General features: G+C 48.1%; 4 protein-coding genes across 9 annotated transcripts in view; 3 read left to right on the forward strand and 1 right to left on the reverse strand.

Moving 5' to 3' along the window:
* Window positions 1-3,485: 3,485 nt before the first annotated feature.
* Window positions 3,486-6,509, forward strand: LOC130204917 (substance-P receptor-like). The gene is made up of 3 exons (XM_056431926.1): window positions 3,486-3,670; window positions 4,384-4,480; window positions 6,393-6,509. Exons 1-3 carry the CDS (start codon window positions 3,489-3,491, stop codon window positions 6,507-6,509), a joined length of 396 nt encoding a protein of 131 aa, XP_056287901.1. The 5' UTR covers window positions 3,486-3,488.
* Window positions 6,510-8,420: 1,911 nt separating this feature from the next.
* Window positions 8,421-24,495, reverse strand: scarb1 (scavenger receptor class B, member 1). The gene is made up of 13 exons (XM_056432360.1): window positions 24,208-24,495; window positions 23,087-23,247; window positions 20,018-20,159; window positions 19,502-19,705; window positions 18,841-18,936; window positions 18,648-18,763; window positions 18,421-18,587; window positions 17,921-18,039; window positions 15,237-15,310; window positions 15,106-15,157; window positions 14,368-14,514; window positions 13,739-13,807; window positions 8,421-9,106 (listed from the first exon to the last, which is right to left on the reverse strand). Exons 1-12 carry the CDS (start codon window positions 24,325-24,327, stop codon window positions 13,742-13,744), a joined length of 1,464 nt encoding a protein of 487 aa, XP_056288335.1. The 5' UTR covers window positions 24,328-24,495; the 3' UTR covers window positions 8,421-9,106; window positions 13,739-13,741.
* A 5,384-nt stretch (window positions 24,496-29,879) lies between these two features.
* Window positions 29,880-34,815, forward strand: LOC130205173 (amyloid beta A4 precursor protein-binding family B member 1-interacting protein-like). 5 transcript variants are annotated; one of them, XR_008833887.1, is made up of 7 exons: window positions 29,880-30,796; window positions 31,733-32,231; window positions 32,334-32,405; window positions 32,543-32,761; window positions 33,092-33,464; window positions 33,601-34,179; window positions 34,309-34,815. XR_008833887.1 is itself a non-coding variant. In XM_056432363.1 (6 exons), the coding sequence occupies exons 3-6, from the start codon at window positions 32,394-32,396 to the stop codon at window positions 33,660-33,662; spliced, it is 666 nt and encodes a 221-aa protein (XP_056288338.1). In that variant the 5' UTR covers window positions 29,880-30,796; window positions 31,733-32,282; window positions 32,324-32,393; the 3' UTR covers window positions 33,663-34,815. The 5 variants fall into 5 exon arrangements, 4 of the variants coding, with proteins under 4 accessions (XP_056288338.1, XP_056288336.1, XP_056288340.1 ...); XM_056432363.1 differs by having other exon boundaries at window positions 31,733-32,282; window positions 32,324-32,405; window positions 33,601-34,815; XM_056432361.1 differs by having other exon boundaries at window positions 33,601-34,815.
* A 29,069-nt stretch (window positions 34,816-63,884) lies between these two features.
* The window catches only part of LOC130205157 (G protein-coupled receptor kinase 5-like), a 12,548-nt gene continuing 5,222 nt past the window's right edge, over window positions 63,885-71,210 (forward strand). Inside the window, exons 1-10 of one of the 2 annotated variants that reach the window (XM_056432337.1) lie at window positions 63,885-64,125; window positions 64,908-64,991; window positions 65,108-65,220; window positions 65,708-65,785; window positions 67,156-67,253; window positions 67,351-67,443; window positions 67,917-67,980; window positions 70,007-70,147; window positions 70,279-70,469; window positions 70,577-70,614. In XM_056432337.1, the coding sequence (XP_056288312.1) occupies window positions 64,074-64,125; window positions 64,908-64,991; window positions 65,108-65,220; window positions 65,708-65,785; window positions 67,156-67,253; window positions 67,351-67,443; window positions 67,917-67,980; window positions 70,007-70,147; window positions 70,279-70,469; window positions 70,577-70,614 (952 nt within the window). In that variant the 5' untranslated portion in view covers window positions 63,885-64,073. Of the gene's footprint in view, window positions 64,126-64,907; window positions 64,992-65,107; window positions 65,221-65,707; window positions 65,786-67,155; window positions 67,254-67,350; window positions 67,444-67,916; window positions 67,981-70,006; window positions 70,148-70,278; window positions 70,470-70,576; window positions 70,615-71,210 lie in introns of those variants that run through there. The other variant, XM_056432335.1, reaches the window with a different exon arrangement.

The raw sequence follows: 71,210 nt of genomic DNA on the forward strand, positions 1-71,210 counted from the left end.
AATATAATAATAATAATCATTTATTTTATATAGCGCTTCTCAAGGCACCCGAAGTCGCTTTACAGAGTCCAGTAGTCACACACACACAGTCATCTCGGTGGTGGAGCTACATCAGGAGCCACAGCTGCCCTGGGGCAGACTGACGGAGCAAAGGCTGCCAATCAGCACATCCGGCCCCTCCCCCAATCAGCGCCTACGGCCCCTCCCCCACCACCAACATTCATTCACATCCATACGAACCGGGGTGAGGCTGCAGTGCATGTCTTTATGATGGTGGGGGAAACCGGAGTACCCGGAGGAAACCCACGCAGACACAAGGAGAACATGAGGAGAACACGAGGAGAACACGCTCCACACAGAAAGGACCTGGAACGACCGGGACGACCGGGATTCAAACCCAGGGCCTTCTTGCTGTGAGGCGACAGTGCTAACCACTGAGCCACCGTGCTGCCCAATAATAATAGCACATTTTAATTGTATAGCTTTAAAAGGTAAAAACAGAAACAATAAAAGCAAAAACAATAATAAAACAAGAGCGATTACATCATAACAATAAATAAAAACAAGTTAAATGCATATTTAAATCAATTAATGTAGAAAGAATAATGAGCAGGCTTATCGATAATAGAAATAATAGTTTAGTCATATTTGACAGCTGGTAAATAAAATGTGTTTTGGAATAACAACAATAACAATACAAATATTAATACTAAAAGCAGAATAATGCTGCAGAGAAAATATTTGTCGAAATAGTAATATTTATTCGCAGGAATATTGTTTTTCTGGTCTTTTCGTGAAATTTATTGAAACATAAATTAACTTTCTTCTTCTTTTTTAAAGTAAAATACTTTTAGTTTAGACCTTAATGCTCACTTTATATCATTTAGGAGATTTATTGACCATAATAATAATAATATAGATGTTCACCAGACTTAAACTCTCGTCCCGATGCGGGTCACGTGGCGCCTCACACACGCGAGCAGCGCCCCCGCAGGCCGCCGCTAGAGGGCGCTGCTGGCTGTCGGTTGAGCTCGTCTGAGCAGCATTAATTCCACGTTATGCATATTATTATTATTTATAGAATTTATGTTTTCATAGATCCACAAAGGGGAAAACAAGTGTTATTGACATGTGACACTCGGATTAGATGAACTTTGAAATGTGAACACTGGATTATAACTGTATATAATTATATTATAATATATAATATTATAATATTTATAACTGTAATATTATATAATAGTAATTATATAATAATAATAATATATTATATTATAATAATTATAACTGTAACATTATATAATAATATATAATAATAATTATAACTAACATTTTATAATATATAATAATATTAGAATAATTATTATAACTGTAACATTATATAATAATATATAATATTATATTTTTTCCGACATTTTTCTACACACACAAACACATACAGACACACACACACACACACACAGAAACACACACACACACAGACACACACACATCCTCCCACACACCGAAACTGACATCCTGAAGAATTACGATAATCAATATTTATTACATTAATATTTATTATTATTTTCGGTCACGTATGACTGCATTGTATCTTTTTTTAATAATAATAATAATTGTATTACGTAGAGAAGGGCAGACAGTCGGTGGAACTCAAACAGACAGAGAAGAAATGAAGAGCAGAGCGTTTGAGTAAAACCTTCTCCCACTCTGTGGTCTGGTGTGAAGCAGCTGTTGATGAAGACTCTCTCCTCCTCCTCCTCACTGGTCCAGACACACCGACCTGACCATAAGCCAGCTGTGAGCCGCAGCCGACAGCAGAACCACTTCCTGCTTCAGTGTTGTTGTTTTTCCTCCAGTGGATTCTAAATGATTCGATCTGAAGCGACCGAGAGTTTGAGGAGGAGAAACCTTCTTCTTTTTCTCTGGTGCAGCTGCAGCAATCCACGTCAAATTACCTTCATGCCATGTTACTTTCGTGACACGTTACTTTCGTGACACGTTACTTTCGTGACATGTTACTTTCGTGTAACGTTATATTACTTTCGTGTAACGTTACATTACCTTCGTGTCACTTCACTTTCGTGCCAAGTTACTTTCGTGTCATGTTACATTACTTTCGTGTCATCACTTTCGTGCCACATTACTTTCGTGACACATTACATTAATTTCGTGTCACGTCACTTTCGTGTTACGTTACTTTCGTGTCATGTTACTTTTGTGCTAAGTTACTTTCGTGTCATGTTACTTTCGTGTCACGTTATTTTCGTGCCACATTACTTTACTTTCGTGTCACGTTACTTTCGTGTCACGTAACTTTTGTGCCACGTTATATTACTTTTGTGTAACGTTACATTACCTTCGTGTCACTTCACTTTCGTGCCACGTTACTTTCGTGTCACATTACATTACTTTCGTGTCACATCACTTTCGTGCCACGTTACTTTCGTAACACATTACATTACTTTCGTGTTACCGTACATTACTTTCGTGTCACGTCACTTTCGTGCCACGTTACTTTCGTGTCACATCACTTTCGTGCCACATTACTTTCGTGACATTACATTACTTTCGTGTTGCCGTACATTACTTTTGTATCACGTCACTTTCGTGTTACGTTACTTTCGTGCCACGTTACGTTACTTTCGTGCCACAGTAACTTTTGTGCCACGTTATATTATATTTTTGTGTGCGTTACTTTGGTGCAGCTTAACTTTGTCCCGCTTTAATGATGTCCCTCGTCGTCCCCTATACAGAAAAAAAATAATAAAATACTTCCTTCTCCCTTGTTAGAAAACGAGAATATGTGTTTGTATAACGTGAAGTTTCAACATCAAACTCGTGGAATTAAAAAATCTAAAACACTTCCATCAACGTGAAAATATCTTTTTAACTCAAAAGTCTGCCGCCTCTTTTATTTGTTGTTGTTTTCAAAGTGTTGCTGTTTTGTTGTTTGTGTGTTAATGTGATGAAACATTTACACTGAATTTGGAAAAACGAACAACACCATCTATTTATTATTGATGTGCTGGTACCTGTTGTGGACATTAAACGCCTCACGGTACATCAGCCAATAGCATCAGAGGGACTCCGAGCAGCTCAGCCCGCTGAGTCCGGATCAATTAGTTCTATTTCTGAGAGATATCGATATAAGAGCAGCCTGAGTGTGTGAATAAGAAGGTGGTGAGTGTGTGTGTGTGTGTGTGTGTGTGTGTGTGTCTATAGGGTGAGGGAGAGGGGGGAGGGGGGGCTTAAGCAGCCTGAATAACGTCAATGATTTGCGCGCGCGTCGTGGGGTCTTTGTGTGCGTTTTGGAGCGCGCGCGGCTTCTGGTGCGTAAAAACGTCTCCAGCGCTCAACCCGGAAACGACTGCTCCCCCGCGACCGGAATCCAGTCCAGTAGGTGATGGTTCTTCGTAGAACCACAAAGCCTCTTCAAGAACCCTTTAAGTGAAGGTAGTAACAGAGGGAGTTCCCTCCTCAGGTACATGGCCATCATCCACCCGCTGCAGCCCAGGCTGACCTCCACGGAGACCCGCCTGGTGGTCCTGGTGGTCTGGATCCTGGCTCTGCTGCTGGCCTTCCCGCAGTACTACTACTCCACCACCGCGCTGCTGCCGGGACGCACGGTCGACTGGCCCGAGTACCACGCCGTGGACGCCAAGAAGATGTGAGTAGAAAGCTGCATCCTCTCTCCTGACCACAAGGGGGAGACTCCACTGGTTGTATAGAAGTATATGCTTCATGTGTTAGAGCTGCATTCTCTCTCCTGTCCACCAGGGGGCGACTCCTCTGGTTGTATAGAAGTCTATGCTTCATGTGTTACAGCTGCATTCTCTCTCTCCTGACCACAAGGGGGAGACTCCTCTGGTTGTATAGAAGTCTATGCTTCATGTGTTACAGCTGCATTCTCTCTCCTGTCCACCAGGGGGCGACTCCTCTGGTTGTATAGAAGTCTCTGCTTCATGTGTTACAGCTTTCTCTCTCCTGTCCACTAGGGGGAGACTCCTCTGGTTGTATAGAAGTCTCTGCTTCATGTGTTACAGCTGCATTCTCTCTCCTGTCCACCAGGGGGGTGTCCAGTGTCTGAAGTGAAGGAGTTCTCTTGATGTCTTGGTTCTTCTCTCCGTTCTTAACAGTTTCTCCTTTTCCTTTTATTGAGTCATATAACGTTCCCTGACCTTAAAGATCGTAAACAGACAACATTACGGTGAAATGACCCAATCTCCAATTAGCTTATCACGACGCGGTTACAGCCAGCAGAGTCGTAAACACGGTTATGAAACGATAAGCAGTACCAACACCGACCAGCAGGGGGCGAAGCCCTGGTGTAAAGCTAAGGGACTTCCTGGGGGGGCTCATCTGTGTTTGATCCTCCGGCAGGTTCAGAGCCAGATTCCAGCAGGTGTTCTGCTGCTGGACTCTCACCGGGGACCAGAACCAGCTGGAGCTCAAGTCCCCCCGGTACCTGCAGACACAGGTGAGAGTCAGAGAGACCAGAGACTAGACCCAGATCCACCCGGAACCAGAACTACCACTTTAGACCACAGGGGGCGCCAGAACCAACACTACCACTTTAGTCCACAGGGGGCGCCAGAACCAACACTACCACTTTAGTCCACAGGGGGCAGCAGAACCACCACTACCACTTTAGTCCACAGGGGGCGCCAGAACCAGCACTACCACTTTAGTCCACAGGGGGCAGCAGAACCAACACTACCACTTTAGTCCACAGGGGGCACCAGAACCAACACTACCACTTTAGTCCACAGGGGGCAGCAGAACCAACACTACCACTTTAGTCCCACAGGGGGGCATCAGAACCACCACTACCACTTTAGTCCACAGGGGGCACCAGAACCAACACTACCACTTTAGTCCACAGGGGGCAGCAGAACCAACACTACCACTTTAGTCCACAGGGGGCAGCAGAACCAACACTACCACTTTAGTCCACAGGGGCACAGAACCAACACTACCACTTTAGTCCACAGGGGCACCAGAACCAACACTACCACTTTAGACCACAGGGGCACCAGAACCAACACTACCACTTTAGTCCACAGGGGCACAGAACCAACACTACCACTTTAGTCCACAGGGGCAGCAGAACCAACACTACCACTTTAGTCCACAGGGGCACCAGAACCAACACTACCACTTTAGTCCACAGGGGCAGCAGAACCAACACTACCACTTTAGTCCACAGGGGCAGCAGAACCAACACTACCACTTTAGTCCACAGGGGCAGCAGAACCAACACTACCACTTTAGTCCACAGGGGCACCAGAACCAACACTACCACTTTAGTCCACAAGGGGCATCAGAACCAACACTACCACTTTAGTCCACAGGGGGCACCAGAACCAACACTACCACTTTAGACCACAGGGGGCACCAGAACCAACACTACCACTTTAGTCCACAGGGGGCGCCAGAACCAACACTACCACTTTAGTCCACAGGGGCGACAGAACCAACACTACCACTTTAGTCCACAGGGGGCAGTAGAACCAACACTACCACTTTAGTCCACAAGGGGCATCAGAACCAACACTACCACTTTAGTCCACAGGGGGCATCAGAACCAACACTACCACTTTAGTCCACAGGGGGCACCAGAACCAACACTACCACTTTAGACCACAGGGGGCACCAGAACCAACACTACCACTTTAGTCCACAGGGGGCGACAGAACCAACACTACCACTTTAGTCCACAGGGGGCAGTAGAACCAACACTACCACTTTAGTCCACAAGGGGCATCAGAACCAACACTACCACTTTAGTCCACAGGGGGCATCAGAACCAACACTACCACTTTAGTCCACAGGGGGCACCAGAACCAACACTACCACTTTAGTCCACAGGGGGCAGCAGAACCAACACTACCACTTTAGACCACAGGGGGCACCAGAACCAACACTACCACTTTAGACCACAGGGGGCACCAGAACCAACACTACCACTTTAGACCACAGGGGGCACCAGAACCAACACTACCACTTTAGTCCACAGGGGGCAGCAGAACCAACACTACCACTATAGTCCACAGGGGGCACCAGAACCAACACTACCACTTTAGTCCACAGGGGGCAGCAGAACCAACACTACCACTTTAGACCACAGGGGGCACCAGAACCAACACTACCACTTTAGTCCACAGGGGGCAGCAGAAACGACACTACCACTTTAGTCCACAGGGGGCGCCAGAACAAACACTACCACTTTAGTCCACAGGGGGCAGCAGAAACGACACTACCACTTTAGTCCACAGGGGGCACCAGAACCAACACTACCACTTTAGTCCACAGGGGGCAGCAGAAACGACCCTCCATGGTCCTTGTCATGACTCTCCTGACCGAGTGCTGCCCTGACTCATGTCTTGCAGGTCAGCATCTACCGAGCCAGTCGGATGGAGACAGTCGTCTCCGTCGCCGTTCACCCGTCAGCGGCGAAGCAAAAGAGGGCGGGGCTAACCGAGACCCCCGCTGCCGCCCCGCACTAAAGCAAATACCGTCGGGTGGCGTGGGAACAAAAGGTGAAGGTGTGACGGAGTGGCGGCAAGTCGTGCTGGTCGAGTGGTTCATGGGGGCGGGGCCTATATTTTTAGTGTTTACATTCGTTACTTCCGACATGTCAAACATCGTGTTTCATGCTGCGTTGACAATATTGACTCGCGTGAGTTATGTGCTTCAGAGGGGGCGTGGCTTATCTCCATGGAAACAGTTCTACTTTCCACCAGGGAAGACTTAACCCCATGTTCTGCTTTATACTTCTCATCCTTCCTTTCCTTCTTCTCTACCCTCTCCTCCTTTCTCTTCTTCACTCCTACTCCCTCTCCGTGTTCTCCATCCTCATCCTCTCTTCCTTCATCTCAACCTCTCGGATGGATCTGTTGACCTCAGTCTCTCGCTGCGACGCTGAACCCGGCTTCCTCTGGCTGCTTTTGGAAAAGCGTGTGTGTGTTGTGTGTGTGTTGCACCTATTGGTAGGATTAGCCGTTGTTTGGACAATGTTCGGCCGAATATAGCCGACATACCGCCGCCACCCGATGACGGTGGAGTGCGATGCCGAGGACGGGTGCTATTTGAGCCTGGCAGACAACAGCTGTGTCACATGACCCGCTCATTGTGTTGAGGTCACATGTTATTTGTCGTCCTGGTGCACCGGCCCTTTAAAGGGTCGACCAGCCTCTTTGTTTGTGTCTGAAGGAGAGAGCTGCAACGCTCAACTCCTCCCCGGCATTCACGGCCACTAAAAGTGTCCAACGACTTGATGGAAGGACACCATCAGAAATCTGAGAGAAATCTCTCACTCTATTAGTCTGCAGCCTTCTCCTTCAAAACAGTTTAAAACACAGTTGTTTCCATTAGTCTGCAGCCTTCTCGTTCAAAACAGTTTAAGACATGGTTGTCTCCATTAGTCTGCAGCCTTCTCCTTTCATACAGTTTAAGACATGGTTGTCTCCATTAGTCTGCAGCCTTCTCCTTCCATACAGTTTAAAACATGTTGACTATCCCATTGTTTTCCTGTAACATCGTGTTTGAGAACCACGATGACGTGTCACGTTTTAATCTGTCTGTAAACATTGTGAGCGTTGAGGAACTGAACGAGAGATCCGGAGACTTCTCGTTTATTTGATAAACTAAAACTCTTTTCAGACTTTAAACACAAATATGATCTATAAGAGAAATAAATGAAAATTAAACAATGTGAAAGAGTTGGAACACTGATGGATCTGCATTGAAGCTGGTGCCCCCAAAAAATTGATTATCATTATTATGATTATTATCGCGACATGTGGATTCAGGATGAACGTTTTTCTTTTTTCACAAAGCTGAAGACGACCGGGAAAAAGGTGTTTTTTCTTCTGTATAATAAATGTTATTCTGTTCCCGTGGCAACTGGTGATGAAGTTGATGATAAAACATTTACGCAGTAATTAAAATCTAAATATTTATCTTGGATCAGACTGACTTATATATGTATAAATATATACACAAATACTTACAAGCCAACAGGGAAGGTTTGTTCAGACTTTGACTCACAGCTGAGAAGATAAAGATCGAGGTCAAACTCCTCCATCAATGTGTACATACACACAACGTGTACACACACACCGATACAGTAGTGGCGGGCGGAGATTTGTGTTTCTTTTAAACTCAAACGAGCCATAGGTTCCCGACCCCTGCTGTAGGGGGACCAGGACTGAAGTGGACCAGGACTGAAGTGGACTAAAGGTCGATCCCACCAGGATCCAACTGTATCTGCAGAAGACGACAGAGGTCACGACCTTCGACAGCTCAGACACCCAGTGTTGGTATTTCAGCTGTTTCAGCGTTTTCTTTTTCAAACCATCAGACAGAACTCCATCACGACCAAACAGGAAGTGGAAACGACTTCACGACTCGATCAGTTAGATTTCAGAAGAACGTTTATTCGCGCCACGTCTCTCTGCATTCATTCCTTCACTTTGTTGTACAAACAGAATAAAAAGGAGGCATTTAGACGGCGACGGCATCATTCGTCTCCATTTCAACACGGAGGACCGGAGCGTCCTGCTCGAAGGCACGTCGGCAGCAGAGCGGCTCGTCCGCCTCTAAACACGAGCACCGAGGAGCTGGAAGGCTTTCGGTTCTTTGTACAAATAAGACACGAAAAGAGTCTTCAAGGCGTCGCGTTGAGCTCGTCTCTCAACGCAGGAAGGTTGTCAAAATAAAGGTCTCCGTCATCTTCCTCCCTCGAGCTTTTATGCTGAAGGATTTGTAAAAAAATTAGTTCAACAAGTTAGCAGACCTTCGTTAGCGGCTCCTTGTTTTTAAAACAAGTCGACTAATACTGCCGGGAATCTGCAGCTGAACCAACCGGGGTTTTTATTGTGAAAGGTTTACAGGACAGGAAGTGTGTTCTGACCCGTGCGAGGCTTCAGAGTAAAAATATAAAAGACGAGTGAAACCGCCCAAACCCGACAAGTCGAGAGAAGAACTGTCAAACGTGTCTTTACTCGGGTCGGTCCACGACACCAGAGTGTGTGTGTGTGTGTGTGTGTGTCAGTCGAGGGTCCAGAAGATGTTTGTGTTTCCGTCGTCTTCAGATATTTCTCTGCATCGGGATCAGAAGAGATGAAGCATTAGGAAGATTATATATATATACACACAATGTCACGACACTATTAGAGTGTACCCAACAGCACGACTCAGACAGGAGTAACAAAGAGGAACGTCTTTTGTTGAGAACAGGCCGGGTCAAAACCGGGAGATCAGTCCAAGAAGCAAACAAGTCGAAAAAGGGGCGGGGCAGAGAATCAGAGGTCAGGAATATAGTCTAATAACGCTGGAGAACTTGGCACGAAAACACAAGACAATCTGTCAGAGGACAAGTGGAAGTGAGGGAGCTAAATAGTGAGGGACTAACGAGGGGAGGGGCTGCAGGTGAGAGGGCGTGAGGACCAGGTGAAGGGAATGAGGGACTAACGAGGGGAGGGGCTGCAGGTGAGAAGGGCGTGAGGACCAGGTGAAGGGAATGAGGGACTAACGAGGGGAGGGGCTGCAGGTGAGAGGGCGTAAGGACCAGGTGAAGGAATGAGGGACTAATGAGTGGAGGGGCTGCAGGTGAGAAGGGCGTGAGGACCAGGTGAAGGGAATGAGGGACTAACGAGGGGAGGGGCTGCAGGTGAGAAGGGTGTGAGGACCAGGTGAAGGGAATGAGGGACTAACGAGGGGAGGGGCTGCAGGTGAGAGGGCGTAAGGACCAGGTGAAGGGAATGAGGGACTAATGAGTGGAGGGGCTGCAGGTGAGAAGGGCGTGAGGACCAGGTGAAGGGAATGAGGGACTAACGAGGGGAGGGGCTGCAGGTGAGAAGGGCGTGAGGACCAGGTGAAGGGAATGAGGGACTAATGAGGGAGGGGCTGCAGGTGAGAGAGCGTGAGGACCAGGTGAAGGGAATGAGGGACTAACGAGGGAGGGGCTGCAGGTGAGAAGGGCGTGAGGACCAGGTGAAGGGAATGAGGGACTAACGAGGGGAGGGGCTGCAGGTGAGAATGGCGTGAGGACCAGGTGAAGGGAATGAGGGACTAATGAGGGGAGGGGCTGCAGGTGAGAGGGCGTGAGGACCAGGTGAAGGGAATGAGGGACTAATGAGGGGAGGGGCTGCAGGTGAGAGGGCGTGAGGACCAGGTGAAGGGAATGAGGGACTAATGAGGGGAGGGGCTGCAGGTGAGAGGGCGTGAGGACCAGGTGAAGGGAATGAGGGACTAATGAGGGGAGGGCTGCAGGTGAGAAGGGCGTGAGGACCAGGTGAAGGGAATGAGGGACTAATGAGGGGAGGGGCTGCAGGTGAGAAGGCGTGAGGACCAGGTGAAGGGAATGAGGGACTAATGAGGGAGGGGCTGCAGGTGAGCAGGCGTGAGGACCAGGTGAAGGGAATGAGGGACTAATGAGGGGCTGCAGGTGAGAGGGCGTGAGGACCAGGTGAAGGGAATGAGGGACTAATGAGGGGAGGGGCTGCAGGTGAGCAGGCGTGAGGACCAGGTGAAGGGAATGAGGGACTAATGAGGGAGGGCTGCAGGTGAGAGGCGTGAGGACCAGGTGAAGGAATGAGGGACTAATGAGGGAGGGGCTGCAGGTGAGAAGGGCGTGAGGACCAGGTGAAGGGAATGAGGGACTAACGAGGGAGGGGCTGCAGGTGAGAGGCGTGAGGACCAGGTGAAGGGAATGAGGGACTAATGAGGGAGGGCTGCAGGTGAGAGGCGTGAGGACCAGGTGAAGGAATGAGGGACTAATGAGGGAGGGGCTGCAGGTGAGAGGCGTGAGGACCAGGTGAAGGAATGAGGGACTAACGAGGGAGGGCTGCAGGTGAGAAGGCGTGAGGACCAGGTGAAGGGAATGAGGGACTAACGAGGGAGGGGCTGCAGGTGAGAAGGGCGTGAGGACCAGGTGAAGGGAATGAGGGACTAATGAGGGAGGGGCTGCAGGTGAGAAGGCGTGAGGACCAGGTGAAGGAATGAGGGACTAATGAGGGAGGGGCTGCAGGTGAGAGGCGTGAGGACCAGGTGAAGGAATGAGGGACTAATGAGGGAGGGGCTGCAGGTGAGAGGCGTGAGGACCAGGTGAAGGGAATGAGGGACTAATGAGGGAGGGGCTGCAGGTGAGAAGGGCGTGAGGACCAGGTGAAGGGAATGAGGGACTAATGAGGGAGGGGCTGCAGGTGAGAGGCGTGAGGACCAGGTGAAGGAATGAGGGACTAATGAGGGAGGGGCTGCAGGTGAGAGGCGTGAGGACCAGGTGAAGGGAATGAGGGACTAATGAGGGAGGGGCTGCAGGTGAGAGGCGTGAGGACCAGGTGAAGGAATGAGGGACTAATGAGGGAGGGGCTGCAGGTGAGAGGCGTGAGGACCAGGTGAAGGAATGAGGGACTAATGAGGGAGGGGCTGCAGGTGAGAGGGCGTGAGGACCAGGTGAAGGGAATGAGGGACTAATGAGGAGGGGCTGCAGGTGAGAGGCGTGAGGACCAGGTGAAGGGAATGAGGGACTAATGAGGGAGGGCTGCAGGTGAGAGGCGTGAGGACCAGGTGAAGGAATGAGGACTAATGAGGGGAGGGGCTGCAGGTGAGCAGGGCGTGAGGACCAGGTGAAGGGAATGAGGGACTAATGAGGAGGGGCTGCAGGTGAGAGGCGTGAGGACCAGGTGAAGGAATGAGGGACTAATGAGGGAGGGCTGCAGGTGAGGCGTGAGGACCAGGTGAAGGGAATGAGGGACTAATGAGGGAGGGCTGCAGGTGAGAGGGCGTGAGGACCAGGTGAAGGGAATGAGGGACTAATGAGGAGGGGCTGCAGGTGAGAGGCGTGAGGACCAGGTGAAGGAATGAGGGACTAATGAGGGAGGGGCTGCAGGTGAGAGCGTGAGGACCAGGTGAAGGGAATGAGGGACTAATGAGGGAGGGGCTGCAGGTGAGAAGGCGTGAGGACCAGGTGAAGGGAATGAGGGACTAATGAGGGAGGGCTGCAGGTGAGAAGGCGTGAGGACCAGGTGAAGGAATGAGGGACTAATGAGGGAGGGCTGCAGGTGAGAGGCGTGAGGACCAGGTGAAGGGAATGAGGACTAATGAGGGAGGGGCTGCAGGTGAGGCGTGAGGACCAGGTGAAGGGAATGAGGGACTAATGAGGGAGGGGCTGCAGGTGAGAGGCGTGAGGACCAGGTGAAGGAATGAGGGACTAATGAGGGAGGGGCTGCAGGTGAGAGGCGTGAGGACCAGGTGAAGGGAATGAGGGACTAATGAGGGAGGGGCTGCAGGTGAGGCGTGAGGACCAGGTGAAGGGAATGAGGGACTAATGAGGGAGGGGCTGCAGGTGAGGGCGTGAGGACCAGGTGAAGGAATGAGGGACTAATGAGGGAGGGGCTGCAGGTGAGAGGCGTGAGGACCAGGTGAAGGGAATGAGGGACTAATGAGGGAGGGCTGCAGGTGAGAGGCGTGAGGACCAGGTGAAGGGAATGAGGGACTAATGAGGGAGGGGCTGCAGGTGAGAAGGCGTGAGGACCAGGTGAAGGGAATGAGGGACTAATGAGGGAGGGGCTGCAGGTGAGAAGGGCGTGAGGACCAGGTGAAGGGAATGAGGGACTAATGAGGGAGGGGCTGCAGGTGAGAAGGCGTGAGGACCAGGTGAAGGAATGAGGGACTAATGAGGGAGGGGCTGCAGGTGAGAGGGCGTGAGGACCAGGTGAAGGGAATGAGGGACTAATGAGGGAGGGGCTGCAGGTGAGAAGGGCGTGAGGACCAGGTGAAGGGAATGAGGGACTAATGAGGGAGGGGCTGCAGGTGAGAAGGCGTGAGGACCAGGTGAAGGGAATGAGGGACTAATGAGGGAGGGGCTGCAGGTGAGAAGGGCGTGAGGACCAGGTGAAGGGAATGAGGGACTAATGAGAGGAGGGGCTGCAGGTGAGAAGGGCGTGAGGACCAGGTGAAGGGAATGAGGGACTAATGAGGGAGGGGCTGCAGGTCAGAGGACCAGGTGAAGGGAGTGAGTGGATTGAGGTGATCAGAGGCAGGTGAGACAGGATGGTGAGACAGGATGAAAACAACTATTACAAAAAGGAAGGAGTGGAGCTAAACTGTTACACACAAACACATTTTTTAAATATCTATATATTTAAAATATATATATATAGCAAAAATATATATTTATATTTTTAAACAATTATAATATATATATAAACTGTTTATATCTATATACACATATCGCAAAAATATATATTTAGATATTTTGTTTAATATATATACATAGATTTTTTTAATATATAGATATTATTTTTAATGTGTATTTATATATATACACACACACTATGAACGATATTTGGCATCTTTCAATCAAAACAAGCCCCACGAATAAAATTGTTTAGATAATCTGATAACTTCAAACAGAAACCCCCCCCCCCCCCCCACACACACACACGCAGCTCTCCACCAATCAGATCCCAGCTCCCGCCCTCAGGTGGCGGTGACCTGCTGACCGGTCACAGCGACAGTGGAGACTACCGCATGAGGGGCGTTCACTGACCCCTTTATAAATCAGACAACTAAACGTCAACACTTTGGGGGATCGGATCCTCAGACTGAAGAAACGTGAACACCTTTACATCCAAAAGATATCTAAAGATTAACATTGAGAAATATAATATTTATATATATATACATATACACACACACATAATATGGGGTGTTCAGGGGGCACGCCTACCTTTTAGTTATTCCCGATACTTTTCTCCTTCGTCTCATGAGCGCTGTTTATTCGTTCTTTATTGGAGACCTGAAACACAACGTTGTCTCATGGTTATTAATATCCTCCTCAAGGGGAGCTGAAGCTCCTCATGAAGGAGAGGAGGAACAGAGGAGGAGAGAGGAGGAGGAACAGAGAAGAGGAACAGTGGAGGAGGAACAGAGGAGGAGGAACAGAGAGGAGGAGGAGGAACAGAGGAGGAGGAACAGAGGAGGAGGAACACAGAGGAGGAGGAAGAACAGAGAGGAGGAAGAACAGAGAGGAGGAGGAACAGAGGAGGAGAGAGGAGGAACAGAGGTAGAACAGAGGAGGAGGAACAGAGGAAGAACAGAGGAGGAACAGAGGAGGAAGAACAGGAGGAGAGAGGAGGAACAGAGGAGGATGAAAATAAATCTATTCAATGTTTAGAGTAACTCAATCAGCCGATCCATAAACATCAGATCAACGTCTGTAAAATGATTTCATGATTTCTTTAATGATTGTTTCTCCGTCAGCTTCACGAACCGCCAAGAGCAGAGCCAGAGAGCGCCATGCGGTCTGCACCATGCACCATGCGGCCTGCACCATGCGTCATCGCCCCGTGGCGTTACCTTGACTCCGTGGTGCACCAGGGCGGCGATGATGACGATGGCCACGCCGAGGGCAATGAAGCCGTACTGCATGTACTCCATGACGGCCGGCAGCACCACCAGGTTGGTGTAGAAGGTGGAGAGGATGGGCCCGTCGATGGAGCCGCTCTGAGGACCAATCAGAACCCTCAGAACAGACATGCAGCCAGAACCAGGCGAGCAGCATTAAATACATTTAGATGTTAATACTTTAAGATTTAGGATTATTTCCCAGCTGCAGCAGCGATGAGATATATACATAGACATATATACACACACAATTCTTCCATTTTTATATTTAAATAAAATTGATGAATTTGTTTTTATAAAATGTATATATTTTTTATATCTAATTTTTTTATTTAAACATATATATTATTTAGCTAATTTTGTTATTTAATAAAATGTCAATTTGTTTTTCAAAAATATATATAAATAAATCCCATTTGATGTATAGAATACATAATATTCTGGCATTGTATATTTTAGATAATGACTAAGTATATTTTCTCACCAATATGTATTTCTATATCAAATAAGTAAACTTAAAGATATCTAATAAATATCTAATTAAATCATAAACTATCTTTATTTAAAACATCAAAAGCAGAATTCTGCATCATGATCCTCTTTGTCCACCATTTATAGAATATAATAAACTAATGTGTGACACCACAACGGAGGAGAAGAAGCGACGAGAACAATAACTCCAGAACGTACTTCCTCAAACCAGATGATCGGCATCACCACCTCGGAGATCTTTCCAGTTTCCCTGGAGCACAAAAAACAGAAAAACATGGGAATGAAAGCGAGGCCACGGACAGGAAGCCTGAGCCGGGGGGGGGGCTCACGTGATGGCCGACACTCTCTTCATGAAGAGGTTGAGCTGCAGGCGGATGGACACGTTCAGTGGGATGCCGGTGAGCTGCAACGACAGGTTCAGGCTCAGTGGGACGTTCAGGGCCCACGGTGTAACGTTCATGTGCCCACAACAAAAGGAGGAAATCCTCGTAAATCAGGTTTTAATATCAAATGCAGACGTCTGGCCCACGAGAGACAAAACATTAAAACACGGCGTGGAACTCTTTGTCTCCGCGCTGGAAGGAAAGTTCTCAGAGTCCATGAAGATCAAGGTCACGACCCCGAAGGTCCAGACACTCAAACACACGCTCAGAAACACTCACAATTCATATTATATAAAATGTTTATATTTTTTTTATAAAGTACATCTATTCTTCAATTGTTATTTCTTCAATAAAGTTTATGCATTTTTTTTAATAAAATGTATATATTTTTATTTATATATTATTTAGATTAAATATTATGTTTTTATTTAAATGTTTAAATTATTTAGATATTTTTTTTGTCGTTTGTTTTTCTAAAATATATACATAAAGAAATGTTTTAGATCTTTCTTTTCAGAATTTTTTTATATATTTATACTTATATTTCATGAATGCTTTGTGAACAAACCCCTGTGCATAAAGTTTCATAATACATAGTTTTTATTTATAAATGAAGTATAAATGATCATCTATGAGGTCATGACCTAATAACCTTCAGAACAGACCAACAATAAACATGATAATTAAATAAAGTTTCCTCAACTGGATTTAAAATATGAAACGAACTGAAAGCTTCAGGAAATGAAACGTCCTGCAGGCGGAAACACCGAAGCTCCTCCAGAAAAATATAATAATATAATGAGGACAAGCTGTTGTATAAACATTGAACTAAAACCCAGTGAGAAGGTTTGAGCCACAGGAAGTCAACCCAGAAAGACTTCAGAGGAGCTGGGAACCTCTCAGGGCCCTCGGGTCCGGAGCCAACAACAACCTTTGCTTTTATACTAGGAAGAAGCAGAAGTCAACACGCCGACATCGAACGCATCGCAAAGTGTTCAAGTCTGAAGAGACCGCCAGGAGTCAGTGTTAAAGCGGCATTCTCCTGACCACCAGGGGGCGACTCCTCTGGTTGTATAGAAGTATCTGCTTCATGTGTTAAAGCTGCATTCTCTCTCCTGACCACCAGGGGGCGACTCCTCTGGTTGTATAGAAGTCTATGCTTCAAGTGTTAAAGCTGCATTCTCTCTCCTGACCACCAGGGGGCGACTCCTCTGGTTGTATAGAAGTCTATGCTGCATGTGTTAAAGCTGCATTCTCTCTCCTGACCACTAGGGGGAGACTCCTCTGGTTGTATAGAAGTCTATTTATCATGTGTTAAAGCTGCATTCTCTCTCCTGACCACCAGGGGTGACTCCTCTGGTTGTATAGAAGTCTATGCTTCATGTGTTAAAGCTGCACTCTCTCCTGACCACCAGGGGGCGACTCCTCTGGTTGTATATAAGTCTCTGCTTCATGTGTTGAAGCTGCATTCTCTCTCCTGACCACCAGGGGGCGACTCCTCTGGTTGTATAGAAGTCTCTGCTTCATGTGTTGAAGCTGCATTCTCTCTCCTGACCACCAGGGGGCGACTCCTCTGGTTGTATAGAAGTCTCTGCTTCATGTGTTGCAGCTGCATTCTCTCTCCTGACCACCAGGGGGCGACTCCTCTGGTTGTATAGAAGTATATGCTTCATGTGTTAACGCTGCATTCTCTCTCCTGACCACTAGGGGGCGACTCCTCTGGTTGTATAGAAGTCTATGCTTCATGTGTTAAAGCTGCATTCTCCCTCCTGACCACTAGGGGGAGACTCCTCTGGTTGTATAGAAGTCTATGCTTCATGTGTTACAGCTGCATTCTCTCTCCTGTCCACCAGGGGGGCGACTCCTCTGGTTGTATAGAAGTATATGCTTCATGTGTTACAGCTGCATTCTATCTCCTGTCCACCAGGGGGCAACTCTTCTGGTTGTATAGAAGTCTCTGCTTCATGTGTTACAGCTGCATTCTATCTCCTGTCCACCAGGGGGCGACTCCTCTGGTTGTATAGAAGTCTCTGCTTCATGTGTTACAGCTGCATTCTCTCTCCTGTCCACCAGGGGGGTGTCCAGTGTCTGAAGTGAAGGAGTTCTCTTGATGTCTTGGTTCTTCTCTCCGTTCTTAACAGTTTCTCCTTTTCCTTTTATTGAGTCATATAACGTTCCCTGACCTTAAAGATCGTAAACAGACAACATTACGGTGAAATGACCCAATCTCCAATTAGCTTATCACGACGCGGTTACAGCCAGCAGAGTCGTAAACACGGTTATGAAACGATAAGCAGTACCAACACCGACCAGCAGGGGGCGAAGCCCTGGTGTAAAGCTAAGGGACTTCCTGTATGTCCTCAACAGGAAGACATACATTATTTAAAATGTATTTTTTTATATATATATATCTATCATGGGAGTAAAAACAGCTTCACATTTAAAAATCATTTCACCCAATAAACCAAACCGACAAAGAGATTTAAAACAAAGTACGATAAGAAAGAGGGATGAATCATGCAACACGGCGGTTGGACTTTAGGACCCAAAGGAAGTTCTTTTGAAGACGAGAGCAGCCGCGTGCAGGTAGTCAGAGAGTGTGTGTGTGTGTGTGTGTGTGTGTGTCTCACTGGGTGGATGTCGATGAACAGCCCGTGCTCCTCCTCTGTGGGTTTCAGGCCGAGCACGAAGTCCAGCAGCACCGGGTCGGCGTTGTAGAAGTGAGGATGAGAGATGAAGACCGGAGAGTCTGAGGAGAGACCACCAGAACCCTCAGGACCAGAACCCTCAGGACCAGGACCCTTTGAGTCTAGACTTCCAACATTTATGTAAACTGATTTTGCCAATTTTTAAATTAAATATTGTTTTCCACATTTTCTCTGATTTGTTGTCGTGTGACTTTTGGTCCCCGATGAATAAACGATGACGTCATCGTTTCACTGAGCAGTTCAGAATTTAATGTTTTTTTACAGAATCTGATTAAAGTGAACGGATCACTCACGATGTGTTCAAGGACCGTCGGAAAGATGACACTTTGACCAGACAGTAAAGCAAATAAAACTAAATGATTAATACGCGGTTAGTCACCGGTCAGTAACCGGTTCCGGTGGTCAGCCGGTAACGGACTCACTGTGCCGGCAGCTGCTGACGTTCAGCAGGCCCGACTGGCGGCAGGGGCAGAACCCCTCGTTGGGCGGGTAGTCCAACCCGTTGGCGAACATCGTCGTCGGGGCCACGAAGCGGAACAGAGGAATACCCTTCATCACCCCGTCACGCTGGTACACCAGCTCCAGGGACCTGGACCAGGAGGAGCGGTGAGGAGGAGGAGGGGGAGGGGGAGTTGGAGGCGGGGCTTACCGGCAGGCGTCCGGGCTGTAGAAGGGCAGCGTGCTCTCCCGGCTCATGAAGGGGGGCCACATCTGGCCGGCGGTGCCGTTGATCATGTTGCACTGAGGAGACTTCCAGTTGCTGAGCTGCAGAGAGACGACAGTCAGCGAGGACACCTGAACGCACCGCGCCGTCGCCACGGAAACCTGCCGGCGACGCCCACCTTGGTGAGGCCGTTCCACGAGTCGACCATATGCACCTTCCGGATGTCGTCCCGCCCGGTGTGGATGGTGAAGAGCCCGGTGTTGGAGTTGTTGAACTAGACACAGACGGTGATGCAACCACAACAACAACAACAACAAACACTGAGCTAATGCGTCATTCACTAAAAACACATTATTCAATTATTAATATTTTTTTAATAAAAAACATTAAATTAGTAATATTTTTAAATCAATACAAAATATTAAATTATTATCAATATGTTTAAGTCAACAAAAAAAACATTATTCAACTACTAATAAAAAACATTCAATAAATATTATTTTTAAAAACATAAAAAACATTCAAGTATTAATATTTTAAGTCAATAAATATATTTTCAACATGTTTTTCTGTCGAGTTTTCAATTTTAATAATATGGCTTATTCCTTCATCTGATAAAGCGTCGGACGTGTCGTGTCGTGACATGTCGTGTCGTGACTTTAGTGTTCACACACATCTCATTTGACTCGTTTATGATCAATAAAGTTCTGTTCATGTATTAATTTAACTTTAATCTCCTCAATAACTCACGAAGCCTCTGAAGAGAGGCACCACATGAATAAAGCGGACCGCCGGATAAGCTCCAGTTTGACCTCTGACCCCGGGGACGGGGCACTGACCTCGGCGAAGAGGCCGAACTTGCCCGTGGAGGGTAGCATGCCCGGCAGGTACTTGTTGAGGAAGTCCACCAGGCCGCTGTCGTAGCCCCACATGAGCTCGCCCACTGTCTTGGTGAGGAACGGACCCTCATTGAAGGTCTTGAAGGTCGCGCTGATCATCAGGCGCACGGCGAAGGGGAGGTTCTCCATCATGATGGCCGCGCCCTAAAGACAGACATCACAATATATACATGTGTGTGTATATATACATATACATGTGTGTATATATGTATATAATAATAAAAACTATTTAAAAGTTTGATAGATATTTCTCCAAAACATTTTTTAAATGTATATATTTTTCTTTTATTATATATATATATTTGTTATAATATATACACATTTAAAACTTTATTAAAAAAAACATTTCATTGCTAAGTTTTAGAGATTTTCTTCTCTTTGAGAACCACCGAACAAGAGAATGCGTGTTGATGAAGAAAGTGACGATGAAGATGATGAAGATGAATAGAGCCTCACCAGCACCAGCATGTTGGGGATGGTGACGACCTCGGACTCGTTCCCTGACGACATGGTGGGCTCGAAGAAGAAGCGGCGGTACTCCAGGTAGGAAACCGTCCCGTTGGCGTGGAACGTCACGTTCTCCTTCTGGATGAACTTCCTGAACCAGAGAACAACTGCATGTCACGGTTTTCATTGAAAACAATTACTAAATAATAAATCTAACAATTGTTTTTGTTATATAAAAAAAATAAGTGAAAATTCTCTTGTTTATTAAAGTAACATTATGTAACAATTGTACCTTAAAATAACAGCTTGAAAAAAATTGTGCTGATACAATGACTTTTAATATGGCGATTTGCGGCTCCGCCATCGGGGGTCTGTGGGGAAATAACTCCGCTATGTAGGATTCTGGAGCCGCCCGGTCCGGGGCGGATGTACTTCGACCTGCTTTCTGGCAGTGATTACGCAATGTCATATAGTGCCACTCCACGCCCGCAGCTCCAGTATAAGGGAAGCTTTTTTATGTAGCTTTTTGGTGTTGTCAACAATATTGTATTCGATCACACGTACTCCACATTCAAACATTTAGAAAACAACGTATATAGGCTGAAAACGCGATCGGTATTTCATCTAAACTAAATGTTGTCATTCTTTTGGTTATGTTGTTTCATTCGCCCTTAGCAACTCAATCAAGGGGAAAAGGTACAATACGCAAAAAAAAAAAAGGGAATGGGCGGATCTGCGAATTCTGGTGTTAACTCTCTCTGCTCAAATGGTCGTAAAAGAAAAACACAGTCGATATGCGGAAACCCAAATGTTATTATATTAAATCAAATTCAATGCATCTGAAGCCCCCAAAATGAACACATACACTCCAATCAAACCCACTCAAAACGAAGTATAATCCCCGGATCCCGACAGTCCCAAAGTCTTTGCAGTCCCCCAAAACAAAAGTAAATGACTGCACACACACCCCCCCCCCCCAAAAGCCGGCAAACAGCTGACCGACCAGGCGGAAACGTGGCGAGGCGCCGCGTTCACTCCCCGCCTCCTTCACCCTGGTCCGGTCGGTGCTGGCCCAGTTCAGTATTCCTGCGCAGTCTTTGTTTAGTGATCCCGCCCGTTGGTATACATCCAAAATAGAAACAGTCGCCGGATTGCTTCTACCGGGCTGCATCTATCGTAACTGGGTATTTACGACACTGAAGTAAACGTTTTTTGTAAAAATATACAATTTTGTAAAATTATACAAGTTTAAAATGTCTTAATTTGGAAAATAAGACATTTTAAAATCTAAATAAATCCTAGCTCCGCTGAGGAACTCAGTTCTTCATGTTTGTTTACTAAAATATTGTCACTGCAAAATGTCGGACATTATTTTGATGAATTATAAACATGTTGAGCTACAATTGATTATTTATGTATTTTTTACACAAAATCTGCCTTCCCTCTTATTGGCCTTATAAATAAGTTTGACCTTTTCAATGAATTTCCCATTTAAAGTCATCCAGGAGATTTAAAAAAAGATCAAAAATAAGTTTATATACAGGACTGTCTCAGAAAATTAGAATATTGTGATGAAGTTCTTTATTTTCTGTAATGCAATTAAAAAAACAAAAATGTCATGCATTCTGGATTCATTACAAATCAACTGAAATATTGCAAGCCTTTTATTCTTTTAATATTGCTGATTATGGCTTACAGCTTAAGAAAACTCTAAAATCCTATCTCATAAAATTTTAATATTTCCTCAGACCAAGTAAAAAAAAAGATTTATAACAGCTGAGTGTTTGTCAAGGCTCAGGAAACCTTGCAGGTGTTTCGAGTTAATTAGACAATTCAAGTGATTTGTTTAATACCCTACTAGTATACTTTTTCATGATATTCTAATATTTAGAGATAGGATATTTGAGTTTTCTTAAGCTGTAAGCCATAATCAGCAATATTAAAAGAATAAAAGGCTTGCAATATTTCAGTTGATTTGTAATGAATCCAGGATGCATGACATTTTTGTTTTTTTAATTGCATTGCAGAAAATAAAGAACTTCATCACAATATTCTAATTTTCTGAGACAGTCCTGTATATATATTACACGAATATAATTATGTACAGATTATTATTTGTGAGTCTTCTGGAACCGGAGCTCTCGATTCAAAGTACACGTTGTACTCTGAATACTACCAACGTGATAAAGGATGAGAAGATGAAAAGTATAATTATTAACTGGAAACTTATTTTACCACTCAGCCAAATGTGAGATGTGAGCACTTATTCTAAAAGAGACTAAATGTTTACATCTCAGTTTAATAATCAGTGACCGTTTATGTGAATTAATCTGCTCATTAGAACTTTCCCGATCACGTAACCATGACAACGCCATCAGCTGACCTCGCTGGGCGGCCACGAACCCAACGAGATTAGATAAACGGAGCTGACTTCACACTCAGTGTGAATAATTAGACCTCTGACCTGAAGATAAGATTAAAAGAGTCTCGTTCCTCTGGTTCAGGGGACGACATTCATGTGGATTTAAAGTATTTTTAAGAGATTTACACATTTTTAGAGGGGTACAACCCTTTAAACGACCCACCAACACGAAGCCGTCCTGTAATTAATAAACCGTCAGTTAAGGTGGAATCCTGAAATAATTTAGTTTTACTTGTGATTTCATACATTTGATGTTTAATGGAAGAATCTGATTGGCTGCTTGTGGAGGGAACCAGTTGAGCCCCCCGGGGGCATCGTTGGTTATTATGGACCGACCCCCCCCATCGTTGGTTATTTTGGACCGGACCCCCCATCGTTGTTATTATGGACCGACCCCCCCATCGTTGTTATTATGGACCGACCCCCCCATCGTTGGTTATTATGGACCGGACCCCCACATCGTTGGTTGTTTTGGACCGAACCCTGAACGCCCCATCGTTTGTTATTATGGACCGACCCCACATCGTTGGTTATTATTATTATTAAAAGTCTGTTTTTTATGGGATGCCATGAATAAAAGACAATTTGATTCATAATTTCTGAAGTGTTTTCGCAGTAGTTGACAGATGAAAGGCTGCGAGGAGGAGGAGGAGGACCTGTAGACGAAGGGCCCCCTCTGCTCCACGTGGGGCTTCTCCCCGGCCAGGACCTCCTGGGGGTTCAGGACGTTGAAGAAGTAGACGGACATGTAGAAGGGCACCGGGACGTCCTTCCACATGGGGTAGGTCATCTGGTTGTTTGGGTCGATCACCGTGTTCTGAGGGTCAGCCAGAGGTCACGGCTCTGTTACCATACTCAACTACTTCCTTATTGAGGAGAGAAAGCAGTGAAGCTATTCTGGATGTAGGACTATCTATCTATATATATATATTTATAAATGTATATCTAAAAAATATATATCCATGTATATATTATTTTTTTAATATAAATATAATTCAGTTTATCAAGGTATTAAAGGAAAGCATCACACCGACCAGCTGACCTCCACGTGGTTTTAATTCTGATCTGATTTCAGGGAGAAGTTTTTATTTGATCTCTAAACACAAAGTATAACGATCAGGAGTTATACATGTCCATGTATATATTATATACATGGACATGTATAACTCCTGATATATATTATATACATGTACATATGAGCTCCAGGTCGTTCTTCATCAGATAGAAAACACACCAGAGTCTTCACGGGGTTAACGACTCACAGGAGGAGGCGCTGAGGATGTAAAGTATTTAAAACTATAGAAGAGTTACTCAAGTGGTACTCAACGTGTCCTACACCAACGTGTCCTACACCAACGTGTACTACATGAACTACACAGGAGGAAGAAGTACCTGATTTACTTCAGTAAAATACCAGTCTAAAAGTACTCACTATACAGATTTATATACTTAATTATATTGGTTTATTTTATAAACACTCATTAAAAAAAAAAGCCAAAAAATAAAGTGTACAAATGTAAATGTGACATTAACGACGTGCACATTGCAAACAATATAATATTTAATGTGCAATATGCACGACCCGATGGGGACCCTCAGGTCACGTGACCCCGGGTCCATAACAACGTATTCATATTACTCGTGCACGCTGAACCAGACTCAACAGATATGTCCGTGCACGCACGCGCATATGGATCACCGTGGAGCTCACGTGACCGCCCGGAGCCCCTCAGACGCCCGCCCCGCTGTGGAGGTCCCCCCACGGGGTCCGGCTCACCTTCACCACCTGGTCGTCGATGATGATCGGACGCACAAACGTGAGCACCGTGCCGAAGAAGACCATCAGCACCCCGGACACCATGAAGCCCACCGCCACGGCGGCTCTATTGATGGCCATGTTCCGGCTGGCAGCAGCCGGGGCTCAGCGGCTCGTTGGCGGCCAGAGAGAGAGCGGCGGGCCGCGGGAGATCCGAGCGGTCACACGCGACGACACGACCCGGGAGGAGCTCCGTCTGACGGGCGGCGCGCGGCGCAGTGCAACCGGTGGCTTGGGGTGTCTGGTCGGGTCCAGACGTCGTTGCCCCGGCTACCGTTGTGGCTGTATTTATACTCTGTTAGACACGCCCCTAACACGCAAAAGATTCTGGGAAATGTGGTCCTTTGACCTTTTTCATCAGAACAAATATAGTATGAATGCTGTAAAAATATTGCATTCAAAATCCTACTTAAATGTATGTGTATATATGTATGTATATATTTATATACATACAGGTATACATATATTTATCTTTAAATACATATGTATATGTATATATTATGTATATATTTATATATACTAGGGCTGTGAAACGATTAAAATTTTTAATCAGATTAATCACAGGTTTTTGTGGATTAATCATGATTAATCACATATTACCGATATTCTCGGTATATTTTGTGAGAACATAGAGATTTATGACAAAAGACGGATATATACATTTATACATTCTTCTATACAATGGTGCTGCAACTCAGCAGTTATTTAGCAGTTTTCTTCCATATGGAACATTAATACATCTTCATCCTAAACAGAATGTTTAACCCTCCTGTTACCTTTCGGGTCAATTTGACCCCATTCAATGTTTAATGTCGGTGTTCTTTGGGGTCAATTTGACCCCAGGCTATTTTCACTGTGTCAAACATATCAGAAATATCAACTTTTTTATTTATTTAAAGGGCTATTTAGGTAGTCAACAAACAAACATAAAGTACCTCACACTTAAACTTGGGAAGCAATATTAATTCTAATAATTTTCTGGAGGTTTTAATTGCTGGGGTCAAATTGACCCCGAGAGTAAAATATGTTAGTAAATGTAAAGGTAACAGGAGGTTAAACAGAACATGTTTCTCTTGTTTGTCAACCATTAACTCCACCATGATACAATCTAAAGGTGGACAGATTGACAAGTGACTTTTTTTTGCTCGGTCCCGATGCGCGCGCACGGAGCTCTGTGGCGCGCCAGACGGAGATCGATAAGTGTTAACGCAACGCGAAGAGACAGAAATGACATGCTGCTGTGGAGATACGATCAACAACAGACGTTTAGTTTAATAAACAAAGACGTGCTCTAGAGAACATGTCACGGGGCGGGCCAATCTCTTTAATGTCATGCGATCTACCGACACTACGCCGCGATCGACTGGCAGGTCGCGATCGACGTGTTGAGACCCTGATCTACAGGAAGTAAAAGTCGTAACAAGGTTTCCGGAGGTGAACCTGCGGAAGGATCATTACCGATGAACAGACCGTCTGCATGAGAGCGGACAGAGTTCAGATTGAAGTGGTGTATTGGAAGCTCATTTTGCAAGTGACTTTTTTTTCGTCCCGACGACCAACAACAGACGGATTGGAAGCTCATTCTGCGCATGCGTTAAATGCGTAAAAAAAAAAACTAGTTAAACCTGTAATTGAATTAACTGAGTTAACGCGTTATTTTTCACAGCACTAATATATACATATATATTTATATATATAAATATATGTATATATTTATAAATATATATATGTATATATACATATATTTATATATGTACAAATATCTATATATATGTATTTATTAATATATATATTTAAGTATGATTTTGAATGCATGATATATAAATCTATATATATATATGTATAAATGTATATAAATATATACAAATATATATATACATATATATATCTGTATATATATAAATAAATACATTTACATCGTATTTATTTATATATACTGTATATACAGATATTTAAGTATGATTTTTAATGCAGGATATATATATATACATATATATATATATATATGTATATTTATACATCCAGAACAAAAGGGAAATAAAGTTCTCCTGACTTTAAACTAATATATATATATATTTGTTCTCCTCTTTCAGAACAAAGGTGTAAAGCTCCTGGAGTGAGGAAGACGCTGTTCTACTGATGACGAGCACGAGGTGAAGAGCAAAGGTCACAGAGATAGTTCCTCTGTGATAGGGCTCCCAACACGAGGTACAGGCCCCTCCAAAGGTCACTAGATACCTCTGAGGGGTCGCTAGACGATAAAGACCCTAAAGACCTTAAAGACACCAAAGACCTTAACGACTCCAAAGACTCCAAAGACACAAAGACCATAAAGACCTCAAAAACTCCAAAGACCCTAAAGACTCCAAAGACCCTAACGACTCTAAAGACCTTAAAGACTCCAAAGGCCCTAAATACCTTGAATACACCAGCGACTACAAAGTGTCCAAAGACAAAAAATACCATAAATACCTTAAAGACCTTAAAGGCGCCAAAGACCATAAAGACCCGAAAGACTCCAAAGACTCCAAAGACCATACATACCCTAAAGACTCCAAAGACTCCAAAGGCTCCAAAGACCCTAAAGACTCCAAAGACCCTAACGACTCTAAAGACCGTAAAGACTCCAAAGACCTTAAATACCGTAAATATCTTAAAGACCTTAAAGGCGCCAAAGACACCAAAGACCATAAAGACCCGAAAGACTCCAAAGACTCCAAAGACCATACATACCCTAAAGACTCCAAAGACTCCAAAGGCTCCAAAGACCCTAAAGACTCCAAAGACCCTAACGACTCTAAAGACCTTAAAGACTCCAAAGGCCCTAAATACATTGAATACACCAGCGACTACAAAGTGTCCAAAGACCTTAAAGATTCCAAAGACTTCAAAGACCTTAAAGACTCCAAAGACAAAAAATACCTTAAAGACTCCAAAGACCTTAAATACCATAAATACCTTAAAGACCTTAAAGGCTCCAAAGACACCAAAGACCATAAAGACTCCAAAGACTCCAAAGATACCTAAGACACCACAGACCATAAAGACCCTAAAGACTCCAAAGACTCCAAAGACCATAAAGACCCTAAAGACTCCAAAGACTCCAAAGACCCTAACGACTCTAAAGACCGTAAAGACTCCAAAGACCTTAAATGCCGTAAATACCTTAAAGACCTTAAAGGCGCCAAAGACACCAAAGACCATAAAGACCCGAAAGACTCCAAAGACTCCAAAGACCATACATACCCTAAAGACTCCAAAGACTCCAAATGCTCCAAAGACCCTAAAGACTCCAAAGACCCTAACGACTCTAAAGACCTTAAAGACTCCAAAGGCCATAAATACATTGAATACACCAGCGACTACAAAGTGTCCAAAGACCTTAAAGACTCCAAAGACAAAAAATACCTTAAAGACTCCAAAGACCTTAAATACCATAAATACCTTAAAGACCTTAAAGGCTCCAAAGACACCAAAGACCATAAAGACCCGAAAGACTCCAAAGGCTCCAAAGACACCAATGACCATAAAGACACCAACGACTCCAAAGACCATAAAGACACCAAAGACTCCAAAGACCATAAAGACCCTAAAGACTCCAAAGACTCCAAAGGCTCCAAAGGCTCCAAAGACACCAAAGACCATAAAGACCCTAAAGACTCCAACGACTCCAAAGATACCTAAGACACCACAGACCATAAAGACCCTAAAGACTCCAAAGACTCCAAAGACCATAAAGACCCTAAAGACTCCAAAGACTCCAAAGGCTCCAAAGACACCAAAGACCATAAAGACCCTAAAGACTCCAACGACTCCAAAGATACCTAAGACACCACAGACCATAAAGACCCTAAAGACTCCAAAGACTCCAAAGACCATAAAGACTCCAAAGACTCCAAAGACCCTAACGACTCTAAAGACCGTAAAGACTCCAAAGACCTTAAATACCGTAAAGACCTTAAAGACCTTAAAAGCGCCAAAGACACCAAAGACCATAAAGACCCGAAAGACTCCAAAGACTCCAAAGACCATACATACCCTAAAGACTCCAAAGACTCCAAAGGCTCCAAAGACCCTAAAAACTCCAAAGACCCTAAAGACTCCAAAGACCCTAACGACTCTAAAGACCTTAAAGACTCCAAAGGCCCTAAATACATTGAATACACCAGCGACTACAAAGTGTCCAAAGACCTTAAAGACTCCAAAGACTTCAAAGACCTTAAAGACTCCAAAGACAAAAAATACCTTAAAGACTCCAAAGACCTTAAATACCATAAGTACCTTAAAGACCTTAAAGGCTCCAAAGACACCAAAGACCATAAAGACTCCAAAGACTCCAAAGATACCTAAGACACCACAGACCATAAAGACCCTAAAGACTCCAAAGACTCCAAAGACCATAAAGACCCTAAAGACTCCAAAGACCCTAACGACTCTAAATACCTTAAAGACTCCAAAGGCCCTAAATACATTGAATACACCAGCGACTACAAAGTGTCCAAAGACCTTAAAGACTCCAAAGACTTCAAAGACCTTAAAGACTCCAAAGACAAAAAATACCTTAAAGACTCCAAAGACCTTAAATACCATAAGTACCTTAAAGACCTTAAAGGCTCCAAAGACACCAAAGACCATAAAGACCCGAAAGACTCCAAAGGCTCCAAAGACACCAATGACCATAAAGACACCAACGACTCCAAAGACCATAAAGACACCAAAGACTCCAAAGACCATAAAGACCCTAAAGACTCCAAAGACCCTAAAGACTCCAAAGACCATAAAGACACCAAAGACTCCAAAGACCATAAAGACCCTAAAGACTCCAAAGACACCAAAGACTCCAAATACCTTAAAGACCTTAAAGACTCCAAAAACACAAATACACCAAAGACCATAAAGACCCTAAAGACTCCAAAGACACCAATGACCATAAAGACACCAATGACTCCAAAGACCATAAAGACACCAAAGACTCCAAAGACCATAAAGACCCTAAAGACTCCAAAGACCATAAAGACCCTAAAGACTCCAAAGACCATAAAGACACCAAAGACTCCAAAGACCATAAAGACCCTAAAGACTCCAAAGGCTCAAAAGACACCAAAGACTCCAAATACCTTAAAGACCTTAAAGACTCCAAAGACACAAAGACACTAAGACTCCAAAGACTCAAAGACCATAAAGACCTTAAATAAACCAAAGACTCCAAAGACCCTAAAAGAACTAAAGACCACAAAGACCATTCCTGAGGTTGTTATCATAATGTCATGATGATAAACATGAAGTGAAGTCTGAAACATTTTATTATTCTCTTCAGAAATCATTTGCTTTGCATGTGGAGTAAAAGAATAAAATACTTCAATAAATAAAGCGACAGAACCAGGAAGGAGGTGAAGGACTGACCTTGATCACTTGGTCCTTCATCACCGCCGGGCCCACGAACAGAAACACGACTCCCATCAGCACCGTCAGGGCGCCGGCCGCCATGCAGCCCACGGCCACTCGAGCTCTACCGATGGCCATGACAACATCAACAACAACAACTCAGTTTAAAGTCTTCTGCGGAGCTCCGGGTGAACGGTGATGGTGCAGGGGAGTCCGGCCGGTGGGGTTTATATTCGATAGGCCACGCCCCCCCAGGGTGGGGGGGTCTGCAGCGCATAGACACACCCTGTTTCCTTAATTCAGGAGAATTCATGCAGTCACGTTTCAGTCACATGACTTCAGGCCTTTCTCTGATTTTAAGGAAGTTTCACTCAGCAGCTCAAAACCTGCTGACGCTGTCGATGAGAAGACTCAGAGACTCAGAGACTCAGAGATGCAAAGACTCAGAGGCTCCGAGACTCAAAGACTCAGATACTCAGAGACTCAGGGACTCAGGGAATCAGGGACTCAGGGACTCAGAGACTCAGAGACTCAGGGAATCAGGGACTCAGGGACTCAGGGACTCAGAGATGCAAAGACTCAGAGGCTCCGAGACTCAAAGACTCAGATACTCAGAGACTCAGGGACTCAGAGACTCAAAAACTCCGAGACGCAAAGACTCAGAGGCTCAGAGACTCAGAGACTCGCTGCTCGTCCAGTCACTGTGCCGGTTGCAGGTTTAAAGGTGCAGCAAATAAACTCAAATAAACGTGTTTGCTCAAAGGCACTTTTGTCCTTTTTGGTTAATTCCTCGACCAATCAGACGCTCTGACGAACATCCGGGGTCGGAGAAGCTCAGGAGGTCGACTTTCTTAGCAATCGTTTTTGGGGGCGTGTCTCTGGAGGGAGGTCTGATTGGACAAGAATAGAATATAGACTTTTATTAACCCTCCGCGCGGGCACCGGGGATTCTTTAGCTAAACGGCCCTAAACAGCTTCCCATTCATTCTCTATGGCGGTGTCTAAAATCGCCGATGTAATATATCTCTGGCCACTCGCAGCTCAGTGGCGCTGTTTTCAGAGTGAAGCTCCTCCCGCTCCTCCCCCTCCTCCGTCTCATTCAGTCTGCTGTGAGAAGGACCGACTGCACATACGGATCTCTGGAGCTCCACCGTTACGTCAAGCAGTAAGTCGTTCTAACTTATTACAATGAACTAACATGTAATGAAAATTAGTCTTGACAGTCTCTTGTTCGCACTGTAAAGTTGGTTGTGTTTTTTCAGTTTGGTTTCTCCGTGTATGTGACTTTCTTGCGCTGTTGAAACGGGAAGTTAACGCGACATCATTTAAATAAATAATGCTGTCGGAATGACCATATCAATACCGTGGATATGACGTTACATGACCATATCAATACTGTGGATATTACGTTACATACACGCTGTGAAGGAACGGTAAACTGTAAACAGGGAGTCACGGAGTTTCTCTTTTTATTGTCTCCCGTAACTTCACTAAACGCGCACTTCTCCTCGTTTAACGTGACTGATGAAGCTTTACTTTAACATATCACGTGTATTACACTCAACTAATAAAGGTGTAATTCTAGATTAAACGACCAGCAGCATATTAAAACAGTAGTGAGTAATTGTAACTTTTACTTTTATTTATTTTTAATGCAGGACCACCATATGGTGGTATTAATATTTCTAATTTCCCCGAAGTAGAAGTTCTGTATACTTTCTCCACCACTGTTAAAACAGAGAACAGCAGAATGTGATACGGTGTTTATATAAAAGTATACTCATAGTCTGATGCAGATATTTTTGGGATGGTCACAAGGGAATGGAGATCATTTCTTGATAAGACCCTTCACACTTCATTGTTACTTGAGTCACATGACTGTGGGGGGGAGTTCACCTCCATGTACTTTTCCACAAGATGTTCAGGGCACAGGAGATGGGGGGGGGGGGGGGGGGTAGCCTGCCTGCCTGCCTGCCACTGACATGTAAATAGTGTGCCTCAACAAAGGACTTAAGGTTCAGAAACTATATTGTTTGGAAACAATGCCTGTCTATAGCGTATTAATATACTTACTAATATACTCTACTCTTTTTCATAACAGGAGAGATGAGCAGACATGTGTTTTACCCTGGGAGAATGGCTGTTTCATTCCTTCCGCTGGCTTCTGGAGAATGACATTTGATACACCATCTACCTCATCAGGAACCAGCAAAGAGAGGAAGCTGCAGGAGTGTTCATGGCAGCGGGGCACAACAAGGACAGCCTCCTGTCCTTTCTCAACTATTCCCTCATGTTTGGAGGAATCCAGTCTCTCCTCAACTATGAGGAACACAAGCCAGTTGTGACAGCAGCAGCATCGGAGGATGACCAGCTGGTGGGTTTTGGGACTCGTGCCTACAGCACCTGGCGAGAGGTCTGGGAGAGCAGGGAGGACGGCTATGCATCCTTCATCCTGAAGAAGAACTGCACTGCAGGCACAAAGATGCATAAGCTACAACTCTACCTCAAGAAGAAGCTGCAGCCACCCACTGTCTCCCCTCTGATGTCACACGCCTCACCTGTGATGTCACACGCCTCACATGCTCCTGCTGAAGCCATTGGTGAGTCTGGTGTCTTGTCAGGGATCTACATGCAAGTCATACAAGCGCAAATGCAAGAAGATATTTCTTTCTTTCTTTCTAACTTGTTTGTTTGCATCACAGTGATGGATGAAGATGAAGAGCTGGAGAGGATGATGCTGAGCATCTCTCCTTCAAAGCAACATGTGCAGAGCTGTGAGTAAACATGTGCTCTCTTTTATTTATTTGTTTCCCCTCCCTGAAGATTCACAATCGTTTACAGTTCAGACGATTTGCTATTAATCCTGTATTCTATTCAGCATATTTGATATTGTTTTGTGTGTGTTTTATAGCTGTTTCTGCATCTTCGTCATCCTCCTCATCTGCCAGACGACGAGAAAGAGGTCTTTAACCCAGAGCACCGTGCCGCCGACCGACACAACTGGGACCATGAGTTCCTCTCCCACATGCAGCAGGACTCGTCTGGTGTCGGCCGTGTTCTGGTCCTGTTTGTCTTTTGGTGTTCCGCCTGTTGTCCTCGTGACGATGAATGGACTCCGGTCCTGATGAGGGTACGTATCCGTCTTTGTTTTCTGATGTGCATGAAGAGAACCTGCTGTGATACTAACACCTGCTTGCATGTGTTTGCTGTGTGTTTGAAGTCAAGGTGCTTCCCTGCCCAGGTGACATAGTGATGACTGGCTCCTGAATATTAACCCATTGCAACATGAACACATGTGTATGAATGAAATATACTCTGTACGTAATCATGTTACAAACAGTCTGATTGATTGGATTTGGCTGAACAAAGCAGGTGAAGTAAAGATACTTTCTGCCTTTACTAACAGCAGTTTTGTGTACTGTCAAAGTATAAATAACAAACAAAGGTTTTTCCGTTGCAGCAGCCAGGCGTTCACCTCCCAGCCGTCTTTGATCCTGCATTGATGGCCCAGCTCAACGCAGCCTCCGAACGGGTGTTGGGACAGATGAAGTATCCAGCATTTCATCTCTCGAGCACCGACACTGGAGAAAAGTTTGGCCTGCAGTACGTTGAGCCTGGTTGCCGCCCAGTTCCTGTGGACTGGGACAAGCACAGGACCAAGTCGGACTCTGCCCCCCCGGCCCTGAATCCACCTCCTCAAAGCAGCGTGCCTACTGCCCAGTCATCCTCACTCTTCATGGCACCACAGAAGCTGTTCCAGTTTCCTCCACGCCCTCCTGTGGATTCTGCTGCTGTCAAACCAGACGTGACTCCCGGACCTCCGACAGATCCAGGTAACATCAAACACACAGGCATAGTAATGGACCAGACTTTAGTTAGTAGGAACTGAATTTTAATCATATTCATTTTCAGGAGGTTTCCTTCTGTAGATCTGAATAACTTATTGTATCCTTTGTCTTTGTCTTCGAGAAACATGTCGGCCGTCTCTGCCGCTGCTGTCCTCGCCGACTGCCGCTGCACTGGACCTGTGAAGACAGGGGGGAGAGTGTTTGTGTTGGACCACAAGCGGTGGCCGGCCCCCATGAAGGCAACTATTGACAACCTGCTCAATAAACACTGTGGCATGAAGGACATGCTCAAGCTAGTGGACCAGGACTATGCTGCTCTAGTTCACAACTCTTGCACAGACCCAAACAACATGCTCCACCCAACAACTAAACACCACATCTTACTATATGTTAAACACCTCTGCAAATTACTGAACACCAGCTCGTCTTTAAACACCAGCCCCGAAAAACTGCAAGAGCGGCAGGAACTCTGGCACGCTCTGACAAAGGGCAGCGAGACGACCCGGGTGCCGGTTGTAACAATGCCTGTTGCAGTCGTGAACCCACCTCCACCTAGTCAGACCCTCACAAAAGCCTCTATTGAGCAAATTGTGCAAAATATTATTGAAAAGCAACAACAGCATCAGCAGCAACAACAACAACCAGTGGCTTCAAAGAAGCAGACAAAAACGTGCCTTTCCTGTGGTCAGCCAAAGTCCAGGTATGAGAATGATGGTTACTCCATCCACTTCTTCTACCAGCAGATACTTTTACTGCTCCACTAAAGTTTTTAAAGCTTACGGTGCTGAGGGTCTGACAAACCCAAAAATGCCATTTAATGACTTTGCAGGAACACAGTTCTTTCAGCAGGAACTGTCTGCCACAAAGAAAAGGGTGGAGGAGAGAGGCCAGCAGAAGAGGAAGAGAACTGAATCCCAGCACAGAACCCCAGAACACTGGTCCAAGGTGTCGCTTTTGTGGGATGGGACTGAAGCAGGGCCCAAACAGCCCTCACATTCACACCGGGTTCCCGGGGGTAGCAGGGAAGTACGTTTATTGTCCTGCCAAAGTATTTTCCCTGTACAGAGACCAGGGCATGGAGAAGGAGATGACGTGGAGAGAGTTCAAGGCATCTGCCTTCTATGAGACGGGAAAAACAGATGGGCCGTTGACAAGAGCAAATAAGAGAGATGGGCAGTGTTTTGTCATGTATATATCTTTTCTTATTTTAATAATTACATTCTTTTATGATATAAATTATATTTGTTTTACTATTTTTATTGTTTGTGTGACCTTGCACTATGGCCTGTGTGTTCAATATTTACTGTCCTTGTTGTGAATAAATATATTTCATGGACTAATGTCTACATGTGTCATTAATATGTGAATCATTTTAGTGAACAGTCAAGACATATTTAATTTAAGTAATTGCAATTCAAATGTTTATGAGAAGAAAACTAATATGTTACATATAGGTTATAAATAAATAAGTCAAGTACTGATATAATCTGTCTGCCACTGGGATAAAGTGACACTCCAAAAATAGCAAAGTAGGGAACACTTTTCTTGATCAACAGCCCAACTGAGTCTCGAACCCGCGTCCAAATGTGGCTTTTCAGGACATTGGACAGCGTAGATAATACTGCAATTTCATTGGCTGTCAGTGAATTCCCACTATCCACGTCTTGCCTCCGCGAGGGGAAATTAGTTCTCTGCATTTAACCCATCCTTAGTTATTAAGGAGCAGTGGGCTGCGGTGATGCGCCCGGGAAGCAACTGGGGGTTCAGTGCCTTGCTCAAGGCACTTCAACTTGCAACTAATGGGGAGAGCGGGGATCGAACCCACAACCTTGCGGTTGCAGGACGGCCCTCTTACCCCACTGAGCTAAAGCCGCCCCAAGCTGTGTGTCTCCTAGGTTTAGGTCTGTCTCTATCGCTACTTTCACCAGGAAAGATTTGGCAACACTCGGGTGGTTGTTTAGATTATATATTTCTAAATATATATATATATATATATATTTAAATCTTGTATACTCTTATTCTCAAGGTTAGCGCAGCCATATAGCTGTAGTAAAGCAGGGTTTTCTCCAGTGTGTAATCACGTGAGAATAAGATGTTGTCGTGTGTTGGTTCCCTCAGGATGAGCCGGTCCTATCGAGTGGCTCCACCTCCTGGAGGCGGCCATGTTGTTTCTACGGTAGCCCAGATCGGACAAACCAAACGTCGACCAGAGTTCGAGAGGCTGAGAGGTTCCTGCACACTGGCCCTTTAAGAAGAACAGCGCTGTGTCAGAGATATAACTGTAAAATGTTAAGAACAATAACTAAATAGATCCAGGAGCTATGAAACACACAGCCCCTGTAACCCCTTGTTAGCTTAGCTTAGCATACAGAGTGGACATAAAGGGAAACAGCTAGCCTGGCTCTAACCCTATAACCCTTATACATATGAAACAAAAAAGACATGACTTGTTAAATATAAAGTATATTTACAATGCAAAGGTTCTGTGAAGCTGATTGCATGACCTTCGGACAGTGCTAGGCTAGCTGTCTTCGTGCTAAGCTAAGCTGCGGTAGCTTTGTATTTAACATATGGAAGTTTGATATCAATTTACTCGTCTAACTCTCAGCAAGAACGCAAATATGCTTATTTTCCAAAATGATGAACTATAATTGACTAACCAGGTTTTTAGAGGACTTTTTCCTTTCCAGGTTTATTACTGCAGTGTGTTTTATTTGTGATCAATCAGCAGGGTCTCAAGTAAGAAGGTGTTAGCGTTCTATTATTGAAATGAGGCGTTCATTTTATTTATTTATTTTTTATTTTATATACTTGTATTAATCCCCAAGGGGAAATTAGTTCTCTGCATTTAACCCAACCTTAGTTATTAAGGAGCAGTGGGCTGCAGTGAAGCGCCCAGGAAGCAACTGGGGGTTCAGTGCCTTGCTCAAGGACACTTCGACTTGCAACTAATGGGGAGAGCGGGGATCGAACCGACAACCTTGGGGTTGCAGGACGACCCTCTTACCCCATTGAGCTACAGCCGCCCAAATGACGACATGGAAAACAAGGTTCCTTTGAAGGACGTTCGTCAGGTGCGAGTCGGCGAGCACAAAAAGGGGAAGGGGGACGATAAAGAGGAAGACGATGAAAGTGAGGCAAGGACGTGGATGAGGCGTTCAAGGCCAGTGTTTCATGTTGGAGCGGTTCCCTTCTGGAAGAAGAGGAAACAGGATCGGGATGTGGGCGGCGGGATTTCCCAAATGAGAGATTCAGGTCTGAACTGTTGACAGTCGGCATTATTTACTGTTGACTGAAGGTCTCCAGGTCTCCAGAGATCAACATTATTAATGACGTCATCTTTGTTTGGTCCTCAAACGCCTCTCGGCACTAGAGGTGTTGAACACGGCCAGGTGAGGACTCAGTTACTGTCACGACACTCAGGTTTATTCCACGAGGATTAAGGAGGATGTTTTGTTGTTTTTAATCTATTTAGTGTAGTATTAGAATAAACTACCAGAAGTACATTATTATAATAATAATAATAATTAGTATTATTATATTATAATATCATTATTCTGCAATATATATTACTTTTGAAGTAACTTTTAAACACAACCGTTCTACTGTGTACTGTGTACTTTGTACATTCCTGCTACTCGTGACTTGTAGTCCACTAAACTCAGGACCATGAACGCTCTGAACCACCAGTTGGACACGGAGCCGGACGAGAACACCGGCTCCTTGTCTCCTTGAGGAGAGCAGCTGATTGGTCCACTTTACTCTGCCCCTCCCCCCCTTATTATAAAACACCAGTTTTTACTTTAAGGGACTGGTTTGGACGAAATGTTTCTTTACAAAATACTTCGACAAATTCTTCTTCTTCTTCTGTGTGTGATTAAACACGTTGTGTTCGCTCTGTGTACTCGTGTATTGTGTGTGCTCGTGTATTGTGTGTGCTCGTGTATTGTGTGTGCACGTGTATTGTGTGTACTCATTGTAGTACTAACACCACACTGTGAACACAGACTCATCTTCATGTCTTAATAAAGAAATCACGACATTAAAATGTGTTTGATGCCATTTGGCGAAAACAAGTGAATCTAAGTTGAATCTGTTCTTGGTGCACTTGTCCCAGTCTACCACTAGAGGGCAGTGGTGCTCCTGGGGACTTCCTGTAACACCAACCGTCTCAATACTCTTGGTTGAAGAGTATTTCAAACATTTATAACTTGACTTTTAAAATGAATGTGTTTGATGTTCTGGTCCTTGAAGGCCGCATCTCGGTTTTCTTTGATCCTGGAACTCGTCATTTATTGGTTCAATTCCAGTATTGGGCAAGTTACTGAAAATTAGTAATTAGTTACAGTTACTAGTTACTTCTTTTAAACGTAATTTAATTACTTTACCAGTTACTGTATATCAAAAGTAATTAGTTACTAGGGAAAGTAACTTAAGTTACTTTTATGTCTGCTTTTTTAATGTACTGAACAGTACTGAACAAACACAATAAACATATTTTTTAGACCTATTTATTGCAATCAACAGGGCAACAGGCCTTCAAATCAAGCAGAAGTACAAAAGTCCCTTTTAATACTTAACTTAATACCAAATAACTGTCTCAGTCATTTAACAGTGTTTTTTTTACCACATTAGGCCCAATGAAATAAAAGTGATTGGCCTACAGTAGTAACACTAATTAAAAGAGAAAACAAAGGTGCTTTGAGGTGCTGCATATAATTGACTATGTGATTTAACAAAAGGTTAACAAAATGTTTTAACAAACATGCCTCATAAGGCAAAGCTAAAAATAGATAAGAGATGAGATTCTCAACAAACGTTAAAATGGGCTAACAAGTCTCGTCTCTCACCTCTGACCAGTAGCCACAACATTGCTCGCTCTCAAACCAGTTATTGTACCTCAAGAGGAGAAGCTTCTCAAACTTTTGATCTGAGAGCCTATTCAATATCAATATCAATATTATATATCAATATTTGCATAATATTTGCAAAGTCTATGGATCGCCATATTTTGGGTGATATAAAAAGGCTAATATTTTAATTCAATTTAATATTTTGCTTGTGAATAGGTTGACAACGCTCCAATGATATTAATCAAGGCTACAACGTGAGCCGAATAGTTATGTTGCTAATCATTAGGCCTTTGTCTCTCTTTACCAGTTGTCACTTGTGTTTGTCCTCTTGAACATAAATCTGTAAGCTTGGCACATTTGGCAGCATCCTCCTCCAATGCCTTTCTTTTTTTAAACCTGGCTTTTCCAGCCCCTCCTGCCCTCTTCCTCCCGCCCATCCTCCCTGACGCGTATCGTTGCGGTCGGACCGGCCCAGCTATCCGGAGCTGAGAAAACGTTTTGGAAAAGACGGCGAAGGACCGAACCAACTCTATTTTGGAGGGGTGAACTTCCTCGCATGGTACAACCCATGCAGAGGCTGCGCTGTCAGAATGCGGAACGTGTGCAGCCCACTTTAAGACTAACGTGACAAATGTCAACAAATAAAATTCTCGACCGGCCCAGAAGTGAAGCGGCCCACCGGGAACTCTCCCGATTCTCCCGATTACCCACCCCGGGCCTGAGCTAAAGTATGCCTATCTTGTCTTCAAGTGTTCATTTTTCACAAAAGAGAGTAAAGCGAGTAACGAACTCATTTAAATTTCAGTAATTGTAACTGCGTTAATTGATTAAAAAAAATACTTCGTTACATGCTCGTTACCGCTAAAAGTAGTGGAATTACAGTAATGCGCTTTGTAACGCGTTACTCCCAACACTGTTCAATTCACAGAGAAGAGGCTCTTAGTTCCCAGAGGCCTCTCTGTTCTGAGGATCAGAGGACTCAGACATGTGCAGCGAGTACTTTAAAGGTCAGTGTTCATAATTAAAAACATCCTCATGAGGGCGGTTCTCCTGGTTCTTGTTAGAACTCACAGAACCAGAAGAACCGGAGGCTGTCACGGCAGTACATAAAGGATCCTCTAGATCTGGTCTAGACACCAGACCTTTGAGCTGGTTTGAGATTATGAAATGCTGAATTAGTTTCAGTGGAATAACTAACTGTAACTTCACTTCTGAGCAGAGGAAGTGACCACGGCTGTATGTGAGTTTCTCTTCACTGACTGCAGACGGACCGCTGACTCGTCGATGCAGCTTCTGATCGATTAATCACAGGAATGTTCTGGCCTGATACCGATGACATCACCCCTTCTGGAACAGTTTTCACAATCCAGTTATTAGCTTTGTAAAAATGCCTCAAAATCAAATATCTGCTATTCGACATTCCTGGATGGTTTGGAGTCTTTTCAGGCGGTCCTGGTTCAGATGTTCGGATCTCACCAGAGGTTTGATTGACAGCTTTGATAGCATCCCGACAAGAACCAAAAGCCCCCCGAGGGACCGCAGACCACTGGGGAAATGGGTCAGTAAATATGAGAGTCATCTGCATAGAGGGTGAATGACAGTGGCCCGAGTATCGAGCCCTGGGGGACGCCACGCGGAGCCGCCTGCATGGGGCGGCTGAGAGGGAAGACCATGAGGATGAAGACGTGTCTGCTTGTTGCTTTTAAGGAAATAATCTTTACCTTTTCCTTCTTTTTTAGATACCTTCAAAAGATTTTGAATGCAGGAGTTTTCACTCCTCCAATGTGAGACGTTAATCCAGGTTTTGACTAAAGAACTGATCTCGGTTCATTTCCTGCTCCGCCTCCTCCTCAGCTCGTCAGGTGGGAGGTCGAGAGAGTAAAAACAGTTTAAAACACAACTTGTTTAATTGTAAAGCTTTTCACAGACAAAGCTCCGACTGCTCTTGTCAGGATATTTAAATTTGAGATAATTGAACTCTCTTCATTATTTAACCCTTAAACTCGCCGGTCTATCTCCGCGTAGTCGGATTCTAACACATTGTACACGAGCGTTTTCAAATTGCAGATTTTAATGACGAGCCACGCCTCCGTGGTCGTTGCTCCGCCTATCGCTCTTCACATTAAACCCCGCCCATCTTCATTGCTATTGGTCCGTCCCTGAGCCGTTGAAGCTCTGCAGCTTGTATTGACGTCATAGGTATGGAGAGATTCGCTGAGTCTGCAGCGTGATGCGAACACGCTCTCTGACGTCGCCGCTCAGGACTCACAGCGGAGTGAAAGCAAAGACTATTGACTCTAATCAAAATGTCCTTCACACACACACCTGTGTGAAAGAGCCAGAAAAACCAGTTGAGGGAGTGCTGCTGCCTGGCGAGGAGCAGGAAGTGAGTTAATGAGGAGGTGCAGAGGTAATGACTGTTGGGATGCAGAGAGGTCTGACGTCACGGGGGGCGCCGGCTCACGGCCTCGAGTTGTGTTGCTCCGGACTTTCCAAAACGCCCTGACCCGGTCCCGCCGTCCCCCCCGAGGCCGTGACCCCTGAACCCCGACGCTGCTGAACCAGCGGCTGTGTGTGATTCATACGTCGGAGTATCGTGGTCTATCAGGACAGAAGTGGTTCAAAGACCTTCTGAATCCTCTGCAACTTAACCTCGGTTATTTAAAGGCACAGCGCCACCTGGAGGAGCTGTAGGGACCCAGCAGGCCTCCACTGGGAGCTGTGGGTGGATCAACTGGTTGAAGGGAAGGAGAAAACAAAGTAATGCTGCAGATCACATGTTCTCATGTCGTGGTACACGAGGTCATTGTGTATAACTTGATGTACTCTCAGTGTACTTCCATGTGCAACTACTTCATACTTCTAATACACAATCATTACTTTATTTAATTAGATTACTACACTGAGGTCTACAGAGGACCAGGACTACACTGAGGTCTATAGAGGACCAGGACTACACTGATGTCTACAGAGGACCAGGACTACACTGAGGTCTACAGAGGACCAGGACTACACTGAGGTCTACAGAGGACCAGGACTACACTGAGGTCTCTAGAGGACCAGGACTACACTGAGGTCTATAGAGGACCAGGACTACACTGAGGTCTATAGAGGACCAGGACAACACTGAGGTCTCTAGAGGACCAGGACTACACTGAGGTCTATAGAGGACCAGGACTACACTGAGGTCTAAAGAGGACCAGGACTACACTGAGGTCTCTAGAGGACCAGGACTACACTGAGGTCTATAGAGGACCAGGACTACACTGAGGTCTATAGAGGACCAGGACTACACTGAGGTCTACAGAGGACCAGGACTACACTGAGGTCTCTAGAGGACCAGGACTACACTGAGGTCTCTAGAGGACCAGGACTACACTGAGGTCTATAGAGGACCAGGACTACACTGAGGTCTATAGAGGACCAGGACTACACTGAGGTCTCTAGAGGACCAGGACTACACTGAGGTCTATAGAGGACCAGGACTACACTGAGGTCTAAAGAGGACCAGGACTACACTGAGGTCTCTAGAGGACCAGGACTACACTGAGGTCTATAGAGGACCAGGACTACACTGAGGTCTATAGAGGACCAGGACTACACTGAGGTCTACAGAGGACCAGGACTACACTGAGGTCTCTAGAGGACCAGGACTACACTGAGGTCTCTAGAGGACCAGGACTACACTGAGGTCTCTAGAGGACCAGGACTACACTGAGGTCTATAGAGGACCAGGACTACACTGAGGTCTACAGAGGACCAGGACTACACTGAGGTCTATAGAGGACCAGGACTACACTGAGGTCTATAGAGGACCAGGACTACACTGAGGTCTACAGAGGACCAGGACTACACTGAGGTCTATAGAGGACCAGGACTACACTGAGGTCTACAGAGGACCAGGACTACACTGAGGTCTCTAGAGGACCAGGACTACACTGAGGTCTCTAGAGGACCAGGACTACACTGAGGTCTATAGAGGACCAGGACTACACTGAGGTCTCTAGAGGACCAGGACTACACTGAGGTCTATAGAGGACCAGGACTACACTGAGGTCTAGAGGACCAGGACTACACTGAGGTCTATAGAGGACCAGGACTACACTCAGGTCTAGAGGACCAGGACTACACTGAGGTCTACAGAGGACCAGGACTACACTGAGGTCTATAGAGGACCAGGACTACACTGAGGTCTATAGAGGACCAGGACTACACTGAGGTCTATAGAGGACCAGGACTACACTGAGGTCTACAGAGGACCAGGACTACACTGAGGTCTATAGAGGACCAGGACTACACTGAGGTCTACAGAGGACCAGGACTACACTGAGGTCTATAGAGGACCAGGACTACACTGAGGATGAGGACCAGGACTACACTGAGGTCTATAGAGGACCAGGACTACACTGAGGTCTATAGAGGACCAGGACTACACTGAGGTCTCTAGAGGACCAGGACTACACTGAGGTCTATAGAGGACCAGGACTACACTGAGGTCTATAGAGGACCAGGACTACACTGAGGTCTACAGAGGACCAGGACTACACTGAGGTCTATAGAGGACCAGGACTACACTGAGGTCTCTAGAGGACCAGGACTACACTGAGGTCTATAGAGGACCAGGACTACACTGAGGTCTATAGAGGACCAGGACTACACTGAGGTCTATAGAGGACCAGGACTACACTGAGGTCTATAGAGGACCAGGACTACACTGAGGTCTATAGAGGACCAGGACTACACTGAGGTCTATAGAGGACCAGGACTACACTGAGGTCTATAGAGGACCAGGACTACACTGAGGTCTACAGAGGACCAGGACTACACTGAGGTCTATAGAGGACCAGGACTACACTGAGGTCTATAGAGGACCAGGACTACACTGAGGTCTACAGAGGACCAGGACTACACTGAGGTCTAGAGGACCAGGACTACACTGAGGTCTCTAGAGGACCAGGACTACACTGAGGTCTATAGAGGACCAGGACTACACTGAGGTCTACAGAGGACCAGGACTACACTGAGGTCTCTAGAGGACCAGGACTACACTGAGGTCTATAGAGGACCAGGACTACACTGAGGTCTCTAGAGGACCAGGACTACACTGAGGTCTCCAGAGGACCAGGACTACACTGAGGTCTATAGAGGACCAGGACTACACTGAGGTCTCAGAGGACCAGGACTACACTGAGGTCTACAGAGGACCAGGACTACACTGAGGTCTAGAGGACCAGGACTACACTGAGGTCTAGAGGACCAGGACTACACTGAGGTCTCTAGAGGACCAGGACTACACTGAGGTCTAGAGGACCAGGACTACACTGAGGTCTCTAGAGGACCAGGACTACACTGAGGTCTATGGAGGACCAGGACTACACTGAGGTCTATAGAGGACCAGGACTACACGGAGGACCAGGACTACACTGAGGTCTCTAGAGGACCAGGACTACACTGAGGTCTAGAGGACCAGGACTACACTGAGGTCTAAAGAGGACCAGGACTACACTGAGGTCTCAGAGGACCAGGACTACACTGAGGTCTATAGAGGACCAGGACTACACTGAGGTCTCTAGAGGACCAGGACTACACTGAGGTCTCTAGAGGACCAGGACTACACTGAGGTCTATAGAGGACCAGGACTACACTGAGGTCTCTAGAGGACCAGGACTACACTGAGGTCTATAGAGGACCAGGACTACACTGAGGTCTATAGAGGACCAGGACTACACTGAGGTCTCTAGAGGACCAGGACTACACTGAGGTCTATAGAGGACCAGGACTACACTGAGGTCTACAGAGGACCAGGACTACACTGAGGTCTCTAGAGGACCAGGACTACACTGAGGTCTAGAGGACCAGGACTACACTGAGGTCTAGAGGACCAGGACTACACTGAGGTCTATAGAGGACCAGGACTACACTGAGGTCTCTAGAGGACCAGGACTACACTGAGGTCTCTGAGGACCAGGACTACACTGAGGTCTATAGAGGACCAGGACTACACTGAGGTCTATAGAGGACCAGGACTACACTGAGGTCTACAGAGGACCAGGACTACACTGAGGTCTAGAGGACCAGGACTACACTGAGGTCTCTAGAGGACCAGGACTACACTGAGGTCTATAGAGGACCAGGACTACACTGAGGTCTATAGAGGACCAGGACTACACTGAGGTCTCTAGAGGACCAGGACTACCCCTGGGGGGTCCCAAAACCCCAAAACCCTGGGCCAAAACCCCAAAACCCAAGGGGGAAAAGGTTTTGGGGGAAAAGGCTGGGGGGGAAAAAAGGTTTTAAGGGGGGGGGGTTTGGGGCCCCCCGGGGGGGTTGGGGGGAAAAAAAGGCTAAAGGGGGGGGGGTTTGGGGGCCCCCCGGGGGGGTTTGGGGCCCCCCGGGGGGGTTTGGGGCCCCCCGGGGGGGTTTGGGGGCCCCCCGGGGGGGTTTGGAGGCCAAAACCCCAAAACCCCTTGGGGGGGAAAAAAACCCCAAAACCCTGGGCCCAAAACCCCAAAACCCAAAAAGGGGGCCCCCCGGGGGGGTTTGGGGGGGAAAAAAAAGGATTTAAAAGGGGGGAAAAAAAGGTTTTGGGGGGGAAAAAAGGTTTTGGGGGGGAAAAAAGGCTAAAAGGGGGGGGGGTTGAGGCCGGGGCCAAAAAGGGGGGGAAAAAAGGGGGGGCCCCCCCGGGGGGGTTTGAGGCCCCCGGGGGGGAGGTAAAAAAACCCCGGGTTGAGGAAAAAAGGGGGGGTTGGGGCCCCCCGGGGGGGTTAAGGGGCCCCCCGGGGGGGTTTGGGGCCCCCCGGGGGGGTTTAAAAAGGGGAGGGGCCCCCGGGGGGGTTAAGGGGCCCCCCCGGGGGGCCGGGGAAAAAGGGGGGGGCCAGGGGGGGGTTTGAGGAAAAAAGGGGGGGTTTGGGGGCCCCCCGGGGGGGTTTGGGGCCAAACCCCAAAACCCCGGGGGGAAAAAAAAAGGGGCCGGAAAAAACCCGGGGGGGGAAAAACCCCAAAACCGGGGGGAAAAAAAGGCTAAAGGGGGGGGAAGGTTTTGGGGGGGAAAAAAGGCAAAAAACCCTAAAAAAAAGGTTTTAAGGGGGGGGTTAAGGGGCCCCCCGGGGGGGTTTGGGGCCCCCCGGGGGGGTTTGAGGAAAAAAGGGGGGGTTTGAGGCCAAAAAAAAAAGGGGGGGGAAAGGCCCAAAAAAAAGGCCCAAAAAAAGGCCCAAAAAAAAAAAGGGCCCAAAAAAAAAAAAATTTTTAAAAAAAATTTTTAAAAAAAAAAAGGGCCAACTTTTTGGGGGGGGGGGTTTTTGGGGGGGGGTTTTTTGGGGGGGGCCCCCTGGGGGGGGTTTTTTGGGGCCGGGGGAAAAAAAAAAAAGGAAACCAGGGGGGGGGGGGCCCCCCCAAAATTTTGGGGGGGAAAAAAATTTTGGGAAAACCCCCGGGGGAAAAGGGCCAACTTTTTAAAAAGGGCCAACTTTTAAAAAGGGCCAACTTTTTAAAAGGGCCAACTTTTTAAAAGGGCCAACTTTGGGGGGGGCCCCCTGGGCCAAAACCCCAAAACCCGGGCCAAAACCCCCGGGCCCGGGCCAAAACCCCCGGGCCCGGGCCAAAACCCCAAAACCCTGGGGGGGGTTTTTTGGGGGGGGCCCCCTGGGCCAAAACCCCGGGGCCCGGGCCAAAACCCCAAAACCCTGGGCCAAAACCCCAAAACCCGGGCCAAAACCCCAAAACCCGGGGGGGGTTTTTTGGGAAAGGGCCAACTTTTTAAAAGGGCCCCCCTTTTGGGGAAAACCCCCCGGGGGGCCGGGGGGGGGCCGGGGGCCGGGCCGGGGGGGGCCGGGGGGGGGCCGGGGGGGGGCCGGGGGGGGGCCGGGGGGCCGGGCCCCCCCCGGGCCAGAGGACCAGGACTAACTGAGGTTTTAAGAGGACCAGGACTAACTGAGGTTTTGGGGGGGCCCCCCGGGTTCAAAGGGGGGGCCCCCCCGGGTTTAAAAGGGGGGGCCCCCCCGGGTTTGGGGGGGCCCCCCGGGTTCAAAGGGGGGGCCCCCCCGGGTTTGGGAAAACCCCCGGGGGGGGGGCCCCCCCGGGTTTTTGGGGGGGCCCCCCCGGGTTCTAGAGGACCAGGACTACACTGAGGTTTTGGGGGGGCCCCCCCGGGTTTAAAAAAAAATTTTTAAAAAAAAAAAAGGCCCAAAAAAAAGGCCCCAAAAAAAAAAAAATTTAAAAAAAAAAAAGGGGGGGCCCAAAAAAAGGCCCAAAAAAAATAAAATTAAAAAAAAAAATTAAAAAATAAAATTTAAAAAAAAATTTTAAAAATAAAATTTAAAAAAAAAATTTAAAAAAAAAAAAAAAAAAAAGGCCCAAAAGGGGGCCGGGGAAAAAAAGGGGGGGCCCCCCGGGGGGGGTTTGGGGGGGAAAAAAGGCTAAAGGGGGGGGAAGGTTTTAAAAAACCCTAGAAAAAAACCCCAAAAAAAAGGCTAGGGGGGGAAAAAAGGCTAAAAAAAAAAACCCAAAAAACCCAAAAAACCCTAAAAAAAAGGCAAAGGGGGGGAAAAAAGGCAAAGGGGGGGAAAAAAGGCAAAGGGGGGGAAAAAAGGCTAAAGGGGGGGGGGTTTGGGGCCCCCCGGGGGGGTTTGGGGCCCCCCGGGGGGGTTAAGGGGCCCCCCGGGGGGGTTAAGAGGAAAAAAGGGGGGGTTGGGGGGGAAAAAAGGCAAAAAAAAAAATTTTTTTTTAAAAAAAAAATTTGGGAAAACCCCCGGGGAAAAGGAAAACCCCCGGGGGGAAAACCCCCGGGGGGAGGACCAGGACTACACTGGGGTCTACAGAGGACCAGGACTACACTGAGGTCTCTAGAGGACCAGGTCTATACTGAGGTCTACAGAGGACCAGGACTACACTGAGGTCTCTAGAGGGACCAGGACTACACTGAGGTCTCTAGAGGACCAGGACTACACTGAGGTCTATAGAGGACCAGGACTACACTGAGGTCTCAGAGGACCAGGACTACACTGAGGTCTCTAGAGGACCAGGACTACACTGAGGTCTAGAGGACCAGGACTACACTGAGGTCTGTAGAGGACCAGGACTACACTGAGGTCTCTAGAGGACCAGGACTACACTGAGGTCTCTAGAGGACCAGGACTACACTGAGGTCTCTAGAGGACCAGGACTACACTGAGGTCTCTAGAGGACCAGGACTACACTGAGGTCTAGAGGACCAGGACTACACTGAGGTCTATAGAGGACCAGGACTACACTGAGGTCTAGAGGACCAGGACTACACTGAGGTCTCTAGAGGACCAGGACTACACTGAGGTCTCTAGAGGACCAGGACTACACTGAGGTCTATAGAGGACCAGGACTACACTGAGGTCTCTAGAGGACCAGGACTACACTGAGGTCTACAGAGGACCAGGACTACACTGAGGTCTCTAGAGGACCAGGACTACACTGAGGTCTACAGAGGACCAGGACTACACTGAGGTCTATAGAGGACCAGGACTACACTGAGGTCTAGAGGACCAGGACTACACTGAGGTCTATGAGGACCAGGACTACACTGAGGTCTCTAGAGGACCAGGACTACACTGAGGTCTCTAGAGGACCAGGACTACACTGAGGTCTCTAGAGGACCAGGACTACACTGAGGTCTCTAGAGGACCAGGACTACACTGAGGTCTCTAGAGGACCAGGACTACACTGAGGTCTCTAGAGGACCAGGACTACACTGAGGTCTCTAGAGGACCAGGACTACACTGAGGTCTCTAGAGGACCAGGACTACACTGAGGTCTCTAGAGGACCAGGACTACACTGAGGTCTAGAGGACCAGGACTACACTGAGGTCTCTAGAGGACCAGGACTACACTGAGGTCTCTAGAGGACCAGGACTACACTGGGGTCTCTAGAGGACCAGGACTACACTGAGGTCTCTAGAGGACCAGGACTACACTGAGATCTAGAGGACCAGGACTACACTGAGGTCTACAGAGGACCAGGACTACACTGAGGTCTCTAGAGGACCAGGACTACACTGAGGTCTCTAGAGGACCAGGACTACACTGAGGTCTCTAGAGGACCAGGACTACACTGAGGTCTATAGAGGACCAGGACTACACTGAGGTCTAGAGGACCAGGACTACACTGAGGTCTAGAGGACCAGGACTACACTGAGGTCTCTAGAGGACCAGGACTACACTGGGGTCTACAGAGGACCAGGACTACACTGAGGTCTCTAGAGGACCAGGACTACTGAGGTCTCTAGAGGACCAGGACTACACTGAGGTCTCTAGAGGACCAGGACTACACTGAGGTCTATAGAGGACCAGGACTACACTGAGGTCTCTAGAGGACCAGGACTACACTGAGGTCTCTAGAGGACCAGGACTACACTGAGGTCTCTAGAGGACCAGGACTACACTGAGGTCTCTAGAGGACCAGGACTACACTGAGGTCTATAGAGGACCAGGACTACACTGAGGTCTCTAGAGGACCAGGACTACACTGAGGTCTCTAGAGGACCAGGACTACACTGAGGTCTCTAGAGGACCAGGACTACACTGAGGTCTAGAGGACCAGGACTACACTGAGGTCTCTAGAGGACCAGGACTACACTGAGGTCTCTAGAGGACCAGGACTACACTGAGGTCTATAGAGGACCAGGACTACACTGAGGTCTAGAGGACCAGGACTGCACTGAGGTCTCTAGAGGACCAGGACTACACTGAGGTCTACAGAGGACCAGGACTACACTGAGGTCTCTAGAGGACCAGGACTACACTGAGGTCTCTAGAGGACCAGGACTACACTGAGGTCTATAGAGGACCAGGACTACACTGAGGTCTCTAGAGGACCAGGACTACACTGAGGTCTCTAGAGGACCAGGACTACACTGAGGTCTCTAGAGGACCAGGACTACACTGAGGTCTCTAGAGGACCAGGACTACACTGAGGTCTACAGAGGACCAGGACTACACTGAGGTCTAGAGGACCAGGACTACACTGAGGTCTATAGAGGACCAGGACTACACTGAGGTCTCTGAGGACCAGGACTACACTGAGGTCTCTAGAGGACCAGGACTACACTGAGGTCTATAGAGGACCAGGACTACACTGAGGTCTAAGAGGACCAGGACTACACTGAGGTCTAGAGGACCAGGACTACACTGAGGTCTATAGAGGACCAGGACTACACTGAGGTCTCTAGAGGACCAGGACTACACTGAGGTCTCTAGAGGACCAGGACTACACTGAGGTCTATAGAGGACCAGGACTACACTGAGGTCTCTAGAGGACCAGGACTACACTGAGGTCTATAGAGGACCAGGACTACACTGAGGTCTCTAGAGGACCAGGACTACACTGAGGTCTCTAGAGGACCAGGACTACACTGAGGTCTATAGAGGACCAGGACTACACTGAGGTCTCAAGAGGACCAGGACTACACTGAGGTCTCTAGAGGACCAGGACTACACTGAGGTCTATAGAGGACCAGGACTACACTGAGGTCTCTAGAGGACCAGGACTACACTGAGGTCTCTAGAGGACCAGGACTACACTGAGGTCTCTAGAGGACCAGGACTACACTGAGGTCTACAGAGGACCAGGACTACACTGAGGTCTATAGAGGACCAGGACTACACTGAGGTCTACAGAGGACCAGGACTACACTGAGGTCTCTAGAGGACCAGGACTACACTGAGGTCTCTAGAGGACCAGGACTACACTGAGGTCTCTAGAGGACCAGGACTACACTGAGGTCTATAGAGGACCAGGACTACACTGAGGTCTCTAGAGGACCAGGACTACACTGAGGTCTCTAGAGGACCAGGACTACACTGAGGTCTCTAGAGGACCAGGACTACACTGAGGTCTACAGAGGACCAGGACTACACTGAGGTCTCTAGAGGACCAGGACTACACTGAGGTCTCTAGAGGACCAGGACTGCACTGAGGTCTATAGAGGACCAGGACTGCACTGAGGTCTACAGAGGACCAGGACTACACTGAGGTCTAGAGGACCAGGACTACACTGAGGTCTATAGAGGACCAGGACTACACTGAGGTCTATAGAGGACCAGGACTACACTGAGGTCTCTAGAGGACCAGGACTACACTGAGGTCTCTAGAGGACCAGGACTACACTGAGGTCTCTAGAGGACCAGGACTACACTGAGGTCTCTAGAGGACCAGGACTACACTGAGGTCTCTAGAGGACCAGGACTACACTGAGGTCTCAAGAGGACCAGGACTACACTGAGGTCTCTAGAGGACCAGGACTACACTGAGGTCTCTAGAGGACCAGGACTACACTGAGGTCTCAAGAGGACCAGGACTACACTGAGGTCTATAGAGGACCAGGACTACACTGAGGTCTACAGAGGACCAGGACTACACTGAGGTCTCTAGAGGACCAGGACTACACTGAGGTCTCTAGAGGACCAGGACTACACTGAGGTCTATAGAGGACCAGGACTACACTAGGGTTCAGGACCAGGACTACACTGAGGTCTCTAGAGGACCAGGACTACACTGAGGTCTCTAGAGGACCAGGACTACACTGAGGTCTCTAGAGGACCAGGACTGCAATGAGGTCTCTAGAGGACCAGGACTACACTGAGGTCTATAGAGGACCAGGACTACACTGAGGTCTAGAGGACCAGGACTACACTGAGGTCTATAGAGGACCAGGACTACACTGAGGTCTCAGAGGACCAGGACTACACTGAGGTCTCTAGAGGACCAGGACTACACTGAGGTCTACAGAGGACCAGGACTACACTGAGGTCTCTAGAGGACCAGGACTACACTGAGGTCTATAGAGGACCAGGACTACACTGAGGTCTCAGAGGACCAGGACTACACTGAGGTCTCTAGAGGACCAGGACTACACTGAGGTCTATAGAGGACCAGGACTACACTGAGGTCTATGAGGACCAGGTCTACACTGAGGTCTATAGAGGACCAGGACTACACTGAGGTCTCTAGAGGACCAGGACTACACTGAGGTCTATAGAGGACCAGGACTACACTGAGGTCTAGAGGACCAGGACTACACTGAGGTCTATAGAGGACCAGGACTACACTGAGGTCTCTAGAGGACCAGGACTACACTGAGGTCTCTAGAGGACCAGGACTACACTGAGGTCTATAGAGGACCAGGACTACACTGAGGTCTCTAGAGGACCAGGACTACACTGAGGTCTATAGAGGACCAGGACTACACTGAGGTCTCTAGAGGACCAGGACTACACTGAGGTCTCTAGAGGACCAGGACTACACTGAGGTCTCTAGAGGACCAGGACTACACTGAGGTCTCTAGAGGACCAGGACTACACTGAGGTCTATAGAGGACCAGGACTACACTGAGGTCTCTAGAGGACCAGGACTACACTGAGGTCTCTAGAGGACCAGGACTACACTGAGGTCTCTAGAGGACCAGGACTACTCTGAGGTCTCTAGAGGACCAGGACTACACTGAGGTCTCAGAGGACCAGGACTACACTGAGGTCTCTAGAGGACCAGGACTACACTGAGGTCTCTAGAGGACCAGGACTACACTGAGGTCTCTAGAGGACCAGGACTACACTGAGGTCTCTAGAGGACCAGGACTACACAGAGGTCTATAGAGGACCAGGACTACACTGAGGTCTCTAGAGGACCAGGACTACACTGAGGTCTATGAGGACCAGGACTACACTGAGGTCTCTAGGGGACCAGGACTACACTGAGGTCTCTAGAGGACCAGGACTACACTGAGGTCCCTAGAGGACCAGGACTACACTGAGGTCTCTGAGGACCAGGACTACACTGAGGTCTACAGAGGACCAGGACTACACTGAGGTCTCTAGAGGACCAGGTCTACACTGAGGTCTATAGAGGACCAGGACCACACTGAGGTCTCTGAGGACCAGGACTACACTGAGGTCTAGAGGACCAGGACTACACTGAGGTCTCTAGAGGACCAGGACTACACTGAGGTCTCTAGAGGACCAGGACTACACTGAGGTCTAGAGGACCAGGACTACACTGAGGTCTAAGAGGACCAGGACTACACTGAGGTCTATAGAGGACCAGGACTACACTGAGGTCTCTAGAGGACCAGGACTACACTGAGGTCTCTAGAGGACCAGGACTACACTGAGGTCTCTAGAGGACCAGGACTACACTGAGGTCTCTAGAGGACCAGGACTACACTGAGGTCTCTAGAGGACCAGGACTACACTGAGGTCTCTAGAGGACCAGGACTACACTGAGGTCTCTAGAGGACCAGGACTACACTGAGGTCTCTAGAGGACCAGGACTACACTGAGGTCTCTAGAGGACCAGGACTACACTGAGGTCTCTAGAGGACCAGGACTACACTGAGGTCTCAGAGGACCAGGACTACTGAGGTCTATAGAGGACCAGGACTACACTGAGGTCTCTAGAGGACCAGGACTACACTGAGGTCTCAGAGGACCAGGACTACACTGAGGTCTCTAGAGGACCAGGACTACACTGAGGTCTATAGAGGACCAGGACTACACTGAGGTCTATAGAGGACCAGGACTACACTGAGGTCTATAGAGGACCAGGACTACACTGAGGTCTCTAGAGGACCAGGACTACACTGAGGTCTCTAGAGGACCAGGACTACACTGAGGTCTATAGAGGACCAGGACTACACTGAGGTCTATAGAGGACCAGGACTACACTGAGGTCTATAGAGGACCAGGACTACACTGAGGTCTCTAGAGGACCAGGACTACACTGAGGTCTCTAGAGGACCAGGACTACACTGAGGTCTCTAGAGGACCAGGACTACACTGAGGTCTCTAGAGGACCAGGACTACACTGAGGTCTCTAGAGGACCAGGACTACACTGAGGTCTCAAGAGGACCAGGACTACACTGAGGTCTCTAGAGGACCAGGACTACACTGAGGTCTCTGAGGACCAGGACTACACTGAGGTCTAGAGGACCAGGACTACACTGAGGTCTCTAGAGGACCAGGACTACACTGAGGTCTCTAGAGGACCAGGACTACACTGAGGTCTAGAGGACCAGGACTACACTGAGGTCTATAGAGGACCAGGACTACACTGAGGTCTCTAGAGGACCAGGACTACACTGAGGTCTCAAGAGGACCAGGACTACACTGAGGTCTAGAGGACCAGGACTACACTGAGGTCTCTAGAGGACCAGGACTACACTGAGGTCTCTAGAGGACCAGGACTACACTGGGGTCTCTAGAGGACCAGGACTACACTGAGGTCTCAGAGGACCAGGACTAGAGTGAGGTCTAGAGGACCAGGACTACACTGAGGTCTCTAGAGGACCAGGACTACACTGAGGTCTCTAGAGGACCAGGACTACACTGAGGTCTACAGAGGACCAGGACTACACTGAGGTCTATAGAGGACCAGGACTACACTGAGGTCTCTAGAGGACCAGGACTACACTGAGGTCTAGAGGACCAGGACTACACTGAGGTCTACAGAGGACCAGGACTACACTGAGGTCTCTAGAGGACCAGGACTACACTGAGGTCTAGAGGACCAGGACTACACTGAGGTCTGTAGAGGACCAGGACTACACTGAGGTCTACAGAGGACCAGGACTACACTGAGGTCTCTAGAGGACCAGGACTACACTGAGGTCTATAGAGGACCAGGACTACACTGAGGTCTCTAGAGGACCAGGACTACACTGAGGTCTAGAGGACCAGGACTACACTGAGGTCTCTAGAGGACCAGGACTACACTGAGGTCTATAGAGGACCAGGACTACACTGAGGTCTATAGAGGACCAGGACTACACTGAGGTCTATAGAGGACCAGGACTACACTGAGGTCTCTAGAGGACCAGGACTACACTGAGGTCTATAGAGGACCAGGACTACACTGAGGTCTCTAGAGGACCAGGACTACACTGAGGTCTATAGAGGACCAGGACTACACTGAGGTCTATAGAGGACTAGGACTACACTGAGGTCTCTAGAGGACCAGGACTACACTGAGGTCTATAGAGGACCAGGACTACACTGAGGTCTCTAGAGGACCAGGACTACACTGAGGTCTACAGAGGACCAGGTCTACACTGAGGTCTACAGAGGACCAGGACTACACTGAGGTCTATAGAGGACCAGGACTACACTGAGGTCTCTAGAGGACCAGGACTACACTGAGGTCTATAGAGGACCAGGACTACACTGAGGTCTACAGAGGACCAGGACTACACTGAGGTCTATAGAGGACCAGGACTACACTGAGGTCTCTAGAGGACCAGGACTACACTGAGGTCTATAGAGGACCAGGACTACACTGAGGTCTCTAGAGGACCAGGACTACACTGAGGTCTATAGAGGACCAGGACTACACTGAGGTCTCTAGAGGACCAGGACTACACTGAGGTCTAGAGGACCAGGACTACACTGAGGTCTCTAGAGGACCAGGACTACACTGAGGTCTATAGAGGACCAGGACTACTGAGGTATCTAGAGGACCAGGACTACACTGAGGTCTCTAGAGGACCAGGACTACACTGAGGTCTATAGAGGACCAGGACTACACTGAGGTCTCTAGAGAGGACCAGGACTACACTGAGGTCTCTAGAGGACCAGGTCTACACTGAGGTCTATAGAGGACCAGGACCACTGAGGTCTAGAGGACCAGGACCACACTGAGGTCTCTAGAGGACCAGGACTACACTGAGGTCTCTAGAGGACCAGGACTACACTGAGGTCTCTAGAGGACCAGGACTACACTGAGGTCTCTAGAGGACCAGGACTACACTGAGGTCTCTAGAGGACCAGGACTACACTGAGGTCTCTAGAGGACCAGGACTACACTGAGGTCTACAGAGGACCAGGACTACACTGAGGTCTACAGAGGACCAGGACTACACTGAGGTCTCTAGAGGACCAGGACTAGACTGAGGTCTAGATGGTTTCTGGACTACACTGAGGTCTATAGAGGACCAGGACTACACTGAGGTCTCTAGAGGACCAGGACTACACTGAGGTCTCTAGAGGACCAGGACTACACTGAGGTCTATAGAGGACCAGGACTACACTGAGGTCTACAGAGGACCAGGACTACACTGAGGTCTCAGAGGACCAGGACTACACGGAGGTCTCTAGAGGACCAGGTCTACACTGAGGTCTCTAGAGGACCAGGACTACACTGAGGTCTAGAGGACCAGGACTACACTGAGGTCTCTAGAGGACCAGGACTACACTGAGGTCTCTAGAGGACCAGGACTACACTGAGGTCTCTAGAGGACCAGGACTACACTGAGGTCTCTAGAGGACCAGGACTACACTGAGGTCTAGAGGACCAGGACTACACTGAGGTCTATAGAGGACCAGGACTACACTGAGGTCTCTAGAGGACCAGGACTACACTGAGGTCTCTAGAGGACCAGGACTACACTGAGGTCTCTAGAGGACCAGGACTACACTGAGGTCTATAGAGGACCAGGACTACACTGAGGTCTCTAGAGGACCAGGACTACACTGAGGTCTCTAGAGGACCAGGACTACACTGAGGTCTCTAGAGGACCAGGACTACACTGAGGTCTCTAGAGGACCAGGACTACACTGAGGTCTCTAGAGGACCAGGACTACACTGAGGTCTACAGAGGACCAGGACTACACTGAGGTCTATAGAGGACCAGGACTACACTGAGGTCTCTAGAGGACCAGGACTACACTGAGGTCTACAGAGGACCAGGACTACACTGAGGTCTCTAGAGGACCAGGACTACACTGAGGTCTCTAGAGGACCAGGACTACACTGAGGTCTATAGAGGACCAGGACTACACTGAGGTCTCTAGAGAGGACCAGGACTACACTGAGGTCTATAGAGGACCAGGACTACACTGAGGTCTCTAGAGGACCAGGACTACATTGAGGTCTCTAGAGGACCAGGACTACACTGAGGTCTATAGAGGACCAGGACTACACTGAGGTCTATAGAGGACCAGGACTACACTGAGGTCTATAGAGGACCAGGACTACACTGAGGTCTCTGAGGACCAGGACTACACTGAGGTCTCTAGAGGACCAGGACTACACTGAGGTCTCTAGAGAACCAGGACTACACTGAGGTCTCTAGAGGACCAGGACTACACTGAGGTCTCTAGAGGACCAGGACTACACTGGGGTCTCTAGAGGACCAGGACTACACTGGGGTCTCTAGAGGACCAGGACTACACTGAGGTCTAGAGGACCAGGACTACACTGAGGTCTAGAGGACCAGGACTACACTGAGGTCTCTAGAGGACCAGGACTACACTGAGGTCTATAGAGGACCAGGACTACACTGAGGTCTATAGAGGACCAGGACTACACTGAGGTCTATAGAGGACCAGGACTACACTGAGGTCTCTAGAGGACCAGGACTACACTGAGGTCTATAGAGGACCAGGACTACACTGAGGTCTACAGAGGACCAGGACTACACTGAGGTCTCTAGAGGACCAGGACTACACTGAGGTCTCTAGAGGACCAGGACTACACTGAGGTCTCTAGAGGACCAGGACTACACTGAGGTCTACAGAGGACCAGGACTACACTGAGGTCTACAGAGGACCAGGACTACACTGAGGTCTCTAGAGGACCAGGACTACACTGAGGTCTCTAGAGGACCAGGACTACACTGAGGTCTCTAGAGGACCAGGACTACACTGAGGTCTCTAGAGGACCAGGACTACACTGAGGTCTACAGAGGACCAGGACTACACTGAGGTCTATAGAGGACCAGGACTACACTGAGGTCTCTAGAGGACCAGGACTACACTGAGGTCTCTAGAGGACCAGGACTACACTGAGGTCTCTAGAGGACCAGGACTACACTGAGGTCTCTAGAGGACCAGGACTACACTGAGGTCTATAGAGGACCAGGACTACACTGAGGTCTCTAGAGGACCAGGACTACACTGAGGTCTATAGAGGACCAGGACTACACTGAGGTCTCTAGAGGACCAGGACTACACTGAGGTCTCTAGAGGACCAGGACTACACTGAGGTCTATAGAGGACCAGGACTACACTGAGGTCTATAGAGGACCAGGACTACACTGAGGTCTCTAGAGGACCAGGACTACACTGAGGTCTCTAGAGGACCAGGACTACACTGAGGTCTCTAGAGGACCAGGACTACACTGAGGTCTCTAGAGGACCAGGACTACACTGAGGTCTCTAGAGGACCAGGACTACACTGAGGTCTCTAGAGGACCAGGACTACACTGAGGTCTAGAGGACCAGGACTACAATGAGGTCTCTAGAGGACCAGGACTACACTGAGGTCTCTAGAGGACCAGGACTACACTGAGGTCTCTAGAGGACCAGGACTACACTGAGGTCTCTAGAGGACCAGGACTACACTGAGGTCTATAGAGGACCAGGACTACACTGAGGTCTATAGAGGACCAGGACTACACTGAGGTCTCTAGAGGACCAGGACTACACTGAGGTCTATAGAGGACCAGGACTACACTGAGGTCTCTAGAGGACCAGGACTACACTGAGGTCTCTAGAGGACCAGGACTACACTGGGGTCTCTAGAGGACCAGGACTACACTGAGGTCTCTAGAGGACCAGGACTACACTGAGGTCTATAGAGGACCAGGACTACACTGAGGTCTACAGAGGACCAGGACTACACTGAGGTCTCTAGAGGACCAGGACTACACTGAGGTCTCCAGAGGACCAGGACTACACTGAGGTCTATAGAGGACCAGGACTACACTGAGGTCTCTAGAGGACCAGGACTACACTGAGGTCTCTAGAGGACCAGGACTACACTGAGGTCTCTAGAGGACCAGGACTACACTGAGGTCTATGTTCGGGACCAGGACTACACTGAGGTCTATAGAGGACCAGGACTACACTGAGGTCTCTAGAGGACCAGGACTACACTGAGGTCTCTAGAGGACCAGGACTACACTGAGGTCTCTAGAGGACCAGGACTACACTGAGGTCTATAGAGGACCAGGACTACACTGAGGTCTCTAGAGGACCAGGACTACACTGAGGTCTCTAGAGGACCAGGACTACACTGAGGTCTCTAGAGGACCAGGACTACACTGAGGTCTATAGAGGACCAGGACTACACTGAGGTCTATAGAGGACCAGGACTAGACTGAGGTCTCTAGAGGACCAGGACTACACTGAGGTCTCTAGAGGACCAGGACTACACTGAGGTCTCTAGAGGACCAGGACTACACTGAGGTCTGTAGAGGACCAGGACTACACTGAGGTCTCTAGAGGACCAGGACCACACTGAGGTCTATAGAGGACCAGGCTAGACTGAGGTCTCTAGAGGACCAGGACTACACTGAGGTCTATAGAGGACCAGGACTAGACTGAGGTCTCTAGAGGACCAGGACTACACTGAGGTCTCTAGAGGACCAGGACTACACTGAGGTCTCTAGAGGACCAGGACTACACTGAGGTCTCTAGAGGACCAGGACTACACTGAGGTCTATAGAGGACCAGGACTACACTGAGGTCTCTAGAGGACCAGGACTACACTGAGGTCTCTAGAGGACCAGGACTACACTGAGGTCTCTAGAGGACCAGGACTACACTGAGGTCTGTAGAGGACCAGGACTACACTGAGGTCTCTAGAGGACCAGGACCACACTGAGGTCTGTAGAGGACTAGGACTACACTGAGGTCTACAGAGGACCAGGACTACACTGAGGTCTATAGAGGACCAGGACTACACTGAGGTCTGTAGAGGACCAGGACTACACTGAGGTCTGTAGAGGACCAGGACTACACTGAGGTCTCTAGAGGACCAGGACTACACTGAGGTCTCTAGAGGACCAGGACTACACTGAGGTCTACAGAGGACCAGGACTACACTGAGGTCTACAGAGGCCCAGGACTACACTGAGGTCTCTAGAGGACCAGGACTACACTGAGGTCTGTAGAGGACCAGGACTACACTGAGGTCTGTAGAGGACCAGGACTACACTGAGGTCTACAGAGGACCAGGACTACACTGAGGTCTCTAGAGGACCAGGACTACACTGAGGTCTCTAGAGGACCAGGACTACACTGAGGTCTATAGAGGACCAGGACTACACTGAGGTCTATAGAGGACCAGGACTACACTGAGGTCTGTAGAGGACCAGGACTACACTGAGGTCTCTAGAGGACCAGGACTACACTGAGGTCTCTAGAGGACCAGGACTACACTGAGGTCTGTAGAGGACCAGGACTACACTGAGGTCTATAGAGGACCAGGACTACACTGAGGTCTCTAGAGGACCAGGACTACACTGAGGTCTCTAGAGGACCAGGACTACACTGAGGTCTCTAGAGGACCAGGACTACACTGAGGTCTATAGAGGACCAGGACTACACTGAGGTCTCTAGAGGACCAGGACTACACTGAGGTCTCTAGAGGACCAGGACTACACTGAGGTCTCAGAGGACCAGGACTACACTGAGGTCTCTAGAGGACCAGGACTACACTGAGGTCTCTAGAGGACCAGGACTACACTGAGGTCTCAGAGGACCAGGACTACACTGAGGTCTACAGAGGACCAGGACTACACTGAGGTCTAGAGGACCAGGACTACACTGAGGTCTCTAGAGGACCAGGACTACACTGAGGTCTCTAGAGGACCAGGACTACACTGAGGTCTCTAGAGGACCAGGACTACACTGAGGTCTCTAGAGGACCAGGACTACACTGAGGTCTCTAGAGGACCAGGACTACACTGAGGTCTAGAGGACCAGGACTACACTGAGGTCTACAGAGGACCAGGACTACACTGAGGTCTCTAGAGGACCAGGACTACACTGAGGTCTCTAGAGGACCAGGACTACACTGAGGTCTCTAGAGGACCAGGACTACACTGAGGTCTATAGAGGACCAGGACTACACTGAGGTCTCTAGAGGACCAGGACTACACTGAGGTCTCTAGAGGACCAGGACTACACTGAGGTCTCTAGAGGACCAGGACTACACTGAGGTCTCTAGAGGACCAGGACTACACTGAGGTCTCTAGAGGACCAGGACTACACTGGGGTCTCTAGAGGACCAGGACTACACTGGGGTCTCTAGAGGACCAGGACTACACTGAGGTCTACAGAGGACCAGGACTACACTGAGGTCTCTAGAGGACCAGGACTAGACTGAGGTCTCTAGAGGACCAGGACTACACTGAGGTCTATAGAGGACCAGGACTACACTGAGGTCTATAGAGGACCAGGACTAGACTGAGGTCTCTAGAGGACCAGGACTACACTGAGGTCTATAGAGGACCAGGACTACACTGAGGTCTACAGAGGACCAGGACTACACTGAGGTCTATAGAGGACCAGGACTACACTGAGGTCTCTAGAGGACCAGGACTACACTGAGGTCTCTAGAGGACCAGGACTACACTGAGGTCTCTAGAGGACCAGGACTACACTGAGGTCTATAGAGGACCAGGACTACACTGAGGTCTCTAGAGGACCAGGACTACACTGAGGTCTCTAGAGGACCAGGACTACACTGAGGTCTCTAGAGGACCAGGACTACACTGAGGTCTGTAGAGGACCAGGACTACACTGAGGTCTATAGAGGACCAGGACTACACTGAGGTCTGTAGAGGACCAGGACTACACTGAGGTCTCTAGAGGACCAGGACTACACTGAGGTCTCTAGAGGACCAGGACTACACTGAGGTCTATAGAGGACCAGGACTACACTGAGGTCTCTAGAGGACCAGGACTACACTGAGGTCTCTAGAGAACCAGGACTACACTGAGGTCTCTAGAGGACCAGGACTACACTGAGGTCTCTAGAGGACCAGGACTACACTGGGGTCTCTAGAGGACCAGGACTACACTGAGGTCTACAGAGGACCAGGACTACACTGAGGTCTATAGAGGACCAGGACTAGACTGAGGTCTCTAGAGGACCAGGACTAGACTGAGGTCTCTAGAGGACCAGGACTACACTGAGGTCTCTAGAGGACCAGGACTCCACTGAGGTCTCTAGAGGACCAGGACTACACTGAGGTCTATAGAGGACCAGGACTACACTGAGGTCTACAGAGGACCAGGACTACACTGAGGTCTATAGAGGACCAGGACTACACTGAGGTCTCTAGAGGACCAGGACTACACTGAGGTCTCTAGAGGACCAGGACTACACTGAGGTCTCTAGAGGACCAGGACTACACTGAGGTCTACAGAGGACCAGGACTACACTGAGGTCTATAGAGGACCAGGACTACACTGAGGTCTATGGAGGACCAGGACTACACTGAGGTCTCTAGAGGACCAGGACTACACTGAGGTCTCTAGAGGACCAGGACTACACTGAGGTCTATAGAGGACCAGGACTACACTGAGGTCTCTAGAGGACCAGGACTACACTGGGGTCTATAGAGGACCAGGACTACACTGAGGTCTCTAGAGGACCAGGACTACACTGAGGTCTATAGAGGACCAGGACTACACTGAGGTCTCTAGAGGACCAGGACTACACTGAGGTCTCTAGAGGACCAGGACTACACTGAGGTCTCTAGAGGACCAGGACTACACTGAGGTCTCTAGAGGACCAGGACTACACTGAGGTCTCTAGAGGACCAGGACTACACTGAGGTCTCTAGAGGACCAGGACTACACTGAGGTCTATAGAGGACCAGGACTACACTGAGGTCTCTAGAGGACCAGGACTACACTGGGGTCTCTAGAGGACCAGGACTACACTGGGGTCTCTAGAGGACCAGGACTACACTGGGGTCTCTAGAGGACCAGGACTACACTGAGGTCTACAGAGGACCAGGACTACACTGAGGTCTACAGAGGACCAGGACTAGACTGAGGTCTCTAGAGGACCAGGACTAGACTGAGGTCTCTAGAGGACCAGGACTACACTGAGGTCTATAGAGGACCAGGACTACACTGAGGTCTATAGAGGACCAGGACTACACTGAGGTCTCTAGAGGACCAGGACTACACTGAGGTCTATAGAGGACCAGGACTACACTGAGGTCTCTAGAGGACCAGGACTACACTGAGGTCTCTAGAGGACCAGGACTACACTGAGGTCTCTAGAGGACCAGGACTACACTGAGGTCTCTAGAGGACCAGGACTACACTGAGGTCTCTAGAGGACCAGGACTACACTGAGGTCTCTAGAGGACCAGGACTACACTGAGGTCTATAGAGGACCAGGACTACACTGAGGTCTCTAGAGGACCAGGACTACACTGAGGTCTATAGAGGACCAGGACTACACTGAGGTCTATAGAGGACCAGGACTACACTGAGGTCTCTAGAGGACCAGGACTACACTGAGGTCTCTAGAGGACCAGGACTACACTGAGGTCTATAGAGGACCAGGACTACACTGAGGTCTCTAGAGGACCAGGACTACACTGAGGTCTATAGAGGACCAGGACTACACTGAGGTCTCTGAGGACCAGGACTACACTGAGGTCTCTAGAGGACCAGGACTACACTGAGGTCTATAGAGGACCAGGACTACACTGAGGTCTCTAGAGGACCAGGACTACACTGAGGTCTCTGAGGACCAGGACTACACTGAGGTCTCTAGAGGACCAGGACTACACTGAGGTCTCTAGAGGACCAGGACTACACTGAGGTCTCAGAGGACCAGGACTACACTGAGGTCTAGAGGACCAGGACTACACTGAGGTCTCTGTTAGAACTCTGGATCCTACCGGACACCTGTTAGAACTCTGGATCCTACCGGACACCTGTTAGAACTCCGGATGGTACCGGACACCTGTTAGAACTCCGGATGGTACCGGACACCTGTTAGAACTCTGGATGGTACCGGACACCTGTTAGAACTCCGGATGGTACCGGACACCTGTTAGAACTCTGGATGGTACCGGACACCTGTTAGAACTCTGGATCCTACCGGACACCTGTTAGAACTCTGGATGGTACCGGACACCTGTTAGAACTCTGGATCCTACCGGACACCTGTTAGAACTCCGGATCCTACGGGACACCTGTTAGAACTCTGGATCCTACCGGACACCTGTTAGAACTCTGGATCCTTCCGGACACCTGTTAGAACTCTGGATGGTACCGGACACCTGTTAGAACTCTGGATCCTACCGGACACCTGTTAGAACTCTGGATGGTACCGGACACCTGTTAGAACTCCGGATCCTACTAGACACCTGAGAGAACTCTGGATGGTACCGGACACCTGTTAGAACTCTGGATCCTACCGGACACCTGTTAGAACTCTGGATCCTACTAGACACCTGAGAGAACTCTGGATGGTACCGGACACCTGTTAGAACTCTGGATGGTACCGGACACCTGTTAGAACTCCGGATCCAACCGGACACCTGTTAGAACTCTGGATCCTACCGGACATCTGTTAGAACTCTGGATGGTACCGGACACCTGTTAGAACTCTGGATCCTTCCGGACACCTGTTAGAACTCTGGATCCTACCGGACATCTGTTAGAACTCTGGATGGTACCGGACACCTGTTAGAACTCTGGATCCTACCAGACACCTGTTAGAACTCTGGATGGTACCAGACACCTGTTAGAACTCTGGATGGTACCGGACACCTGTTAGAACTCTGGATCCTACTAGACACCTGAGAGAACTCTGGATGGTACCAGACACCTGTTAGAACACTGGATCCTACTGGACACCTGTTAGAACTCCGGATCCTACCAGACACCTTGTAGAACTCTGGATGGTACCGGACACCTGTTAGAACTCTGGACTGAACCGGACCCTGTTAGAGAACACATTCCAACATGGAGATTGAAAGCATGATGGCGAATAACATGCTGATTAAAGCCAGAGAAGGTAAGAGCTTCATGAGCTTCTAGTTTAAATACCTCCGTGTGGTCGGCCCGTGTGAGGAGGACCATGGGTCACGTTACCGGTCTCTGGTGGGTCGGTTAGTGAGACTCAGAGTTCTCTTTGGGTCTTCTTCTACCATCAGATCCAATCAAACACGTCCAACATTTAACAGAAGAAGAAAACAAAGTCATTCCTCCCCATAGTGAAGCATTCGATTAGCACGTCCCGTGACACGGAACCGTCCCGTTGGTTAAGAGAACCGTCCCGTGACACGGAACCGTCCCGTTGGTTAAGAGAACCGTTCCGTGACACGGAACCGTCCCGTTGGTTAAGAGAACCGTTCCGTGACACTGAACTTTCCAGTTGGTAATCAGAACCATCCCGTGACACGGAACGGTCCCGTTGGTAATGAGAACCGTTCCGTGACACGGAACTTTCCTGTTGGTAATCAGAACCGTCTCGTGACACGGAACGGTCCCGTTGGTAATGAGAACCGTTCCGTGACACGGAACTTTCCCGTTGGTAAAGAGAACCGTCCCGTGACACAGAACTTTCCTGTTGGTAATCAGAACCGTCTCGTGACACGGAACTTTCCTGTTGGCAAAGAGAACCGTCCCGTGAGACGGAGCTTTCCTGTTGGTAAACAGGAGTCGTTTGGCGGAGAGGAGGCTCCTCCCCCTTTGAGGGGAGCAATGCGGTCACACAGGCTCGGCTCACCGGCCTGCAGCTATAAATAGTCCTGAGAACAGGTGATGATGTCATCACCTCCGTTTCCTCCTCTTCAGGTGGAAGAAGCCGAGGAAGAAGCTGCAAGTGGAAAGACATGCTGCGCTTCTCCCACATCAGCCGGTGCATGGACCTGGCCATAGGTGTGTGTGTGTGTGTGTGTCAGTGTGTGTCAGTGTGAGAGTCTGTGTGTGTGTCAGTGTGTGTGTGTGCGTTTGTGTGTGTGTGTGTTTCATCCCTCTATGCTCCTCCCCCTCAGAGAGAGACTACCACAGTCTGTGTGTGAAGCAGCCAATCGGGAAGAAGCTGTTTCATCTTTTCTGTCGGAGTCGACCAGAGCTGCAGAACAACATCTCACTGCTAGACGCGCTGGTAGGCTCACAACAACAACAACAACAAGTCCGATATGTAACCCTAACCCCTAACACACCTCCTTCACTCTCCTGCTCTTTGTCTCCTCTTCGTATCCTCCTCGTCTCCTCTTCGGTTCCTCCTCGTCTCCTCTTCGTATCCTCCTCGTCTCCTCTTCGGTTCCTCCTCGTCTCCTCTTCGGATCCTCCTCGGTTCCTCCTTGTCTCCTCTTCGTATCCTCCTCGTCTCCTCTTCGGTTCCTCCTCGTCTCCTCTTCGTATCCTCCTCGTCTCCTCTTCGGATCCTCCTCGTCTCCTCTTCGGTTCCTCCTCGTCTCCTCTTCGTATCCTCCTCGTCTCCTCTTCGGTTCCTCCTCGTCTCCTCTTCGGTTCCTCCTCTTCGTATCCTCGTCTCCTCTTCGTATCCTCCTCGTCTCCTCTTCGGTTCCTCCTCGTCTCCTCTTCGGTTCCTCCTCGTCTCCTCTTCGTATCCTCCTCGTCTCCTTCAGGACACCTTCGACACAAAGTCGGATGAGGAGAGGAGAGACTTCGGCATCAGCATCATTCAGAGATTCCTCCGGAGTCAGGTGAGCTGCAGAGAGACGTTCATGTTGTGTATCGTTGTGTTGTTGTGTTGTTGGAGATGTTGTGTATCGTTGTGTTGTTGGAGATGTTGTGTATCGTTGTGTTGTTGGAGATGTTGTGTATCGTTGTGTTGTTGGAGATGTTGTGTATTGTTGTGTTGTTGGAGATGTGTATCGTTGTGTTGTTGGAGATGTGTATCGTTGTGTTGTTGTGTATGTTGTTATGTATGTTGTGTATTATGATGTTGTGTATCGTTATGTTGTTAGATGTTGTATCGTTGTGTTGTTGGAGATGTTGTGTATCGTTGTGTTGTTGTGATGTTGTGTATCGTTGTTGGAGATTTGTATCGTGTGTTGTTATTATGTATCGCTGTGTTGTTATTAGATGTTGTGTATCGTTGTATTTGTTGTGATGTTGTATCGTTGTGTTGTTGGAGATGTTGTATATATCGTTGTGGAGATGTTGTGTATTATTGTGTTGTGATGTTGTATGTTCGTTGTGTTGTTGTTGATGTGTTATTGTTGTATCGTTGTATTATGTTGTGTATCGTTGTGTTGTTGTGAGATGTTGTGTATCGTTGTGTTGTTGGAGATGTTGTGTATCGTTGTGTTGTTGTGATGTTGTGTATCGTTGTGTTGTTGTGATGTTGTGTATCGTGTTGTTGTGATGTTGTGTATCGTTGTGTTGTTGGAGATGTTGTGTATCGTTGTGTTGTTGTTGTGATGTATGTTGTGTATTGTATGTTGTATTGAGATGTTATGTATCGTTGTTGTGATGTTGTATCGTTGTTGTGATGTTGTGTATCGTTGTGTTGTTGTGATGTTGTGTATCGTTGTGTTGTTGGAGATGTTGTGTATCGTTGTGTTGTTGGAGATGTTGTGTATCGTTGTGTTGTTGTGATGTTGTGTATCGTTGTGTTGTTGTGATGTTGTGTATCGTTGTGTTGTTGGAGATGTTGTGTATCGTTGTTGTGTTGTTGTGTATCGTTGTGTATGTTATGTTGTGATGTTGTGTATCGTTGTGTTGTTGTGATGTTGTGTATCGTTGTGTTGTTGGAGATGTTGTGTATCGTTGTGTTGTTGGAGATGTTGTGTATCGTTGTGTTGTTGTGATGTTGTGTATCGTTGTGTTGTTGGAGATGTGTATCGTTGTGTTGTTGGAGATGTTGTGTATCGTTGTGTTGTTGTGATGTTGTGTATCGTTGTGTTGTTGTGATGTTGTGTATCGTTGTGTTGTTGAGATGTTGTGTTGAGATGTTGTGTATCGTTGTGTTGTTGAGATGTTGTGTTGAGATGTTGTGTATCGTTGTGTTGTTGTGATGTTGTGTTGTTGTGTATCCTAAAGAGTGTATGATCTGACTCCTCCCCCTCAGTCCAACCAGGTGGTTTCCTCCGTTCAGCATCAGGAGCTGAGCTGCTTGCTCAGCCTGGAGCTCGACGCCTGCACCGACGTCTTCCACGAGTGCAGAGAGTACGTCCAACCGTGTGTGTGTGTGTGTGTGTGTGTGTGTGTACATGTGTGTGTACATGTGTGTGTGTTTATGAAACCAACCTGTCTTGTGTTGTAGAGACATGCATGAGTACCTGAGTGGAGACCCGTTCCTCCAGTACCAGGACAGCATGTTCTTCGACCGCTTCCTGCAGTGGAAGATGCTGGAGAGGTGTGTGTGTGTGTGTACATGTGTGTGTGTGTGTGCATGTGTGTCTGTGTGTACATGTCTGTGTGTGTGTGTGTGTACATGTGTGTGTGTGTGCATGTGTGTCTGTGTGTACATGTGTCTGTGTGTGTGCATGTGTGTCTGTGTGTACATGTGTGTGTGTGTGTACATGTCTGTGTGTACAAGTGTGTGTGTGTCTGTGTGTGTGTGGACATGTGTGTGTGTCTGTGTGTGTCTGTGTGTGCATGTGTGTGTGTGTACATGTGTGTCTGTGTGTGTGTGTGTGTACATGTCTGTGTGTGTGTGCATGTGTGTCTGTGTGTGTGTGTGTGTGTACATGTCTGTGTGTGTGTGCATGTGTGTCTGTGTGTGCGTACATGTGTGTCTGTGTGTGTGTGTATGTGTACATGTCTGTGTGTGTGTGCATGTGTGTCTGTGTGTGTGTGTGTGTGTCTCACCACTGTGTCTCTCTCCAGGCAGCCCGTCACCAAGCAGCTGTTCAGACAGTACAGACTTCTGGGGAAAGGCGGGTTCGGGGAGGTAAGCTCCTCCCACTTCTCTGACAGTCACATCTTGTGTGATCAGTGTTTCGTGTCTCGGGGTTTTAAGGTTTCTGTTTCCGACCAACAAACGTGAACTTATAAGAACTGGTCCAGAACCAGTTCCCCTGATTCTACCAGAAACATGGTGACGCCTCAGAACCTGAGCCTGAAGAACCCGAGCCCCTAGAACCTGAGCCTGTAGAACCTGAGCCCGTAGAACCTGAGCCTGTAGAACCTGAGTCCTTAGAACCTGAGCCTGAAGAACCTGAGCCTGTAGAGCCTGAGTCCTTAGAACCTGAGCCTGTAGAGCCTGAGTCCTTAGAACCTGAGCCTGTAGAACCTGAGCCTGTAGAACCTGAGTCCTTAGAACCTGAGCCTGTAGAGCCTGAGTCCTTAGAACCTGAGCCTGAAGAACCTGAACCTGTAGAACCTGAGCCTGTAGAACCTGAACCTGTAGAACCTGAGCCTGTAGAACCTGAACCTGTAGAACCTGAGCCTGTAGAACCTGAGCCTGTAGAACCTGAGTCCTTAGAACCTGAGCCTGTAGAGCCTGAGTCCTTAGAACCTGAGCCTGTAGAACCTGAGCCTGAAGAACCTGAACCTGTAGAACCTGAGCCTGTAGAACCTGAACCTGTAGAACCTGAACCTGTAGAACCTGAACCTGTAGAACCTGAGCCTGTAGAACCTGAACCTGTAGAACCTGAGCCTGTAGAACCTGAACCTGTAGAACCTGAGCCTGTAGAACCTGAGCCCCTAGAACTGGTTGACCTAAAAGAAGTTCTGGCAAATAGCCAGAGGACTCCGAAAGGCTCAGATTGAGTTTGGACCTGAACCAGAACCAGGGGTTCCTCAGGCATCTGGGAGGAGCTGGAGGAGTTTGGGAATCAGGTCACACATCTGTCTCTGGACGAAAAGAGATCCAAGAAGACTTTCATCTCCAACCAACGAATAACCCTGAAGGGGAATTCCACAAACTCTGCGTGTCCACGGCCCAGAAGGACATCCGGGTCCTGGAGGTCATCCGGGTCCTGGAGGACATCAGCCTGAAGGTCGTCTGTGGGAGGCGTGGTCAGCTCAAGGCTACGGTGACATCACAAACTGGACGTGTGACAAAGGCATCGACCAATCAGGGACGGGCTACCGGAAGATCCTTTAAGTGGCGTTATAGGAAACGTGGGATCCAGGTCTAGGCGCTCGACCACAGACTGTGGCTGTGTCTACCGGACACTGCACCACAGAGACATCTTGGTGCTGCGTGGCTGTGAGTCGGTTTCAAATGGAACTCTCACGTTCACCACTTGGCGGAGTGACGGACGCAAATCTGCTTGCGATACCCGCGAAACTTAAAGTGACAAAATGAATGCACTTCCTGCCCTCTTTGTGTCCCTTGTTTACCTTTCTCCACCCCATGTGGAATTTACGGTCCACCCCATTTACGGTCCGTAGCTCCGTGGTCGACCGCTTGTGCTACCGTAGCATCTCGTCCACCATTGTTTTAGAAATGAAATGAAAAGCTGGCGAAAGGGCTCCTCCTCTTCCGCTACGAAGTCAAGATGGGGTCCGTTTAGGGCGAGTAGTGTCCATCGTTTCACATGTTCTGCCCGTTGGCAGGGCGCCATGCGGGTCCTTTCAGTGCTCTGGATGCTGCTGGTTGTCAGTGTGGCGCCCGAAGCACTGAAAGGCATCCAAGGGCTCAAGTGTCCGGGAGGAGACACAGGCTGTGTCTCAGAAGTGGGCGTGGCCACTCGGCGGCTTGTGGAAGTAAAGAAGCCTCGAGTTCGGCGAGTTTGCCGTCGCCATCTTGGATTACGGCCGTCGCCATCAGAAGTTAGCATATTTAGAATGTGTCGCCCCCTGGTGGTCAGGAGAGGGAATGCAGCTTTAACACATGAAGCATAGACCTCTATACAACCAGAGGAGTCGCCCCCTGGTGGTCAGGAGAGAGAATACAGCTTAATAATTCAGGATATCTGTCACAATCTTAATCCGTGGTTGAATGTGTCCCGGTGGGTTTTCCCCCTCAGGTTTGGGCTTGTCAGGTGCGCGCCACAGGAATGATGTACGCCTGCAAAAAGCTGGAGAAGACTCACGTGAAGAAGAGGAGAGGAGAAAACATGGCGCTCAACGAGAAACAGATCCTGGAAGGGCTGAACAGCAGATTCGTGGTGAGATCATCGCGACTCAGACGCTCACGATGCGGATTAATCCACCGCTGAAAGTAGTCCCCGACACACGGACTAACTTCCTGACAACGAGCTCATGGAACTCCTCCTCTTCCTCCTGGTCCTCCCTGCAGGTGAACCTGGCGTACGCCTACGAGACGAAGCACGCGCTCTGCATGGTGCTGACCATGATGAGCGGCGGCGACCTGAAGTTCCACATCCACAACATCGGCGTCCGCGGCCTCCACGAGGACCGCGTGCGCTTCTACGCCGCGGAGGTGTGCTGCGGGTTGATGCACCTGCACCAGAACGCCATCTTATACCGGTGAGCGGCTCAAACCTGTCATCTATTGATTTGTACTTGATTACAGTAATTAATGACATTATATTACTGATTATTATCAATGCAGCAAGTCTTTTGTTCTATTGCAGCGACATGAAGCCAGAGAACATCCTGCTGGACGACCACGGTACGTTCAATGACCTGGTAATCACCACGGTACGTTCAATGACCTGGTAATCACCACGGTGCGTTCACTGACCTGGTAATGACCACGGTGCGTTCAATGACCTGGTAATCACCACGGTACGTTCAATGACCTGGTAATCACCACGGTACGTTCAATGACCTGGTAATCACCATGGTACGTTCACTGACCTGGTAATGACCACGGTGCGTTCACTGACCTGGTAATCACTACGGTACGTTCAATGACCTGGTAATCACCACGGTACGTTCACTGACCTGGTAATCACCACGGTACGTTCACTGACCTGGTAATGACCACGGTGCGTTCACTGACCTGGTAATCACTACGGTACGTTCAATGACCTGGTAATCACCACGGTACGTTCACTGACCTGGTAATCACCACGGTGCGTTCAATGACCTGGTAATCACCACGGTGCGTTCAATGACCTGCTAATGACCACGGTGCGTTCAATGACCTGGTAATGACCACGGTGCGTTCACTGACCTGGTAATCACCACGGTGTGTTCAATGACCTGCTAATGACCACGGTGCGTTCAATGACCTGGTAATGACCATGGTGCGTTCACTGACCT

Source organism: Pseudoliparis swirei, chromosome 15 (assembly GCF_029220125.1).
Source record: "Pseudoliparis swirei isolate HS2019 ecotype Mariana Trench chromosome 15, NWPU_hadal_v1, whole genome shotgun sequence".
Taxonomy (NCBI): domain Eukaryota; kingdom Metazoa; phylum Chordata; class Actinopteri; order Perciformes; family Liparidae; genus Pseudoliparis; species Pseudoliparis swirei.

Bases quoted from the DNA above. Each gene is read 5' to 3' on its own strand.
- scarb1 (XM_056432360.1), bottom strand. From the start codon at position 24,327: ATGGCCATCAATAGAGCCGCCGTGGCGGTGGGCTTCATGGTGTCCGGG. The intron at 15,311-17,920 runs GTGAGACACACA...CTGTCGTTGCAG, and splicing joins TGTTCATCGACATCCACCCA to CTCACCGGCATCCCACTGAA. The intron at 15,158-15,236 runs GTGAGCCCCCCC...TTTGTGCTCCAG, and splicing joins AAGAGAGTGTCGGCCATCAC to GGAAACTGGAAAGATCTCCG.
- LOC130205173 (XM_056432363.1), top strand. The intron at 32,762-33,091 runs GTACGTATCCGT...TTTCCGTTGCAG, and splicing joins GGACTCCGGTCCTGATGAGG to CAGCCAGGCGTTCACCTCCC. The intron at 33,465-33,600 runs GTAACATCAAAC...TTTGTCTTCGAG, and splicing joins CGGACCTCCGACAGATCCAG to AAACATGTCGGCCGTCTCTG.
- LOC130204917 (XM_056431926.1), top strand. From the start codon at position 3,489: ATGGCCATCATCCACCCGCTGCAGCCCAGGCTGACCTCCACGGAGACC. The intron at 3,671-4,383 runs GTGAGTAGAAAG...ATCCTCCGGCAG, and splicing joins GCCGTGGACGCCAAGAAGAT to GTTCAGAGCCAGATTCCAGC. The intron at 4,481-6,392 runs GTGAGAGTCAGA...CATGTCTTGCAG, and splicing joins CCCGGTACCTGCAGACACAG to GTCAGCATCTACCGAGCCAG.